The sequence below is a fragment of the Coregonus lavaretus genome, assembly GCF_964263955.1.
Source record: "Coregonus lavaretus genome assembly, contig: HAP1_SCAFFOLD_390, whole genome shotgun sequence".
In the NCBI taxonomy this organism is placed as follows: Eukaryota; Metazoa; Chordata; class Actinopteri; order Salmoniformes; family Salmonidae; genus Coregonus; species Coregonus lavaretus.
This window is the reverse complement of record NW_028163054.1, coordinates 185,554-250,198: the sequence shown is the minus strand read 5'-3', so window position 1 is coordinate 250,198 and position 64,645 is coordinate 185,554. Positions and strand designations below refer to the sequence as shown.

Below are 64,645 nucleotides of genomic sequence, written 5' to 3'. Positions count from 1 at the left end.
AATGCCAAGGTGGGTGAATACTTTCGCAAGCCACTGTATATCTCACTAGGTCAGGATATTTAAGCCTCCATATATCCAGTAGTTCCAATATATCCATGATATTCCTGCATGATAGTTTGTAGTGTGATAGTTTGTGGTGTGATTTCCTTTACGGTCCATTGAGTTTTTAAAAACCGTGTTATAAACTCCCACCATAATAATATTGTCTTGTATTGCTTGTAGGTTTGATAAATTATTATATAAATGTTCAAAGATGCGTGGATCATCATCATTAGTATAGATTAATGAGCCATGTTTATGGTCCAATAACATATTTAAAATAATCCATATACCTTGCGGATCTGTTTGGATAATTTGCACATTCAAACGTATTGTTAATTAATATCATCATTTTCTTTTAAATCCACAAGTTGGATCCCTCCACAGCCTCAAAGAGGATCTAGATACTTTTTCTAACCTCTGGATTACAACCAAATTATGATAAGTGTACTATATTACGTATTGGATCACTAAAAAATAAAACTTTTACATTACCGTGTAGTTTACCAATAAAATGGTCTGATGGGGAAGTGGACATACTCGGTATTCATATCCCAAATGAAGAAATGATCTCACTACAATACATTTTAATAGAACGTTAGCAAAAATAGATTAGATATTGCTACCATGGAAAGTAAATTACCCATCTATTTGTAGAGAAATCACCCTGATTTAACTCTTTAGTCATATCCCAGTTGACCTATTTGCTTATGACCTTGCCTGCACCCAGCGACCTGCAAAAACATATTCCATTTTATTTGGAACGGCAAGCCAGACAAAATTAAAAGGTCCTATTTATATAATGAATATGAATTTGGAGGGCAGAAATGATTAAATATTAAAGCATTAGACCTCTCACTAAAGGCTTCAGTCATTCAAAAATTATACTTAAATCTGAACTGGTTCTCTTGCAGAATGTAAGAATGTCTCACCCCATGTTCAAGAATGGCCATTTACCCTTTATTTGGATTACAACCTCTCACTACTTCGGTTATTTGAAAATGAAATGATCTCCAAAATATTGCTATTTTTAAACAAGCCATAGAAAGTTGATTGCAACTTTAGTATTGTTCAATTTGGTTGAGAGAATGCCAAGCGTGCAAAGCTGTCATCAAGGCAAAGCGTGGCTATTTGAAGAATCTCAAATCTCAAATATATTTTGATATGTTTAACACTTTCTTGCTTACTACATGATTCCATATGTGTTATTTCATAGTTTTGATGTCTTCACTATTATTCTACAATGTAGAAATAAAGAAAAACAAACAAAAAGAGAGCTATTATAAAATACATTGTGTCCATAAAATGTATATAGTATGTATAAGCTGGAAGTAGAAGCCTAAGTCCATTAGTTTACTCCAATTAGGGTTAGGGGAAAATAATAAAGGAAAATATATTTAAAATAATATATATTTCCCAAAAATATATGGGGGATAGGAAATGATGCAGACAATTACATTGATGCAAGCTACAATCTATCTGCAGTATTAAAGCTGATCTACCCCCTAAAAAAATAAACAAGTAAAAAATAAATTAGACTCACAGCTGCCAAAGTTGATTCTAACATGCATTGACTCGGGGGGTGAATCATTATGTAAATGTATATTTCTGTATTTAATTTTCAATAGATTTGCTAACATTTCTACAAACATGTTTTCACTTTGTCATTATGGGGTATTCTGTGTAGATGGGTGAGAAAAATATTTATTTAATCAATTTTGAATTCAGGCTGTAACAACAACATGTGGAATAAGTGGAGGGGTATGAATACTTTCTGAAGGCCCTGAATACTGTTGATACACTGTTAGATATACTGCTAGTACTGTTAGATATACTGCTAGTACTGTTAGATATACTGCTAGTACTGTTAGATATACTGCTAGTACTGTTAGATATACTGCTAGTACTGTTAGATATACTGCTAGTACTGTTAGATATACTGCTAGTACTGTTAGATATACTGCTAGTACTGTTAGATATACTGCTAGTACTGTTAGATATACTGCTAGTACTGTTAGATATACTGCTAGTACTGTTAGATATACTGCTAGTACTGTTAGATATACTGCTAGTACTGTTAGATATACTGCTAGTACCGTTAGATATACTGCTAGATACACCGTTAGATATACTGCTAGTACTGTTAGATATGCTGCTAGTACTGTTAGATATACTGCTAGTACTGTTAGATATACTGCTAGTACTGTTAGATATACTGCTAGTACTGTTAGATATACTGCTAGATACACCGTTAGATATACTGCTAGTACTGTTAGATATACTGCTAGTACTGTTAGATATACTGCTAGTACTGTTAGATATACTGCTAGTACTGTTAGATATACTGCTAGTACTGTTAGATATGCTGCTAGTACTGTTAGATATACTGTTAGTACTGTTAGATATACTGTTAGTACTGTTAGATATACTGTTAGATACAGTGCATTCGGAAAGTATTCAGACCTCTTGACCTTTTCCATATTTTGTTATGTTTCAGACTTATTATAAAATTGATTAAATCAAATGTTTTATTTCTAAAATTGATTTTATTTTAATCTACCTACACAATACACCAAAATGACAAAGCGAAAACAGGTATATATTTTTTTACATTATTGCAAATATATAACAAATTTAAAAACAGAAATACCTTATTTACATAAGTATTCAGACTCTTTGCTATGAGACTCAATTGAGCTCAGGTGCATCCTGTTTCCATTGATAACCCTTGAGATGTTTCTACAACTTGATTGGAGTCCATCTGTGGTAAATTAAATTGATTGGACATGATTTGGAAAGGCACACACCTGTCTATATAAGTTCCAACAGTTGACAGTGCATGTCAGAGCAAAAACCAAAGGAATTGTCCGTAGAGCTCCGAGACAGGATTGTGTCAAGGCACAGATCAGGGGAAGGGTAAAAAAAATATTTCTGCATAATTGAAGATCCCCAAGAACACAGTGGCCTCCATCATTCTTAAATGGAAGAAGTTTGGAACCACCAAGACTCTTCCTTGAGCTGGCCGCCCGGCCAAACTGAACAATCGGGGGAGAAGGGCCTTGGTCAGGGAGGTGACCAAGAACCCGATGGTCACTCTGACAGAGTTCCTCTGTGGAGATGGGAGAACCTTCCAGAAGGACAACCATCTCTGCAGCACTCCACCAATCAGGCCTTTATGGTAAAGTGGCCAGACGGAAGCCACTCCTCAGTAAAAGGCACATGACAGCCCCCTTGGAGTTTGCCAAAAGGCACCTAAAGACTCTCAGACCATAATAAACTAGATTCTCTGGTCTGATGAAACCAAGATTGAACTCTTTGGCCTGAATGCCAAGCGTCACGTCTGGAGGAAACCTGCCACCATCCCGAGGGTGAAGCATGGTGGGGGTGTTTTTCAGCGGCAGGGACTGGGAGACTAGTCAGGATCGAGGGAGAGATGAATGGAGCAAAGTACAGAGAGATCCTTGATGAAAACCTGCTCCAGAGCACTCAGGACCTCAGACTGGGGTGAAGGTTCACCTTCCAACAGGACAACAACCCTAAGCACACAGCCAAGACAACACAGGAGTGTCTATGGGACAAGTCTCTGAATGTCCTTGAGTGGCCCAGCCAGAGCCCGGACTTGAACCCAATCGAACATCTCTGGAAAGACCTGAAAAAACTGTGGAGTGATGCTCCCCATCCAACCTGACAGAGCTTGAGAGGATTTGCAGAGAAGAATGGGAGAAACTCCCCAAATACAGGTGTGCCAAGCTTGTAGCATCATACCCAAGAAGACTCGAGGCTGTAATCGCTGCCAAAGGTGCTTCAACAAAGTACTGAGTAAAGGGTCTGAATACTTATGTTAATGTGCAACATTTCTAAAAACCTGTTTTTGCTTTGTCATTATGGGGTATTGTGTGATTGATGAGAATTATATATATTTTTTAATCCGTTTTAGAGTAAGGCTGTAATGTATTCTGTACTATTCTACGGTATCTTAGTCACTTTAATAATGTTTACATATCTGCATTACTCATCTCATATGTATATACTGTATTCTATACTATTCTACTGTATCTTAGTCCATGCCGCTCTGACATCGCTCGTCCATATATGTATATATTCTTAATTCATTCCTTACTTAGATTTGGGTATATGTTGTGAAATTGTTAGATATTACTTGTTAGATATTACTGCACTGTTGGCGCTAGAAGCACAAGCATTTCGCTACACCCACAATAACATCTGCTAAACACGTGTATGTGACAAATAAAATTTGATTTGATGTAACAAAATGTGGAAAAAGTGAAGGGGTCTGAATACTTTCCCGAATGCACTGTGTGTGTGTGTATGTATGTATGTATGTGTGTGTGTATATATATATATATATATATATATGTGTGTGTGTGTGTGTGTACGGTACCTGGTAGATATTGGGGGCATCCTGGGATGTGCTTTTGTATGTTATTGCTGTAAGAACGAGTTAGCTAGCATGTTCTAATTGTAAGGGTCACATTAGCTCCCTGCTAATTCAGTTATTTCCATGCTAACAGACGAATCATGAATCTACATTCATCAACACACTGTTGTCCTGCACATCTAAATGCGCTAGAATAAACACCGATCAACTGGGATCGATGGCTGGACACTCCTTTCTTTTAAAAACACCAACGCAAGAGTTACAAAGTACGATCACATCTGTTACACAGAAGTGCACAGTCACGCCGTTACCTTGGCAGACCCGTCCGCGTCCCTGGAACCCGGGCAAACAGGAGCAGACATAGGAGGATCCCCCACTGTAGCTACATCGGGCACGCTCCGGGACGTCGCAGTCATGGCTTCCGGCCGCGCAGTGGTCCACAGGACGGTCCACTCCTGGAGAATCATCATCATCATCATCATCAGCAAGTCAGTCAGTCAGTCAATCAATCTATCAATAAATCAGTGAATCAATCAACTCCTGGAAAGGATAGGGGTGTCGTCATCAAGACAGGAAATACTTCAGATTAACCAATAGGACACAGGCTGACACAAAAGAGATGATCTGATTGGTCAAAAGACCAATTCCTGAAGAAAAAGTATAATCTGAATTGGGCTGCCTGTGTAATGTAATAATGTAATATGCCATTTAGCAGACGCTTTTATCCAAAGCGACTTACAGTCATGCGTGTATACATTTTTTGTGTATGGGTAAAAACAACAATATCTGTCTGTTGCTGAGAAATGAGCAGACATACTAGACTCTCATCTGTTCTGTTTGTATTTCCCTTATATGGCAGTGTTTAGTGTTTATCCCCAGAATAAAAAACTGCCAGAAGACACACAGAGAGAGAGAGAGAGAGAGAGGGGGAGGGGAGAGGGGAGGGGGGACAGAGGGGGAGAGGGGAGGGGGGACAGAGAGAAAGAGAGAGAGAGAAAGAGAGGGGGACAGAGAGAGAGAAAGAGGGGGCAGAGCAAGAGAGAGAGAGAAAGAAAGCGAGAGGGGGACAGAGAGAGAGAGAGAGAGAGAGAGAGAGAGGGGGCAGAGCAAGAGAGAGAGAGAGAGAGAGAGAAAGAGAGGGGGACAGAGAGAGAGAAAGAGGGGGCAGAGCGAGAGAGAGAAAAAAAGAGAGAGGGGGACAGAGAGAGAGAGAGAGAGAGGGGGGACAGAGAGAGAGAGAGAGAGAGAGAGGGGGGGCAGAGCAAGAGAGAGAGAGAGAGAGAAAGAGAGGGGGACAGAGAGAGAAAGAGGGGGCAGAGCAAGAGAGAGAGAGAGAGAAAGAAAGAAAGAGAGAGGGGGACAGAGAGAGAGAGAGAGAGAGAGAGAGAGAGAGAGAGAGAGAGAGAGAGGGGGGACAGAGAGAGAGAGAGAGGGCAGAGCGAGAGAGAGAGGGGGGGACAGAGAGAGAAAGAGAGGGGGACAGAGAGAGAGAAAGAAAGATAGAGGGTGACAGAGAGGGAGAGAGGGGGACAGAGAGAGAGAGGGAGAGAGAGAGAGAAGGGGACAGAGAGGGAGAGGGACAGAGAGAGAGAGAGAGAGCGTACCTATGCAGGTGTACCCGTCGCTAGCGAACTGGTATCCATCATTACACTCACAGCGGAAGGTTCCGGGCTGGTTGTTGCAGACTGAGTGTTCTCCACAGGTCTGGGGCGTCTCTCTACACTCATCAATATCTGACAGGAACACATGGAGACAAACAGAAACCTGAGTCAGTCTGTTCAGATCTGAGGGGTTCGTATCGACTTTGCTCACCACTCAAATATGATAGAAAAGTAACAGCAACACCGGAGCGCTGGACACTAAACACTAAATGTCGACGGTATGTCGATTTAAAAACTGCAGGTTACTTACAAGTTATTACCTGTAAACATGACAATGAACCTGTGGGGCTATCGATCAATGTATCGTCTGGGGGAATATTTTTCTAAGTGTGCCACCAAACCCAAAATCCCAGGATGCACAGCAAAATACTTCAGGAACATATTAGACCAGTCACCGTTGGACCAGTCACCGTTGGACCAGTCACCGTTGGACCAGTCACCGTTGGACCAGTCACCGTTGGACCAGTCACCGTTGGACCAGTCACCGTTGGACCAGTCACCGTTGGACCAGTCACCGTTGGACCAGTCACCGTTGGACCAGTCCAATATGTTGGAAGGTTTTTCGGTGTTCTGTAGAGTATCTGGATAGCAGTGGGACTGTAGTTCACTGGTTGGACTGTGACTGAATCAGACCGGTTTCCTTATGACTAAATGTGTTTAGAGATACAGTTTCCTGTGTCTGTCAAACATCCTTCCTTTTCTTTCAGTGGCTAAGAGCACTTCCTTTCCCCTCATTCCAAAACTGTTCCTACCCGTCCCAACCTCTCCCCAACCCCACCCCAAGCCTGTCCCAAGACAAAATAAGAACTCCTCTCTATGTGGACTAGTGACTAGGGACAAGGGTCCTCATCTTAACCTCTGTGTGCCCGAGAGCACTTCCTTTACTGTCGTCCTAAAACTGTTCCTCCCCTCTCCCAAACCTGTCCCAAGACTGTCCCAACTCCAAAGACAACACCATTTCCTAACCCAGCTCCAAGCCCAAAATAGAAACCCCCCTCTCTATGTGAAGGGGCTATTCCTTTCTTCCTCCCTGGGGAAGTGGACTGTAGATCATATTGTTTATGTACTCTGAAATGAGCCCTGAAACCCTGAGATATGAAGGGAGGGACTAGGGACTAGGGTGGAAATGGTCCTCTAATGAACCTCTGATTGACTGTTTGGTCTGGGAGTCAGAGAGTGAACGGACAGGATTTGTTTACAGGATGGGCTCTCAACCAGGACTTCACAGTCCAGAGTACAGAGTACAGCAGAGTACAGTACAGAGTACAGCAGAGTACAGAGTACAGAAGAGTACAGAGTACAGCAGAGTACAGTACAGAGTACAGCAGAGTACAGAGTACAGAAGAGTACAGAGTACAGCAGAGTACAGCACATAGTACAGAGTCAGTACAGTACAGAGTACAGCAGAGTACAGCACATAGTACAGAGTCAGTACAGTACAGAGTACAGCAGAGTACAGAGTACAGAAGAGTACAACAGAGTACAGAGTCAGTACAGTACAGAGTACAGCAGAGTACAGAGTACAGAAGAGTACAGAGTACAGCAGAGTACAGCACATAGTACTGCACAGTACAGAGTACATCACAGAATACATAGTATAGAGTACAGCACAGAGTACAGCAAGGTACAGAGTATAGAGAGTACAGAGTACAGAGTATAGAGAGTACAGAGTATAGAGAGTACAGTACAGAGTAGAGAGAGTACAGTACAGAGTACAGAGTATAGAGACTACAGAGTATAGAGAGTACAGTACAGAGTACAGAGTATAGAGAGTACAGAGTATAGAGAGTACAGTACAGAGTACAGAGTACAGCACAGTACAGAGTATAGAGAGTACAGTACAGAGTACAGAGTATAGAGAGTACAGAGTATAGAGAGTACAGAGTATAGAGAGTACAGTACAGAGTACAGAGTATAGAGAGTACAGAGTATAGAGAGTACAGAGTATAGAGAGTACAGTACAGAGTATAGAGAGTACAGTACAGTACAGCATACCTGTACGTGGTAATGAGGACACTGTAATAGGTCATGGAGCATTAGATAAATGTTTTTCCCTTCCCTGCCTGGAATGCAAAATACTGACTAGAGCTTCATTTAACCACCAAATGATGCTGTTAAATGATGTAATTGTTCAGATCTGGTACTGAACAGCTCTCTGGCTGTGTAGTATGAGTACTCCAGACAGGCGTACCATTACACGCAGTCCCCATAACATACCATAACAGGAGCGTCCGTCTCCTGTGAATCCCGCAGCACAGTGGCAGGTGAACTCTGTCCCCTGTTCGGGTCTACAGACAGCGTTGGTGTCACAGCCGTGTCTCCCAGTGAAACAGGGATTCTCTTCTTCCTGCTGGCCTCCTGGACAGAAACACAACCAGTTGAGTTTAATACAGCTTTTCCCAAACTCTCCCATCCCCGAGGGGTGCACACTGATGTGTGTAGTGCTAGGGCAAAATATGATTAGGACCGAGTTTTGGGAAGTGCTGGTTTAATATCACATTATCAATGTAATTAAGAACTGCATTATCACACATTTAGACAATGTTTCATATTGTATTGTAGGTTGTTGCTACAACTCCAAAACTGATACTACTAGAAACCATCGGCCAAACTAAACTATATGGCCTCCCGAGTGGCGCAGTGGTCTAAGGCGCTGCATCGCACTGCTAGCTGTGCCACTAGAGATCCTGGTTCGCATCCAGGCTCTGTCGTAGCCGGCCGTGACCGGGAGACCCATGGGGCGGCGCACAATTGGCCCAGCGTCGTCCAGGGTAGGGGAGGGAATGGCCGGCAGGGATGTAGCTCAGTTGGTAGAGCATGGCGTTTGCAACGCCAGGGTTGTGGGTTCGATTCCCACGGGGGGACAGTATAAAAAAATTAAATAATGTGTGCACTCAATAACTGTAAGTCGCACTGGATAAGAGCGTCTGCTAAATGAGGGCTCTCAGTTAGGAGGATCCGTCTAGAACAGGATGGAGGAAATGACTACGACTAGAAAACGTCTTCAAATAAGACAAAATAAGACTAACAGAAAGATGTGTCAATTAGGGCAGGAGGAATCGGTCTAAGCAGGAAGGAAGTGAAATCAGACCAATCAGAGAGACAGGAATAACCTCAGACAGGAAGTGACCTCACCTTTGATGTCGCCGATCTTGTTGCTCATGGCGTATCGGATCAGCTCGTTGTTGGAGTCGTACATCACAAACACCTGGTCCACGCTCAGCATCTGTAGGAGACATGATGTATTAACACACTTGGTTAGAACTTACACACACTCAGGGTCCGCTGTGGTAAAGCTCCTTTGGATGGATGCACTTTGTCCTTGCTAAGTGTCTTGGGCACAGTGGCAGTGGTTTGTAATTCAATCAGTCTTGTATGATTGATTGATTGATTGATTAGTGTGCACCTGTGTGGGCAGTATGGCCCTGGCAGCCTCGTCATGTGGACAGCTCTGGAAGGTGATGGACTGTCTCCACTGGTACGTCCTGGTCTCAGCAGAGCCATCATCCAGATTCACAGTGTAATCCCTTGTAGAGGAAGACGTGATCACTGAGGGGACAGGAGGCAGACATTAACACGCAACACTAGAACTATTGATCTCAGTCTTAACTTCAACCACATAGTCCAGCATAGAGGAAGATGTGATCACTACAGGAGGAGAGACACCAGGCTCAGAGGAAGATGTGATCACTACAGGAGGAGAGACACCAGGCTCAGAGGAAGATGTGATCACTACAGGAGGAGAGACACCAGGCTCAGAGGAAGATGTGATCACTACAGGAGGAGAGACACCAGGCTCAGAGGAAGATGTGATCACTACAGGAGGAGAGACACCAGGCTCAGAGGAAGATGTGATCACTACAGGAGGAGAGACACCAGGCTCAGAGGAAGATGTGATCACTACAGGAGGAGAGACACCAGGCTCAGAGGAAGATGTGATCACTACAGGAGGAGAGACACCAGGCTCAGAGGAAGATGTGATCACTACAGGAGGAGAGACACCAGACTCAGAGGAAGATGTGATCACTACAGGAGGAGAGACACCAGGCTCAGAGGAAGATGTGATCACTACAGGAGGAGAGACACCAGGCTCAGAGGAAGATGTGATCACTACAGGAGGAGAGACACCGGGCTCAGAGGAAGATGTGATCACTACAGGAGGAGAGACACCGGGCTCAGAGGAAGATGTGATCACTACAGGAGGAGAGACACCGGGCTCAGAGGAAGATGTGATCACTACAGGAGGAGAGACACCAGGCTCAGAGGAAGATGTGATCACTACAGGAGGAGAGACACCAGACGCGACCAGGTGACGGAGGTGCAGCCTATGAATAGATATCTACTTCTATGTTTAGAACCTGTTAGAATCCTTTAGAACCCTGTTTAGAATGCGTTTAGAATCCTATTGGATGCAGAGCCTAGTTTTATCAAACATGGTTGTATATTTAAGCAATGAGGCCCGAAGGGCGGTGGTATATGGCCAATATACCACGACTAAGGGCTGTTCTTCCGCACAACGCAACACGGAGTGCCTGGACACAGCCCTTAGCCGTGGTATATTTAACATACAGCACAAACCCCTGAGGTGCCTTATTGATATTATAAACTGGTACCAACTTAATTAAAACAGTGAAAATAAAAGTGTTGTCATACCCGTGGTATACGGTCTGATATACCACGCCTTTCAGCCAATCAACAATTGGTAGCAGTATTTCTATCTGTATTTCTAGCTGTAGCTGGGACTTCGCCAGGAGACTGGAGGATACGTCTATAATAAACAGAGTCCTTCTGGAGTCTAGCCTGTTTATGGAAAGCAACATGCTACATCGTGCTAGAACGGTATAGTCCCAGGGGGTTAAGGGTCAGAGGTTGGAATGACTTACGGTTGGAGCTGTACTGGTAGATCTCTGAGTAGGGCTCTATCTGGACAGTGGATCCTCGGAGGACTTCCGGGACACGTCCCTCCAGTGTGGTGCTGACCACCAGGTGATTATGCTCATCTATCCCACTGAACACCTGTTTGATGGTCAGCTTCTCCTGGGCTGGTAGGAAGGTCACCTCAGCCTGACACATAAACTCACCACCTGGAGAGGAGACATTTTCATTTAATTTAATTGATTTACTGCCAGCGTAGTACACTCAGTAACAGCAACAATTGCCACTGTTTTCCAGGGAGTCCTGGGTTCTGAAACAAATAGCGATAGGCAAAACGTGCTTGGCCCGGACTGGACTCAACGTTGGCCCTCTGTCCTCCGTCTCTTACACTCTCTGCTCTGAGGTAATGTGAGGAGAATGTGGTGGGAGATATCTAGAAGACAGCTGGCCTTTCCTGGGTGTGTCTGTGTGTGTTTGTGTGTCTGTGTGTGTGTGTTTGTGTGTGTCTGTGCGTGTGTGTGTGTTTGTGTGTCTGTGCATGAGTGTGTATGTGTGTGTCTGTGTGTGTGTGCGTGTGTGTGTCTGTGTGTGTGTCTGTGTGTGCGTGTGTGTGTGTGTGTGTGCGTGTGTGTGTCTGTGTGTGTGTGTGTGCGTGTGTGTGTCTGTGTGTGTGTGTGTGTGTGTGCGTGTGTGTGTGTGCGTGTGTCTGTGCATGTTTGTGTGTGTGTGTGTGTGTGTGTGTGTGTGTGTGTGTGTCTGGCCTGACTAAGTGGTGTTGCAGCTGCAGCAGAACCCAGCAGCTGTGAATCACGTCAAGTCATGAAACCCCAGACTTCCTATATACAGTGGGGAAAAAAAGTATTTAGTCAGCCACCAATTGTGCAAGTTCTCCCACTTAAAAAGATGAGAGAGGCTTGTAATTTTCATCATAGGTACACGTCAATTATGACAGACAAAATGAGATTTTTTTTTCCAGAAAATCACATTGTAGGATTTTTAATGAATTTATTTGCAAATGATGGTGGAAAATAAGTATTTGGTCAATAACAAAAGTTTCTCAATACTTTGTTATATACCCTTTGTTGGCAATGACACAGGTCAAACGTCTTCTGTAAGTCTTCACAAGGTTTTCACACACTGTTGCTGGTATTTTGGCCCATTCCTCCATGCAGATCTCCTCTAGAGCAGTGATGTTTTGGGGCTTTCGCTGGGCAACACGGACACGAACTCCCTCCAAAGATTTTCTATGGGGTTGAGATCTGGAGACTGGCTAGGCCACTCCAGGACCTTGAAATGCTTCTTATGAAGCCACTCCTTCGTTGCCCGGGCGGTGTGTTTGGGATCATTGTCATGCTGAAAGACCCAGCCACGTTTCATCTTCAATGCCCTTGCTGATGGAAGGAGGTTTTCACTCAAAATCTCACGATACATGGCCCCATTCATTCTTTCCTTTACACGGATCAGTCGTCCTGGTCCCTTTGCAGAAAAACAGCCCCAAAGCATGATGTTTCCACCCCAATGCTTCACACTAGGTATGGTGTTCTTTGGATGCAACTCAGCATTCTTTGTCCTCCAAACACGACAAGTTGGTTTGGTTTCATCTGACCATATGACATTCTCCCAATCCTCTTCTGGATCATCCAAATGCACTCTAGCAAACTTCAGACGGGCCTGGACATGTACTGGCTTAAGCAGGGGGACACATCTGGCACTGCAGGATTTGAGTCCCTGGCGGCGTAGTGTGTTACTGATGGTAGGCTTTGTTACTTTGGTCCCAGCTCTCTGCAGGTCATTCACTAGGTCCCCCTGTGTGGTTCTGGGATTTTTGCTCACCTTGTGATCATTTTGACCCCACGGGGTGAGATCTTGCGTGGAGCCCCAGATCGAGGGAGATTATCAGTGGTCTTGTATGTCTTCCATTTCCTAATAATTGCTCCCACAGTTGATTTCTTCAAACCAAGCTGCTTACCTATTGCAGATTCAGTCTTCCCAGCCTGGTGTAGGTCTACAATTTTGTTTCTGGTGTCCTTTGACAGCTCTTTGGTCTTGGCCATAGTGGAGTTTGGAGTGTGACTGTTTGAGGTTGTGGACAGGTGTCTTTTATACTGATGACAAGTTCAAACAGGTGCCATTATTACAGGTAACAAGTAGAGGACAGAGGAGCCTCTTAAAGAAGAAGTTACAGGTCTGTGAGAGCCAGAAATCTTGCTTGTTTGTAGGTGACCAAATACTTATTTTCCACCATAATTTGCAAATAAATTCATTAAAAATCCTACAATGTGATTTTCTGGATTTTTTCTCTCTCAATTTGTCTGTCATAGTTGACGTGTACCTATGATGAAAATTACAGGCCTCTCTCATCTTTTTAAGTGGGAGAACTTGCACAATTGGTGGCTGACTAAATACTTTTTTTCCCCACTGTATGAAATACAATGACTATGTAAATGAGTAAGAACAGTATGTCAAATCTATGTTAAAAGGTCAGGAAGTTCCTACTGTTATGTACAGTCTGACCTTCAACTTGTCAACAAGCCCTTGACTAGGTGAATCAGGTGAGTTATTTCAGGGCTAACAACAACATTGTGAAATGCCTGGGGATCCTCGAGGAGAGGTTTGAAAACCACTGGGTTCGCTTATTAATCAACCGCACACAATTCCATGGCAACTGGTCAAGGCAGACTAGGTTTCACCGATGATGCTGAATCCGTTCTTGTGTCCAGGCTGTTGCAGGGCGAAGGCCCATCCGATGACTCCTCCCAGGGCTGACAGGGGCTGTAGGGAGGGGCCTAGGCTGGCAGGGATGGTGCTGATAGCCACGTACGCTCGCCCGTCATTGGCTACCACGTAGGAGTGCAGGTCGTTGCTGTTGAACTCGACAGGAGACGGAGAGTTGCCCACGTACACCCTGCCGTTCACCTTGCCGTTCATCCTCTGGGGCTTACCTGATAAAACACAGAAGAAGAAGAAGAATGTATTACTTCTTTACTGTCTACTGTCACAGATTTATTAATCCACTTCCCTGATAGACAGAACAGCAACAAGTCTGGGAAAGAGTCGCTCTGCGGTTGTCTGATGACTGGCTAGTTATAATTGAATTGACAAGCTAGCAATGAGTTACCACTCACATATTAACCATTTAGCAGACGCTCTATCCAGAGTGAATTACATGATCACAATTATGATCATTGCCACACCCTTTTGATTTTCATATAGATAATTTGCTGAGTGATAATTTAGTTTTGGTTCAAAAAAGTAGAAAAAGAAGTAGCTACGGAGTTGAGGAAAATTTACCCTCTGAAACACACTGTATTCCGTTGCCGTAGTAGCCGAGCCGACAGTGACAACAGTAACCGCTGGCGTAATCTTTACAGTCGGCGAAGGTGGAACACTTCTTCCTGTTGTTGGCACAAGTCTCAGAGTTGTAGGAGAACACTGTAAGAGGAGAAGGTCATGGTAAGGTTAGCACATCAGAAGGACCTGGTCGGGTCATGGTAAGGTTAGCACATCAAACATCAGAAGGACCTGGTCGGGTCATGGTAAGGTTAGCACATCAAACATCAGAAGGACCTGGTCGGGTCATGGTAAGGTTAGCACATCAAACATCAGAAGGACCTGGTCGGGTCATGGTAAGGTTAGCACATCAGAAGGACCTGGTCGGGTCATGGTAAGGTTAGCACATCAAACATCAGAAGGACCTGGTCGGGTCATGGTAAGGTTAGCACATCAAACATCAGAAGGACCTGGTCGGGTCATGGTAAGGTTAGCACATCAAACATCAGAAGGAACTGGTCGGGTCATGGTAAGGTTAGCACATCAAACATCAGAAGGACCTGGTCGGGTCATGGTAAGGTTAGCACATCAAACATCAGAAGGACCTGGTCGGGTCATGGTAAGGTTAGCACATCAAACATCAGAAGGACCTGGTCGGGTCATGGTAAGGTTAGCACATCAAACATCAGAAGGACCTGGTCGGGTCATGGTAAGGTTAGCACATCAAACATCAGAAGGACCTGGTCGGGTCATGGTAAGGTTAGCACATCAAACATCAGAAGGAACTGGTCGGGTCATGGTAAGGTTAGCACATCAAACATCAGAAGGAACTGGTTGCAATGTTCTTGCATTTCAAACAAAGTTCTAGAATTAATAAATAATTATAATCTAGAATTAAAAAATGTAAAAAGTTCTAACATTTTAAAACAACGTTTTAGAATTTAAAACAGTTCTAAAATCCTAAACAAAGTTCTCGAATTTCAAAGAAAGTTCTAGAATTTAAAACAAAGTTCTAGAATTCAAAGTAAAGTTCTTGTTTCCCAAGCTACCACACAATGTGAACCCACCGTCCACGTTGATGTCTCCATCATCTACCACCACCACCTGAGGCTGGTACTGGACCGTGTGGACCGTGAACTGGTCCCCGTGGTGAGGTCCCTGGTGAGGCTCCTCCTCGCGGTACACCTCCTCCTCCGGTTTGTAGGGAGGATACTTCACCTGTTGCCCTCCTCCAGGATACCTCTCTGAGGCAGCCTCCTCCGGGACCCTTGACTCTAGGTCTGTGTCTGGGGGCAGGTCTGTCACCTCTCCTGGAGCCACGCTTGTGAAGTAAGGAGAAGTCCCAATCTCGTACACCCACACGCCTCGCTTACCTGAGTTGGTCTCCCTAGAGAGAGACAGAGCAGGAGGAGAGAGACCGTGAGGAGTGATCACCAGAGGAACTGACTGATCCTGCAGTATTATGTCTGTACTTCAGTGGTAAAACCAAATATGACCTCCCTCACAGACATTGGTGGAACAAAGTCTTGCTACGAAAGACCCTCTGTTCTAGCCTGGTCCCAGATCTGTTTGTGCTGTTCTAGCCCTGGTCCCAGATCTGTTTGTGCTGTTCTAGCCTGGTCCCAGATCTGTTTGTGCTGTTCTAGCCTGGTCCCAGATCTGTTTGTGCTGTTCTAGCCTGGTCCCAGATCTGTTTGTGCTGTTCTAGCCCTGGTCCCAGATCTGTTTGTGCTGTTCTAGCCCTGGTCCCAGATCTGTTTGTGCTGTCTTGCCAACACCTGACAAGGACCACATGAGTTGGCAAGACAGCACAAACAGATCTGGGACAGGGATACCTTGGTTCTTCAGTGACACGTGGTAAGTATCACAACTTACTCTGCAAGAGCCTTGTGTTAAGTTGTTGGCTCAATAACCCACCATGTCTATTTAACATTGTTATCAGGAAATATTCCAAAAGTATGCAAATCAGCTCTTGTGCAGCCACTCCATAAGGGCGGGGACAGTAGTGATCGTAATCATTATCGCCCCATTTCAAGGCTTCCTTGTCCAGCTAAGATTCTTGAATCCTTGGTACATGTACAGCTTTGCTCTTTTTTATCTGAGAGATGTATTTTGAATGTAAACCAATCAGGCTTTAGTCCTGGGCATAGCACTAGTACAGCAACCACTTTAGCTGTTAATGATCTTGTCAACGCTTTAGACACTAAAATGAAATGTGCTACTTTGTTTGTGAAGCTGTCAAAAGCTTTTGATACCGTTGATCATGTTATTTTATTGAATAAGTTGTCCTCAATAGGCCTGAGCTCTGACGCCTGTTCATGGTTTCATGATTATCTTAGTGACAGAACTCAGGCCATCGTTGTCACGGTTTCGGCCGAGGGTGCTCCTCCTCCTGGTTCGGGCAGGCTTCGGCGGTCGTCGTCCCCGGAGTACTAGCTGCCACCGATCTATGTTTCATGTTCATTTGGTTTTGTCTTGATGTTGTACACCGGTGTCTTGTTAGTCCTCGTTAGTGTCCTATTTAGTTCTCGTTGTGTGTGTTTGTCTTTGTGTGTGATTGCTCTTCTGTTTCGTGTTGGAGCTACGTACTTCCCTCCAGTGTTTTGGAGAGGTTTTTCGCACATGTTAGTGCGCCGTTTGTTTGACGCCTGTGTGCGCCATTATTTCGCCTTCGGGCTTATTGTGCTTATTTTCTACGTGAATATTGCACTAAAGTCTTTTGGACTGAGCTTCTGCGTCCTGCGCTTGATTCATGCACCACACCCACCTTCAGCACCCCTTGACAGAATCACACACCCAAATGGAATCAGCAGGATCTGCAGTTACGCCTGAGTCGCTCGAGGAGCATGTTCGCGGCCAAGATGACCAGATACGACAACTGGGGACCGCTCTACAGGACTTCATCAACACCCTGCACCGATGGGAGGCCAGCGGGGTACCCACACCTCCACCTACCCTGCCAACCCCATCGGCCGGTCCACCAGTCCCAGGTCCGGAACCCAGGGGGATTCGGCTCTCGCTCCCGAGGGCGTATGACGGAACAGCTGCCGGGTGTCAGGGGTTCCTCCTGCAGGTGGAGCTCTACCTGGCCACTGTACACCCAGTGCCCTCGGGACACGAGAGCGTTTCCGCCCTCATCTCCTGTCTCACGGGCAAGGCGTTGGAGTGGGCTAACGCCGAGTGGAGGAAGATGGACGCCAACACCATCTCCTACGCCGAGTTCTCCCGCCGCTTCAAGGCCGTGTTCGACCATCCACCTGAGGGCAAAGCGGCGGGGGAGCGTCTAGTCCACCTGAGACAGGGGAGGAGGAGCGCACAGGCGTTTGCTCTAGAGTTCCGGACTCTAGCGGCGGACACAGGGTGGAATGAACGGGCCCTCATCGACCATTTTCGATGTAGCCTACGGGAGGACGTTCAACGTGAGTTGGCCTGCAGGGATACCCATCTCACATTCGACCAGTTGGTCGATATGTCCATCCGTCTGGACACCCTGCTGGCCACCCGTGGACGTCCCGAGGGGGGTCCGTCCATTCCGCCCTCCGGCACCTCCGAGCCGAGCCCTATGGAGCTCGGGGGTGCCGGCGCTAGAGAAAGGAGGAGGAGGAGCCCGAGGGGGCCTGTCTCCTGCACCAAGTGCGGTCGTGGAGGGCACACTGCGGCCAGGTGCTGGGGAGGGTTCTCCGGGGGAGAAGACAACAGGCCACGCACTGGGGGGGCCTCCCAGGTGAGTAGACGTCCCACTTACCCAGAGCTTTCTGTTGCGCACTTTTGTATACCTGTGTGTTTTCCACAGGTTGCACCTCATTCCCAGCATAAGGCGCTAGTAGATTCAGGCGCAGCTGGGAATTTTGTTGATCGGAAGTTTTGTTTAGATTTAGGGATCCCTCTCCTACCTGTTGACAAACCTTTTCCCGTTCATGCCTTAGATAGCCGCCCGTTGGGGTCGGGGTTGATTAGGGAGATCACAGCACCACTTAGGATGTGTGCGCAGGGGGGTCATGAAGAGACTATACAGCTGTATCTGATCGACTCTCCTGCGTACCCAGTGGTGCTGGGAATTCCCTGGTTAAGCACCCATAACCCTGCTATTTCGTGGCAACAGAGGGCTCTCGATGGGTGGTCTGCTCAGTGCGAGGGGCGATGTCTGGGTGTTTCCGTGGGGGCGACTTCGGTGGAAAGTCCAAACCAAGTGAACGCACTGCACATTCCGCCTGAATATGGGGATTTAGCTCTCGTGTTTAGTAAAACTAGGGCGACGCAGTTGCCTCCTCATAGACAGGGGGATTGTGCGATTGATCTCCAGGCAGGAGCAGCGCTCCCACGGAGCCACGTGTATCCTTTGTCTCAAGAGGAGAGAAAAGCTATGGAGACTTACATAGCCGAATCTTTGAGACAGGGATACATTCGGCCCTCCACTTCTCCCGCCTCCTCGAGTTTCTTTTTTGTGAAGAAGAAAGATGGAGGGTTGCGCCCGTGCATTGATTACCGTGGTCTCAATCAGATTACTGTGAAATACAGTTATCCACTCCCTCTGATTGCGACCATGACAGAGTCATTGCATGGAGCGCGGTTTTTCACAAAATTGGATCTCAGGAGCGCGTATAACTTGGTGCGCATTAGGGAGGGCGACGAATGGAAGACAGCGTTTAGTACCACGTCAGGTCATTTCGAATATCTCGTCATGCCATATGGGTTGATGAATGCTCCATCAGTCTTCCAATCCTTCGTAGATGACATTTTCCGGGATATGCAGGGACAAGGGGTGGTCGTGTACATTGATGACATTCTGGTGTACTCGTCTACCCGAGCCGAGCATATAACCCTGGTGCGTCGTGTATTGAGGAGGCTGTTGGAGCACGACCTATATGTCAAGGCAGAGAAATGTCTGTTTTTCCAGGAGTCGGTCTCCTTTTTGGGTTATCGGTTGTCCGCGTCAGGGGTGAGAATGGAGGTGGATCGTGTGTCCGCTGTGCGTAATTGGCAAACTCCAACCACTGTAAAAGAGGTGCAGCAGTTCTTGGGCTTTGCGAATTACTACCGGAGGTTTATCCGGGGTTTTGGACAGGTGGCAGCTCCCATCACGTCCCTTCTGAAAGGGGGTCCGGTGCGCCTGCAGTGGTCAGCTGATGCGGACAGGGCCTTTAGGAGACTGAAGGACCTGTTTACGTCGGCTCCGGTGCTGGCGCATCCGGATCCCGCATTACCCTTTCAGGTTGAGGTAGACGCGTCTGAGGCTGGTATAGGGGCCGTTCTCTCTCAACGGTCCGGCACGCCACCTAAACTCCGCCCCTGTGCTTTTTACTCAAAAAAGCTCAGCCCGGCGGAGCGTAACTATGACGTTGGGGACAGGGAGCTGTTAGCTGTAGTTCAACCCTTAAGGTGTGGAGGCATTGGCTTGAGGGGGCTCAACACCCTTTCCTCATTTTGACTGACCATCGGAACCTGGAGTACATCCGGGCAGCGAGGAGACTGAACCCTCGCCAGGCTCGATGGAGTATGTTTCTCACCAGGTTCGTATTTAAAATCACGTACATCCCTGGGTCCCAGAATGGTAAGGCAGATGCGCTGTCCCGGCGGTATGACACGGAGGAGAGGTCCGTTGAGCCCACTCCCATACTACCGGAGTCTTGCCTTGTGGCACCGGTGGTGTGGGAGGTCGATGCCGAAATCGAGCGAGCGTTGCGTACCGACCCCAGCCCTCCACAGTGTCCTGAGGGTCGGAAGTACGTTCCGCTCGAGATTCGGGATCGACTCATTTACTGGGCTCACACGTCACCCTCCTCTGGACATCCGGGTATTGGCCGGACAGTGCATTGCCTTAGCACTAAATACTGGTGGCCCACTTTGGCTAGGGATGTGAGGGTTTATGTCTCCTCCTGTTCGGTGTGCGCCCAGTGTAAGGCGCCCCGACATCTGTCCAGGGGTAAGTTACAACCCCTGCCCGTTCCACAACGACCATGGTCCCACCTCTCTGTGGATTTTGTGACAGACCTTCCCCTCTCTCAGGGGAATACCACCATCCTGGTCGTTGTGGACCGGTTCTCTAAGGCCTGTCGTCTTCTCCCTATGTCGGGTCTTCCTACTGCCCTACAGACCGCTGAGGCCCTATTTACCCACGTCTTCCGGCATTACGGGGTACCCGAGGATATAGTGTCTGATCGAGGCCCCCAGTTTACCTCCCGTGTTTGGAGAGCGTTCATGGAGCGTTTGGGGGTCTCGGTTAGCCTTACCTCAGGGTACCACCCGGAGAGTAATGGGCAGGTAGAACGTGTCAACCAGGATGTGGGTAGGTTTCTGAGGTCGTATTGCCAGGGCCGGCCGGAGGAGTGGGCACGGTACATTCCCTGGGCTGAGATGGCCCAGAACTCTCTCCGCCACTCCTCTACCAACCTAACCCCCTTCCAATGTGTGTTAGGTTACCAGCCGGTTCTGGCACCTTGGCAGCAGAGCCAGATCGAGGCCCCTGCGGTGGATGATTGGATGAGGCGCTCGGAAGAGACGTGGAACGCTGCCCACATCCACCTGCAGCGGGCCGTCCTTCGTCACAAGGCGAGCGCCGATCTCCACCGCAGTGAGGGGCCGGTGTACGCACCCGGAGATCGAGTCTGGCTCTCTACCAGAAACCTACCCCTCCGCCTGCCCTGCCGGAAGCTGGGTCGGCGGTTTGTGGGGCCCTTTAAAGTCCTGAGAAGATTGAACGAGGTGTGTTATAGGTTACATCTACCTGTTGAGTATAAGAATATTAACCCCTCGTTCCATGTGTCTCTTCTCAGGCCGGTGGTAGCTGGTCCACTCCAGGACAATGAGATAGGGGAGACTCCTCCGCCCCCACTGGACATCGAGGGGGCTCCGGCGTACACCGTTCGGTCCATCTTGGACTCAAGACGCCGGATGGGGGGTCTCCAGTATCTCGTGGAGTGGGAGGGGTACGGCCCGGAGGAGCGGTGCTGGGTGCCGCGGAGGGACATCCTAGACCCATCTCTCCTGTCGGAGTTCCACCGGGACCATCCCGCGCGCCCTGCTCCGCGTCCTCCTGGTCGTCCCCGAGGCCGGGGTCGGCGCACGGCTGAGGCCGCGCGTCAAGGGGGGGGTACTGTCACGGTTTCGGCCGAGGCTGCTCCTCCTCCTGGTTCGGGCAGGCTTCGGCGGTCGTCGTCCCCGGAGTACTAGCTGCCACCGATCTATGTTTCATGTTCATTTGGTTTTGTCTTGATGTTGTACACCTGTGTCTTGTTAGTCCTCGTTAGTGTCCTATTTAGTTCTCGTTGTGTGTGTTTGTCTTTGTGTGTGATTACTCTTCTGTTTTGTGTTGGAGCTACGTACTTCCCTCCAGTGTTTGGAGAGGTTTTTCGCACATGTTAGTGCGCCGTTTGTTTGACGCCTGTGTGCGCCATTATTTCGCCTTCGGGCTTATTGTGCTTATTTTCTACGTGAATATTGCACTAAAGTCTTTTGGACTGAGCTTCTGCGTCCTGCGCTTGATTCATGCACCACACCCACCTTCAGCACCCCTTGACAATCGTGATTGATGGGGTTAAGTCTTAATTTCTTGAAGTGCATACAGGTGTACCACAGAGGTCGATTTTGGGACCTGTTCTCTTCACTATTTATATAAACACCATCTGTTAAAAATGGTAAACTACTTATATATGCAAATTATACTATTTTATACAGTATGCTATTGCCCTGACTGTTGATCTGGCTGTGTCAAAACTACAGTCAGATTGTATAGCTATGCAGGAAAACTACAGTCAGATTGTATAGCTATGCAGGAAAACTACAGTCAGATTGTATAGCTAGCTATGCAGGAAAACTACAGTCAGATTGGATAGCTATGCAGGAATCCCTGATTTAAAACTTGTGCTTAATACAGGCTAAACGAAATACATGTTGTTTTTAAACTCTCGTAAGAATGTTTCAGATGAACTACACGTTCACTCATTAGAGATGGTTCTCCAATCGAACGTGTTCCTGTATATAAATACTGAGGCATTTGGGTTGATATGGATTTGACATTTAAAAAACATATAGATGAGCTTTCTCTAAGCAGAAGGAAGCAGATGATTCAGTCCACCTTTTGATCTGTTCCTGATTATGGTGATATTATTTATCAAAGTGCAGCTGCTACTACTCTTAACCCTTTGGATGCCGTCTACCATAGTGGCTCTGTCCAGGCTCTGTCGTAGCCGGCCGCGACCGGGAGACCCATGGGGCGGCGCACAATTGGCCCAGCGTCGTCCAGGGTAGGGGAGGGAATGGCCGGCAGGGGATGTAGCTCAGTTGGTAGAGCATGGCGTTTGCAACGCCAGGGTTGTTGGTTCGATAAAGATAATGTATGTGCTAGCTGTGAGTCGCTCTGGATAAGAGCGTCTGCTAAATGACTAAAAATGTAAATGTAATAGTGCCCTTCGTTTTGTTACAGGCGACAGTTTGATACTCATCACTGCATCCTGTGTCAAAAGGTTGGCTGGACTTCGCTAAAGACCCGTAGATCTCTACATTACTCCCTTTCTGTTTACAAGGCCCTACTTCATAAATCTGTCTTATCGAACTTTGCTGTTGAAGTATAGACTCCTGAGCTGTCTAACCCGCTACCAGGATTGGTTAACTCCTGAGCTGTCTAACCCGCTACCAGGATTGGTGAACTCCTGAGGTTCTCCACCGAGGAGGGAAATCTGCTTATAGTTTTAATGATCCGTATTGCTGGAACAAAATGTAAAATATATTTCATCTTGATGTTCTGGTGCTGTTCGGGCAATTTGAAGTATTGATTGGGGACTTATTTGTGGAGGAATATAACTGTTTTTCTGGGCGATATGTGATGTTTTATTTGTGCTTACCATGACTGTGTTTTTGTATTTTAATGTGTGTATATATATATATATATATATATATATATATACTGTATATACTGAGTATATAAAACAGTAAGGATCCCTCCATAATATTCGTTGGGGCATGCTGGCCTATGTTGACTCCAATGCTTCCCACAGTTGTGTCGAGTTGGTTGGATGTCCTTTGTGTGGTGGACCATTCTTGATACACACGGGAAACTGTTGAGCGTGAAAAACCCAGCAGCGTTGCAGTTCTTGACACATACCTGTGCGCCTGGCACCTACTACCATACCTCGTTCAAAGGCACTTTTGTCTTTTGTCTTGCCCATTCACCCTCTGAATGGCACACATACCTCTTTAAGGAATACCTGGAATAGTATAACAGTAATCCTTCTACCCCCCCGGTGGTTGTCCCACTGGCTATCCTAAGTTGAATGCACCAATTTGTAAGTCGCTCTGGATAAGAGCGTCTGCTAAATTACTTAAATGTAAATGTCAAATACACAATCCATGTCTCAAGGCTTAAAAATCCTTCTTTAACCTGTCTCCTCCCCTTCATCTACACTGATTGAAGTGGATTTAACAAGTGACATCATTAAGGGATCATAGCTTTCCCTTGGATTCACCTGGTCAGTCTATGTCATATACTCAGTGTATATATTTTTTGTATAATGTGTATATTTATATTGTATTATACAGGACGCATTTGGATAAGAGACCTATGGTCTCAATATGTCTTCCTTGTTAAAATAAAGGTTAAATACATATTTAGAAAATAAAAAGTCCAGTACTTACTCTGCCAGCGCCCTGACAGAGGTCTCCCTCTCGGTGGTGATGCGGTAGTACGGTCCCTGTCTGGTGAACACTAGGTACTTGACCAGCCCTTTACTGAAGCCAGCCTGCATGGCCTGACTACTGCCCCCTACAGCTGTGGAGGCAAACTGCAGCCCCTCCCTGGGGTAGAGGAGGATGGCATAGGAGGCAGTCTCAGCTGACGCTATCACCAGCTGGAAGCTGTTCCTCTGTTGAAAAGAGAGGTTACGAGAGAGACTTACAACAGGGTTACATTGTTAGGATTCAAACGCAAGAATGTCACTCACTGTTTCCGCTTGCTCTTTGGGGTCAAGGTCGGGCTACTCTAAAGCACTTTGTAACCTCTCTTTCCACATTAATACATTTACTTGATTGATTGATTGATTGACTGGTAAATTCTGATCTCACCTGTTTCTCCAGTCCGTCTCCTCTGCTGTGGCCATGGTGTTGGCTGGAGACAACATCTACCCAGGTGACGACCACAGTGTGTTCCGGCTCCACCTAGTAAAAACAAGTAACAGCTACTTTAATTTCATTCATTGCTTATGACCTACAGTATGTATTTTGTTTATAGTGTTTTAGTGGAATATTTTTACAATGTAAATTGTACTCGCAATTCAGCTTATTGCCAGTTGTACAATGTCTTGGTTAAAGTAAAACAAATGTCTCTCTCTCTCTCTCTCCATTATCTTTCTCTGCCCATTTTCTCTCTCTCTGTCCATTAACTCTCTCTCTCTCTCTCTCTTTCTCTCTGTCCATTCTTTCTCTCTCTCACCTCATCGTCCTCTGGAAAAGCCCTGTTGATCTGGTCCGCAGCCTGCCGCAGGGTGGCTGGGCTGGCGTCCTGCCGGTAGTACACCTTACCCACGCCGTCACCAGTATCCAGGTCGCCGTGCAGGACCGCGATCATGCCGAAGCCGGCGGGCATCTTACCGAGGTATGTGGACTCAGCGCTAGGCTCTGCCATGGCAACGAACCCATTGGTGTTGATCTGAAATGTAAAACAAACACAAACTGTCAATCAGCAAAAACACGGGTTGACTGGATATTATGTGAGGCTTCATGTGTTGTTGGAGGTGCGTCTTTGTCAGTTTAGCTTGGGATAAAAATGCTGCCCTCGACAATCTGCCGCACTTGGTGCCCACCTAAACCTGTATGATGGGCGGGCCGGCCCTGGTCAGCAGCATGAGGATAACAGCCCTTTAGGACCCACCCAGGGTCTGAAACAGCAGAGTGTCTGAGGAGAGGTCAACAACAGCCCTTTAGGACACACTTTGATCTGTATTCCATTATCTTAACAGTCAGCTGCTCTGACCTAGTAAACTACTAATGAACTAACAGTCAGCTGCTACTAGTGAAAGTAGAAGTCACCCAGTAAAATACTACTTGAGTAAAAGTCTAAAGGTATTTGGTTTTAAATATACTTCAGTATCAAAAGTAAAAGTATAAATCATTTCAAATTCCTTATATTAAGCAAACCAGACGGCACCATTTTCAGTATTTTATTTATTTATTTACGGATAGCCACTCATTCACAGACGAAGCATTTTTGTTTAGTGAGTCCACCAGATCAGATGACCAGGGATGTTGTCTTGATAAGTGTGCGAATTGGACAATATTCCTGTCCTGTTAAGTATTCAAAATGTAACAAGTGCTTTTGGGTGTCAGGGAACATTTATGGAGCAAAAAGTATATTTTCTTTAGGAATGTAGTGAAGTAAAAGCAAAAGTTGTCAAAACTATAAATAGTAAAGTATTACTTAAGTAGTACTTTAAAGTATTTGTACTTAAAGTACTTTAAAACACTAAGTGTGTTTGTCAGCCCAGGAGACATCCCGAAAATCGGTTTTCCCGAACAGTTTGGGCTAGAAACTAACATGGAAAGCTGAGACATTATGAAAAGCTGAGACTCACGAACACGATGATGTTCTAAGTTTCTAAGTTTTGCTCTAAGATCCCCAGAAGCTACATGCGACTCGTCTAAAGTTGGGACCGCTGATCTGCCAACTTCCTGTCTGTAGCGTCCAAACGGTTTGGGCTACACGCTAATATGACCCCACCATTGAAAGGTGAGACTCTCACAAACACATATATGTTGTTTTGCTGTACGACACCTCTAGTCCCATGTAGCTCAGTTGGTAGAGCATGGCGTTTGCAACGCCAGGGTTGTGGGTTCGATTCCCACGTCTGCTAAATGACTTAAATGTAAATGACCCCCACAAGACCCACAAGACTCATCTGAAGGGAACCTCATACTGGGCTGAAAAATGAACGGAAGTGAGTAGGGCATTTCCACGTCAAATGTATATGGTCATTACACAGTATATATATATTTTTACTAATGTATACATTCCTGAGTGTTCAGATATAGGACAGACACTTCAAAACATACTTCCTTTTGATTTATTTTTGGACTGTCTGTTTGTATCTTTTTTTTATTTCTATGGGCTATAAGCAGTAAGGACAAATGCAATTTCATCAAATAATGTAAAAAATATATTTTTTACACCTTCAGGGGTCATAAAAATCTGAATCAAATAGCTAAACGATCCATAGTATGACCATTTTAAAACAATGATATATGTTTAATATGTGTTAGCTAGAGAAGTAGAAACCCCTCAAGGTTTATGCTCTCAGGGGTTAAAGCCTCTGATATTCACCTGAATGACCCAGTTATCATTCACATGTCTCTAATGATATCAATCTATTGAGATGCTTTTGTTTCATGTTTTCATGGTCCTAATTCCTCGTGTGTGTGTGTGTGTGTGTGTGTGTGTGTGTGTGTGTGTGTGTGTGTGTGTGTGTTGTGTGTGTAGTGTGTGTTGTGTGTGTGTGTGTGTGTGTGTGTGTGTGTGCGGCTGGTCGGCTGGTCCTCTAGCAGGCTGGTTAATTGACTGAGCTCAAAGGCAGCATGCAGAATAACATTTGGCTCAGAGTTCCTCTATTGTGCTGCAAAAACAAAACAGCTCTTTATTCTCCCAGGGTTCTGCTGTTCATAACAGAGTCGCTGCATCCATGATGGCCTGCTCTAGTTGTGTTGTATTATGTGGACCCTGGTTCTGATGTGGACAGGCTATCAGAGCCCACACCAGGGGGTGGGTAGTGCTGGGGTTATTATTGGGTCATTATTTCCTAATTTTACATTTTCGTTTTAGTCATTTAGCAGACGCTCTTATCCAGAGCGACTTACAGGAGCAATTAGGGTTAAGTGCCTTGCTCAAGGGCACATCGACAGATTATTCACCCAGTCGGCTCGGGGATTAGAACCAGCGACCTTTCGGTTACTGGCACAACGCTCTTAACCCCTAAGCTACCTGCCGCTTTGGGCCCACCCACCTTGCAGGCGAAATATTTTTAGTGGCCCCCCCTCTTGACAGCGGAGAGAAAATATTGACGTTTTAAAATACATTTCATGCAATTCTACACATTTTGCCGTGGGGCGTAGAGAAAATCTCCAACTCAGCCGTTTTTATCTCAATATCAAATCATTTCTGGGTAACAATTAAGTACCTTACTGTGATTGTTTAACATTAAAATGGTCGACAAGAGACGGAGTTCACAGAAACACGAGATCAGGTGGACAACAAAGAAAGCCCTCTATCAGGTAGAAACTATATTTCTTTGTGAATCTGACATGTGGTTCATGAGGAGAAGATGATTCCAGATGGTTTTGAACATTAGCATTACATTTGCAAAGAATGAGTTGTTAATAGTTTCCTTGTTGTTTAGATATCAGTGTGGTTAATCTTAGGGACATCCATGACGTCCACGGGGCTGTAGTGGAACAGGTTGAGAGCTTCAGGTTCCTTGGTGTCCACATCACCAACAAACTATCATGGTCCAAACACACCAAGACAGTCGTGAAGAGGGCAAGGCAAAGCCTATTCCCTCTCAGGAGACTGAAAATATCTGGTATGGGTCCTCAGATCCTCAAAAAGTTCTACAGCTGCACCATCGAGAGCTTCCTGACTGGTTGCGTCACCACCTGGTATGGCAACTGCTTGGCCTCCGACCGCAAGGCACTACAGAGGGTAGTGCATATGGCCCAGTACATCACTGGGTCCGAGCTCCCTGCCATCCAGGACCTCTATACCAGGCGGTGTCAGAGGAAGGCCCTCAAAATTGTCAAAGACTTCAGCCACCCTAGTCATAGACTGTTCTCTGCTACCACACGGCAAGCGGTACCGGAGCTCCAAGTCTAGGTCCAAAAGGCTTCTCAACAGCTTCTACCCCCAAGCTATAAGACTGCTGAACAATTAATTATGGCTACCTGGACTATTTACATTGCCCCCCCTTTTTTTACACTGCTGCTACTCTCTGTTTATTATCTATGTATAGTCACTTTACCCCTACCTACATGTACAGTGTCTTCGGAAAGTATTCAGACCCCTTGACTTTTTCCACATTTTTATGTTACAGCCTTATTCTAAAATGCATTAAAAAAATTATAAATCTCCTTAATGAAAAAGCGAAAACAGGTTTTTATAATTTTTGGAGTGACGCTCCTAAAAATCTTGGGGGCCCCCCTAGCTGCCGAGGCCCCCTAGCAGCCGGGCCCCCCTAGCGGCCACCTAGCAGCTGGGCCCCCCTAGCAGCCCCCTAGCAGCCGGGCCCCCCTAGCAGCCCCCTAGCAGCCGGGCCCCCCTAGCAGCCCCCTAACAGCCCCCTAGCAGCCGGGCCCCCCTAGCAGCCCCCTAGCAGCCCCCCTAGCAGCCCCCTAGCAGCCCCCTAGCAGCCCCCTAGCAGCCGGGCCCCCCTAGCAGCCCCCTAGCAGCCCCCTAGCAGCCGGGCCTCCCTAGCAGCCCCCTAGCAGCCCCCTAGCAGCCGGGCCCCCCTAGCAGCCCCCTAGCAGCCGGGCCCCCCTAGCAGCCCCCTAGCAGCCGGGCCCCCCTAGCAGCCGGGCCCCCTAGCAGCCGGGCCCCCCTAGCAGCCCCCTAGCAGCCGGGCTCCCCTAGCAGCCCCCTAGCAGCCCCCTAGCAGCCGGGCCCCCCTAGCAGCCCCCTAGCAGCTGGGCCCCCCTAGAAGCCCCCTAGCAGCCGAGGCCCCCTAGCAGCCGCTTATGTTGCTTATGCCTATGGCCGGCCCTACACACACTGGGAACAGGGTGTTAAAGTTAGAGCAGTGTTTTGACCCAGAATGACTTCAGATACACTAGCTGGATACGCTCTGTATTTCCACTGAGGGGGTGTATCGTGTGTGTGTGTGTGTGTGTGTGTGTGTGTGCGTGCACGTGGACGAGGGTTGCAGTCAGATATTTCACAAAAAGATTTTTGGCTCTAGGTCAATACCAGCCCTGAGGAACCCGGAGGAATGTTTTGGGGTCACACACACACACACACATTCCACAATCCAACTGATACAAAGTATTGCAGCAACCTTGTAAATAGCAAAAATGATCTAAACCCTCGACAGGAAGGTTTTCCAATGCCTCGCAAAGAAGGGCACCTATTGGTAGATGGGTAAAAATGTAAAAATCAGACATTGAATATCCCTTTGAGCATAGTGAAGTTATTAATTACTCTTTGGATAGTGCATCAATACACCCAGTCACTACAACGATTCAGGCGTCCTTCCTAACTCAGTTGGCGGAGAGGAAGGAAACCACTCAGGGATTTCACCATGAGGCCAATGGTGACTTTAAAACAGTTACAGAGTTTATTGGCTGTGATAAGAGAACTGAGGATGGATAATTTTTTCTCCAAAACATGCATCCTGTTTGCAGCAAGGCACTAAAGTAATACTGCAAAAAATGTGGCAAAGCAATTCACTTTTTGTCCTGAATACAAAGTGTTATGTTTGGGGCAAATCCAATACAACACATTACTGAGTACCAATCCCATTTTTTCAAGCATAGTGGTGGCTGCATTATGTTATGGGTATGCTTGTCATCAGCAAGGACTGGGGAGTTTTTCAGGATAAAAAATGAACTAAATGGAGCTAAGCACAGGCAAAATACTAGAGGAAAACCTGGTTCAGTCTGCTTTTCACCAGACACTGGGAGATTAATTACCTTTCAGAAGGACAATAACCTAAAACACAAGGCCAAATCTACACTGGAGTTGCTTACCAAGAAGACAGTGAATGTTCCTGAGAGACCGAGTTACAGTTTTGACTTAAATCTACTTGAAAATCTATGGCAAGACCTAAAAATGGATCTCTAGCAATGATCAACAACCAATTTGACGGAGCTTGAAGAATTTTGAAAAAGATAATGGGCAAATGTTGCACAATCCAGGTGTGGAAAGCTCTTAGAGACTGACCCAGAAAGACTGACAGCTGCCAAATGGGCTTCTACAAATTATTGACTCCGGGTTGAATTGACTCCGGGTTGTGAATACTTGTGTAACTGGATGAGAGAAATTCCTACTGCTTGAGATATTAGACATTTACGTACATTTACATTTACGTCATTTAGCAGAAGCTCTTATTTTATTTATTTTTTTGGGGGGGGGGGGGGGGGTAGAAGGATTACTTTATCCTTAAAGAGGTGGGGTTTCAAATGTCTCCGGAAAGGTGGTGAGTGACTCCGCTGTCCTGGCGTCGTGAGACACTAGACATCCATCGACATCCATCTACAGCCACTAGACATCCATCTACAGCCACTAGACATCCATCTACAGCCACTAGACATCCATCTACATCCATCTACATCCATCTACATCCATCTACAGCCACTAGACATCCATCTACAGCCACTAGACATCCATCTACAGCCACTAGACATCCATCTACAGCCACTAGACATCCATCTACAGCCACTAGACATCCATCTACAGCCACTAGACATCCATCTACAGCCACTAGACATCCATCTACAGCCACTAGACATCCATCTACAGCCACTAGACATCCATCTACAGCCACTAGACATCCATCTACATCCATCTACAGCCACTAGACATCCATCTACAGCCACTAGACATCCATCTACAGCCACTAGACATCCATCTACAGCCACTAGACAGCCATCTACAGCCACTAGACAGCCATCTACAGCCACTAGACATCCATCTACAGCCACTAGACATCCATCTACAGCCACTAGACATCCATCTACAGCCACTAGACATCCATCTACAGCCACTAGACAGCCACTAGACATCCATCTACAGCCACTAGACATCCATCTACAGCCACTAGACATCCATCTACAGCCACTAGACATCCATCTACAGCCACTAGACATCCATCTACAGCCACTAGACATCCATCTACAGCCACTAGACATCCATCTACAGCCACTAGACATCCATCTACAGCCACTAGACATCCATCTACAGCCACTAGACATCCATCTACATCCATCTACAGCCACTAGACATCCATCTACAGCCACTAGACATCCATCTACAGCCACTAGACAGCCATCTACAGCCACTAGACAGCCATCTACAGCCACTAGACATCCATCTACAGCCACTAGACATCCATCTACAGCCACTAGACATCCATCTACAGCCACTAGACATCCATCTACAGCCACTAGACATCCATCTACAGCCACTAGACATCCATCTACATCCATCTACAGTCACTAGACATCCATCTACAGCCACTAGACATCCATCTACAGCCACTAGATATCCATCTACAGCCACTAGACATCCATCTACAGCCACTAGACATCCATCTACAGCCACTAGACATCCATCTACAGCCACTAGACATCCATCTACATCCATCTACAGTCACTAGACATCCATCTACAGCCACTAGACATCCATCTACAGCCACTAGACATCCATCTACAGCCACTAGACATCCATCTACAGCCACTAGACATCCATCTACAGCCACTAGACATCCATCTACAGCCACTAGACAGCCACTAGACATCCATCTACAGCCACTAGATATCCATCTACATCCACTAGACATCCATCTACAGCCCCTAGACAGCCACTAGACATCCATCTACAGCCACTAGACATCCATCTACATCCACTAGACATCCATCTACATCCACTAGACATCCATCTACAGCCACTAGACATCCATCTACAGCCACTAGACATCCATCTACAGCCACTAGACATCCATCTACAGCCACTAGACATCCATCTACAGCCACTAGACATCCATCTACAGCCACTAGACATCCATCTACAGCCACTAGACATCCATCTACATCCATCTACAGCCACTAGACATCCATCTACAGCCACTAGACATCCATCTACAGCCACAAGACATCCATCTACATCCATCTACAGCCACTAGACATCCATCTACAGCCACTAGACATCCATCTACAGCCACTAGACATCCATCTACATCCATCTACATCCATCTACAGCCACTAGACATCCATCTACAGCCACTAGACATCCATCTACAGCCACTAGACATCCATCTACAGCCACTAGACATCCATCTACAGCCACTAGACATCCATCTACATCCATCTATAGCCACTAGACATCCATCTACAGCCACTAGACATCCATCTACAGCCCCTAGACATCCATCTACAGCCACTAGACATCCATCTACAGCCACTAGACATCCATCTACAGCCACTAGACATCCATCTACAGCCACTAGACATCCATCTACAGCCACTAGACATCCATCTACAGCCACTAGACGTCCATCTACAGCCCCTAGACAGCCACTAGACATCCATCTACAGCCACTAGACATCCATCTACAGCCACTAGACATCCATCTACATCCATCTACAGCCACTAGACATCCATCTACAGCCACTAGACATCCATCTACAGCCACTAGACATTCATTTACAGCCACTAGACATCCATCTACATCCATCTACAGCCACTAGACATCCATCTACAGCCACTAGACATTCATTTACAGCCACTAGACATCCATCTACAGCCACTAGACATCCATCTACATCCATCTACAGCCACTAGACATCCATCTACAGCCACTAGACATCCATCTACAGCCACTAGACATCCATCTACAGCCACTAGACATCCATCTACAGCCACTAGACATCCATCTACAGCCACTAGACATCCATCTACAGCCACTAGACATCCATCTACAGCCACTAGACATCCATCTACAGCCACTAGACATCCATCTACATCCATCTACAGCCACTAGACATCCATCTACAGCCACTAGACATCCATCTACAGCCACTAGACATCCATCTACAGCCACTAGACATCCATCTACATCCACTAGACATCAATCTACAACCACTAGACATCCATCTACAGCCACTAGACATCCATCTACAGCCACTAGACATCAGCCACTAGACATCCATCTACAGCCACTAGACATCCATCTACAGCCACTAGACATCCATCTACAGCCACTAGACATCCATCTACATCCACTAGACATCCATCTACAGCCACTAGACATCCATCTACAGCCACTAGACATCCATCTACAGCCACTAGACATCCATCTACATCCATCTACAGCCACTAGACATCCATCTACAGCCACTAGACATCCATCTACAGCCACTAGACATCCATCTACATCCATCTACAGCCACTAGACATCCATCTACAGCCACTAGACATCCATCTACAGCCACCAGACATCCATCTACAGCCACCAGACATCCAACTACAGCCACTAGACATCCATCTACATCCATCTACAGCCACTAGACATCCATCTACAGCCACTAGACATCCATCTACAGCCACTAGACATCCATCTACATCCATCTACAGCCACTAGACATCCATCTACAGCCACTAGACATCCATCTACATCCATCTACATCCATCTACAGCCACTAGACATCCATCTACAACCACTAGACATCCATCTACAACCACTAGACATCCATCTACAGCCACTAGACATCCATCTACAACCACTAGACATCCATCTACAGCCACTAGACATCCATCTACAGCCACTAGACATCCATCTACAGCCACTAGACATCCATCTACAGCCACTAGACATCCATCTACAGCCACTAGACATCCATCTACAGCCACTAGACATCCATCTACAGCCACTAGACATCCATCTACATCCATCTACAGCCACTAGACATCCATCTACAGCCATCTACAGCCACTAGACATCCATCTACAGCCACTAGACATCCATCTACAGCCACTAGACATCCATCTACAGCCACTAGACATCCATCTACAGCCACTAGACATCCATCTACAGCCACTAGACATCCATCTACAGCCACTAGACATCCATCTATAGCCACCAGACATCCATCTACATCCATCTACAGCCACTAGACATCCATCTACATCCATCTACAGCCACTAGACATCCATCTACAGCCACTAGACATCCATCTACAGCCACTAGACATCCATCTACAGCCACTAGACATCCATCTACAGCCACTAGACATCCATCTACATCCATCTACAGCCACTAGACATCCATCTACAGCCACTAGACATCCATCTACATCCATCTACATCCATCTACAGCCACTAGACATCCATCTACAACCACTAGACATCCATCTACAGCCATCTACAGCCACTAGACATCCATCTACAGCCACTAGACATCCATCTACAGCCACTAGACATCCATCTACAGCCACTAGACATCCATCTACAGCCACTAGACATCCATCTACAGCCACTAGACATCCATCTACAGCCACTAGACATCCATCTACAGCCACTAGACATCCATCTACATCCATCTACAGCCACTAGACATCCATCTACAGCCACTAGACATCCATCTAGAGCCACTAGACATCCATCTACAGCCACTAGACATCCATCTACAGCCACTAGACATCCATCTACAGCCACTAGACATCCATCTACAGCCACTAGACATCCATCTACAGCCACTAGACATCCATCTACAGCCACTAGACATCCATCTACAGCCACTAGACATCCATCTACAGCCACTAGACATCCATCTACAGCCACTAGACATCCATCTACATCCATCTACATCCATCTACAGCCACTAGACATCCATCTACAGCCACTAGACATCCATCTACAGCCACTAGACATCCATCTACAGCCACTAGACATCCATCTACAGCCACTAGACATCCATCTACAGCCACTAGACATCCATCTACATCCACTAGACATCCATATACAGCCACTAGACATCCATCTACATCCATCTACAGCCACTAGACATCCATCTACAGCCACCAGACATCCATCTACAGCCACCAGACATCCATCTACATCCATCTACAGCCACTAGACATCAGCCACTAGACATCCATCTACAGCCACTATACATCCATCTACAGCCACTAGACATCCATCTACAGCCACTAGACATCAATCTACAGCCACTAGACATCCATCTACAGCCACTAGACATCCATCTACAGCAACTAGACATCCATCTACAGCCACTAGACATCCATCTACAGCCACTAGACATCCATCTACAGCCACTAGACATCCATCTACAGCCACTAGACATCCATATACAGCCACTAGACATCCATCTACAGCCACTAGACATCCATCTACAGCCACTAGACATCCATCTACAGCCACTAGACATCCATCTACAGCCACTAGACATCCATCTATAGCCACCAGACATCCATCTACATCCATCTACAGCCACTAGACATCCATCTACATCCATCTACAGCCATTAGACATCCATCTACAGCCACTAGACATCCATCTACATCCATCTACAGCCACTAGACATCCATCTACAGCCACTAGACATCCATCTACAGCCACTAGACATCCATCTATAGCCACCAGACATCCATCTACATCCATCTACAGCCACTAGACATCCATCTACATCCATCTACAGCCATTAGACATCCATCTACAGCCACTAGACATCCATCTACATCCATCTACAGCCACTAGACATCCATCTACAGCCACTAGACATCCATCTACAGCCACTAGACATCCATCTACATCCATCTACAGCCACTAGACATCCATCTACAGCCACTAGACATCCATCTACATCCATCTACATCCATCTACAGCCACTAGACATCCATCTACAACCACTAGACATCCATCTACAGCCATCTACAGCCACTAGACATCCATCTACAGCCACTAGACATCCATCTACAGCCACTAGACATCCATCTACAGCCACTAGACATCCATCTACAGCCACTAGACATCCATCTACAGCCACTAGACATCCATCTACAGCCACTAGACATCCATCTACATCCATCTACAGCCACTAGACATCCATCTACAGCCACTAGACATCCATCTACAGCCACTAGACATCCATCTACAGCCACTAGACATCCATCTACATCCATCTACAGCCACTAGACATCCATCTACATCCATCTACAGCCACTAGACATCCATCTACAGCCACTAGCCATCCATCTACAGCCACTAGACATCCATCTACAGCCACTAGACATCCATCTACAGCCACTAGACATCCATCTACAGCCACTAGACATCCATCTACAGCCACTAGACATCCATCTACAGCCACTAGACATCCATCTACAGCCACTAGACATCCATCTACAGCCACTAGACATCCATATACAGCCACTAGACATCCATCTACATCCATCTACAGCCACTAGACATCCATCTACAGCCACCAGACATCCATCTACATCCATCTACAGCCACTAGACATCAGCCACTAGACATCCATCTACAGCCACTATACATCCATCTACAGCCACTAGACATCCATCTACATCCATCTACAGCCACTAGACATCCATCTACATCCATCTACAGCCACTAGACATCCATCTACATCCATCTACAGCCACTAGACATCCATCTACATCCATCTACAGCCACTAGACATCCATCTACAGCCACTAGACATCCATCTACAGCCACTAGACATCCATCTACAGCCACTAGACATCCACCTACAGCCACTAGACATCAATCTACAGCCACTAGACATCCATCTACAGCCACTAGACATCCATCTACAGCCACTAGACAGCCATCTACAGCCCCTAGACATCCATCTACAGCCACTAGACATCCATCTACAGACACTAGACATCCATCTACAGCCACTAGACATCCATCTACAGTCACTAGACATCCATCTACAGCCACTAGACATCCATCTACAGCCACTAGACATCCATCTACAGCCACTAGACATCCATCTACAGCCACTAGACATCCATCTACATCCATCTACATCCATCTACATCCATCTACAGCCACTAGACATCCATCTACAGCCACTAGACATCCATCTACAGCCACCAGACATCCATCTACAGCCACTAGACATCCATCTACAGCCACTAGACATCCATCTACAGCCACTAGACATCCATCTACAGCCACTAGACATCCATCTACATCCATCTACATCCATCTACAGCCACTAGACATCCATCTACAGCCACCAGACATCCATCTACAGCCACTAGACATCCATCTACATCCATCTACATCCATCTACAGCCACTAGACATCCATCTACAGCCACTAGACATCCATCTACAGCCACCAGACATCCATCTACAGCCACTAGACATCCATCTACAGCCACTAGACATCCATCTACAGCCACTAGACATCCATCTACAGCCACTAGACATCCATCTACATCCATCTACAGCCACTAGACATCCATCTACAGCCACTAGACATCCATCTACAGTCACTAGACATCCATCTACAGCCACTAGACATCCATCTACATCCATCTACAGCCACTAGACATCCATCTACATCCACTAGACATCCATCTACATCCACTAGACATCCATCTACAGCCACTAGACATCCATCTACAGCCACTAGACATCCATCTACAGCCACTAGACATCCATCTACATCCATCTACAGCCACTAGACATCCATCTACAGCCACTAGACATCCATCTACAGCCACTAGACATCCATCTACAGCCACTAGACATCCATCTACAGCCACTAGACATCCATCTACAGCCACTAGACATCCATCTACAGCCACTAGACATCCATCTACAGCCACTAGACATCCATCTACAGCCACTAGACATCCATCTACAGCCACCAGACATCAATCTACAGCCACTAGACATCCATCTACAGCCACTAGACATCCATCTACAGCCACTAGACACAGTTCCTTCAGAAAGTATTCATACCCCTTGACTGACTCCACATTTTCTTGTGTTCCAGCCTGAATTCAAAATGGATAACATTTCTTTCTTTCTCACCCATCAACACACAATAGCCCATAATGACAAAGTGATATTTCTGAATTTCATTTTCAAAAAACATGTTTTCATTTCGTCATTATGGGGTGTTTTGTGTAGATGGGTGAAAAAATAATCAGTGTAATCCATGTAGAATTCAGGCTGTAACAACAACATAATGTGGAATAAGTGGAGGGGTATGAATACTTTCTGAAGGCACTGTACTATTGAATATTGTAATTAAGATGATTTGCAAAGTTCTATCTATTTAAATACTTCATGAATATGCATGTAGAACATGGTATTTCATTTATACAAGTAAAAAAAGGAATACTATCTGTCAAATCGACAACATGTTGAAACCACGTTAATGGTGCCATGGAAATCATTCATCCAATGGGTGCATACTCATGACACTAAGAAATGCGTAAATTGTATAACCGAATTCTCTCCACGCAGGTTTCCAGTAAACTTTTTTTCCCGTAGTCTGCTCAGTCATACACATTATAGTCAGATAAAAGGTAAACTTACATAGATGTTATCGAACTTTCCATCATAGAATAAAATGGGTTTATCCAGAACCATTTGTTGCGACACGTCATTCCCCTGTTCCAGAACTTGGTCTCCAGTTGTTTCGCCGAACGGGAAGAACTCTTCCCGGGTCAGACCGTGCACAGACAGCGCCAGAAGAAGGGCAGCGTAGACCAGACATCCTTGACCCTGCTGTCCCATGGTTAGTGCTGCTTCACGGACCGCGGAGTGGAGCAGTCAGAGGGGAGAGCAGATGCAGAGAGACTGTTGCACTGAACTGGCCCCACAGCAGATTAAGCACAGAGAGAGAGAGTTGTATCCAGGACCGGCTCTAGCCTTTTGGGGGCCCTAAGCAAGATTTTAGTGGCCCCCCTCTTGACGGTTGATAGAAAAAAAAAGTTACTTACCTGCAATTCTACCTATTTTGCCATGGGGTGGAGCAATTTTACACATTTTGTAATTAATTACACCATGTCAATATGATATCTGAGTGAGAATAACGAATTAAGTGGCTGTCAGGGACTGACATTATATTAACCTTTATTTAACCTGTCAGGGTATCTTTATTAACTAGGCAAGTCAGTTAAGAACAAATTCGTATTTACAATGACGGCCTACCAAAAGGCAAAAGGCCTCCTGCGGGGACGGGGGCTGGGATTAAAATATATATATATAGGACAAAACACACTTCACGACAAGAGAGACGCCACAACACTACATAAAGAGAGACGCCACAACACTACATAAAGAGAGACACCACAACACTACATAAAGAGAGACACCACAACACTACATAAAGAGAGACACCACAACACTACATAAAGAGAGACGCCACAACACTACATAAAGAGAGACACCACAACACTACATAAAGAGACGCCACAACACTACATAAAGAGAGACGCCACAACACTACATAAAGAGAGACACCACAACACTACATAAAGAGAGACGCCACAACACTACATAAAGAGAGACGCCACAACACTACATAAAGAGAGACACCACACCACTACATAAAGAGAGACGCCACAACACTACATAAAGAGAGACGCCACAACACTACATAAAGAGAGACGCCACAACACTACATAAAGAGAGACGCCACAACACTACATAAAGAGAGACGCCACAACACTACATAAAGAGAGACGCCACAACACTACATAAAGAGAGACGCCACAACACTACATAAAGAGAGACAACACTACATAAAGAGAGACGCCACAACACTACATAAAGAGAGACGCCACAACACTACATAAAGAGAGACGCCACAACACTACATAAAGAGAGACGCCACAACACTACATAAAGAGAGACGCCACAACACTACATAAAGAGAGACGCCACAACACTACATAAAGAGAGACGCCACAACACTACATAAAGAGAGACGCCACAACACTACATAAAGAGAGACACCACAACACTACATAAAGAGAGACGCCACAACACTACATAAAGAGAGACGCCACAACACTACATAAAGAGAGACACCACAACACTACATAAAGAGAGACGCCACAACACTACATAAAGAGAGACGCCACAACACTACATAAAGAGAGACGCCACAACACTACATAAAGAGAGACGCCACAACACTACATAAAGAGAGACGCCACAACACTACATAAAGAGAGACGCCACAACACTACATAAAGAGAGACGCCACAACACTACATAAAGAGAGACGCCACAACACTACATAAAGAGAGACGCCACAACACTACATAAAGAGAGACGCCACAACACTACATAAAGAGAGACGCCACAACACTACATAAAGAGAGACGCCACAACACTACATAAAGAGAGACACCACAACACTACATAAAGAGACACCACAACACTACATAAAGAGAGACACCACAACACTACATAGAGAGAGACACCACACCACTACATAAAGAGAGTGAGACACCACACCACTACATAAAGAGAGTGAGACACCACACCACTACATAAAGAGAGTGAGACACCACACCACTACATAAAGAGAGTGAGACACCACACCACTACATAAAGAGAGTGAGACACCACACCACTACATAAAGAGAGTGAGACACCACACCACTACATAAAGAGAGTGAGACACCACACCACTACATAAAGAGAGTGAGACACCACACCACTACATAAAGAGAGTGAGACACCACACCACTACATAAAGAGAGTGAGACACCACACCACTACATAAAGAGAGTGAGACACCACACCACTACATAAAGAGAGTGAGACACCACACCACTACATAAAGAGAGTGAGACACCACACCACTACATAAAGAGAGTGAGACACCACACCACTACATAAAGAGAGTGAGACACCACACCACTACATAAAGAGAGTGAGACACCACACCACTACATAAAGAGAGTGAGACACCACACCACTACATAAAGAGAGTGAGACACCACACCACTACATAAAGAGAGTGAGACACCACACCACTACATAAAGAGAGTGAGACACCACACCACTACATAAAGAGAGTGAGACACCACACCACTACATAAAGAGAGTGAGACACCACACCACTACATAAAGAGAGTGAGACACCACACCACTACATAAAGAGAGTGAGACACCACACCACTACATAAAGAGAGTGAGACACCACACCACTACATAAAGAGAGTGAGACACCACACCACTACATAAAGAGAGTGAGACACCACACCACTACATAAAGAGAGTGAGACACCACACCACTACATAAAGAGAGTGAGACACCACACCACTACATAAAGAGAGTGAGACACCACACCACTACATAAAGAGAGTGAGACACCACACCACTACATAAAGAGAGTGAGACACCACACCACTACATAAAGAGAGACACCACACCACTACATAAAGAGAGACCTAAGACAACAACACAGCATGGCAGCAACTCAACATGACAACAACATGGTAACAGCACAACATGGTAGCAGCACAAAACATGGTACAGACATTATTGGGCACAGACAACAGCACAAAGGCAAGAAGGTAGAGACAACAATATATCATGCAAAACAGCCACAACTCTCAGTAAGAGTGTCCATGATTGAGTCTTTGAATGTAGAGATGGAGATAAAACTGTCCAGTTAGTGTTTTTTGCAGCTCGTTCCAGTCGCTAGCTGCAGCGAACTGAAAAGAGGACCGACCCAGGGATGTGTGTGCTTTGGGGACCTTTAACAGAATGTGACTGGCAGAACGGGTGTTGTATGTGGAGGATGAGGGCTGCAGTAGGTATCTCAGATAGGGGGGAGTGAGGCCTAAGAGGGTTTTATAAATAAGCATCAACCAGTGGGTCTTGCGACAGATTTACAGAGATGACCAGGTTACAGAGGAGTTTACAGCGCAGTGATGTGTCCTATAAGGAGCATTGGTGGCAAATCTGATGGCCGAATGGTAAAGAACATCTAGCCGCCTGAGAGCACCCTTACCTGCTGATCTATAAATTACATCTCCGTAATCTAGCATGGGTGGGATGGTCATCTGAATCAGGGTTAGTTTGGCAGCTGGGGGTGAAAGAGGAGCGATTACGATAGAGGAAACCAAGTCTAGATTGAACCTTAGCCTGCAGCTTTGATATGTGCTGAGAGAAGGACAGTGTACCGTCTAGCCGTACTCCCAAGGACTTGTATGAGGTGACTACCTCAAGCTCTAAACCCTCAGAGGTAGTAATCACACCGGTGGGGAGAGGGGCATTCTTCTTACCAAACCACATGACCTTTGTTTTGGAGGTGTTCAGAACAAGGTTAAGGGCAGAGAAAGCTTGTTGGACACTAAAAGCTTTGTTGTAGAGCGTTTAACACAAAATCCGGGGAGGGGCAAGCTGAGTATAAGACTGTATCATCTGCATATAAATGGATGAGAGAGCTTCCTACTGCCTGAGCTATGTTGTTGATGTAAATTGAGAAGAGCGTGGGGCCTAGGATGGAGCCTTGGGGTACTCCCTTGGTGACAGGCAGTGGCTGAGACGGCAGACGTTCTGACTTTATACACTGCACTCTTTGAGAGAGGTAGTTAGCAAACCAGTCCAAAGACTGGTTTGCTCAGAGACACCAATACTCCTTAGCCGGCCCACAAGGATGGAATGGTCTAACGTATCAAAAGCTTTGGCCAAGTCAATAAAAATAACAGCACAACATTGCTTAGAATCAAGGGCAATGGTGACATCATTTAGCACCTTTAAGGTTACAGTGACACATCCATAACCTGAGCAGAAACCAGATTGCATGCTGGGGAGAATACTATAGACATCAAGAAAGCCAGTCAGTTGTGGTCCTCTGTAGCTCAGCTGGTAGAGCACGGCGCTTGTAACGCCAAGGTAGTGGGTTCGATCCCCGGGACCACCCATACACAAAAAAAATTATGCACGCATGACTGTAAGTCGCTTTGGATAAAAGCGTCTGCTAAATGGCATTATTATTTATTTTTTATTATTTATTATTTACGTGTTTTTCCAACACTTTTGATAAAAAGGGCAACATAGAAATTGGCCTATAACAGTTAGGATGAGCTTGACAACATTTCGAAATTATAACTAATAACTATTCTTATTCTCAATAGTAAGTTGAGACCCCGACTGAGTTCCAAAAAAAAACAACACCAAAAAACTGTTTTTCTTAGGTCCCCTTATCGGCCGGGGGACCTCTAATGGCTCTTAAGCATAGAACCAACCCTGGTTCAGTCCAGAGTTGACAGGGTAGGACAGTGTAGGACTGGATATTCCACTTGTACTAAGTACACACCCTACCCAGTCATTGAAGTAATCCAAAAAGAATGATTACGACCACAAATAACAATAACTGTAGCGATCCTGTGTTTATGAACGTGGATATCGACTTGGCCACTTCAGCATGCTTTTGCGACACAGTTGATGCCGCTCAGGGCTATGGGCCAGAAGGTTGAGGGTTCGCTGACCACAGACGAGCTGCCTGTATAATTACACTGCGTTTCACAGCCGGCTGCAGACAATGATCAGCTAGGGAGAAATCAGATTTTTAACATTTTGATGCCATATTTATAATTATATAAAATATGAAAGCATAATTGCATACTGATTACCGACTTCAATATATTGGTTTGAGTTTTCAACACCACAATCAAATAGAATATGTCAATCTCGACAAACAGAAAATACATCCCTCTCAACCTTGTACCCGGTATCGGAGGCTTGGCTTGACAATTTTCCGAATGTGGATTCCGTGATTCTGTCCTCGTTCTCCGCACAGGGTCCTGTGACTGGTTGTGTTTATGCCGTACATTAAAAGGCCATACGTTATGCAGAGTGCGTGTTAAGCTTTCCTGAATAACTGGGAGTGTATGTGGACACATTATCACAGGATGATTTGGGAGAATGTTGATCTGCAACAGACATTCAGTATCAGAAGTGGAAATACAGCCAGACTAGCCTGCTACTGAGCCTTTCTAGATCTTATAAACGTTTACCCACAACTGATCCAAATGGAATGAAACATTCAAATCACAGGGCTTTTGCGCCGTTATTCAATTGAAATTTTCACATCAGTTTGCAGCCTAAGAGTAGAATGTTGTACTAAAAAACAATAATGCAGTTATTCACTGCAGTGTGGTGTTGTGGGCTAAAAAATAACTCTGGTGAATATAGGCCAGTGTGTGGCCTAAAGCAGCTGGCTCCAGTGTCTTCCTGAGGACACCAAACACTGGAGAGGTGTCTGTTATTGGGGACCTACCTGGACTACAGCAGAGGGCTATCTGACATTGGACCATTTACTGGCATTATACAAACTCTGAGGACAATATGACAGTAAGGCTGCGTCCCAAATTGCTTCCAATTCCCTATGTAGAGCACTACCACAGAGCTCTGGTCAACAGTAGAGCACTACCACAGAGCTCTGGTCAACAGTAGAGCACTACCACAGAGCTCTGGTCAACAGTAGAGCACTACCACAGAGCTCTGGTCAACAGTAGAGCACTACCACAGAGCTCTGGTCAACAGTAGAGCACTACCACAGAGCTCTGGTCAACAATAGAGCACTACCACAGAGCTCTGGTCAACAATAGAGCACTACCACAGAGCTCTGGTCAACAGTAGAGCACTACCACAGGCTGGTCAACAGTAGAGCACTACCACAGAGCTCTGGTCAACAGTAGACCACTACCACAGGGCTCTGGTCAACAGTAGATTACTACCACAGAGCTCTGGTCAACAGTAGATTACTACCACAGAGCTCTGGTCAACAGTAGAGCACTACCACAGAGCTCTGGTCAACAGTAGAGCACTACCACAGAGCTCTGGTCAACAGTAGAGCACTACCACAGAGCTCTGGTCAACAGTAGAGCACTACCACAGAGCTCTGGTCAACAGTAGAGCACTACCACAGAGCTCTGGTCAACAGTAGAGCACTACCACAGAGCTCTGGTCAACAGTAGAGCACTACCACAGAGCTCTGGTCAACAGTAGAGCACTACCACAGAGCTCTGGTCAACAGTAGAGCACTACCACAGAGCTCTGGTCAAAAGTAGAGCACTACCACAGAGCTCTGGTCAACAGTAGAGCACTACCACAGAGCTCTGGTCAACAGTAGAGCACTACCACAGAGCTCTGGTCTACAGTAGAGCACTACCACAGGGCTCTGGTCAACAGTAGATTACTACCACAGAGCTCTGGTCAACAGTAGAGCACTACCACAGAGCTCTGGTCAACAGTAGAGCACTACCACAGAGCTCTGGTCAACAGTAGAGCACTACCACAGAGCTCTGGTCAACAGTAGAGCACTACCACAGAGCTCTGGTCAACAGTAGAGCACTACCACAGAGCTCTGGTCAACAGTAGAGCACTACCACAGAGCTCTGGTCAACAGTAGAGCACTACCACAGAGCTCTGGTCAACAGTAGAGCACTATATCGGCAAGATGGTGCCATTTGGGACACAGCCCAAGTCAGTGTATCGAATGCTGATCATTTGAGGCTTGCCGCTCACTGTAGCATGCCAGCGGGCCATACGCTAATCACCTCGGTCGGTATCAACCTCTACCCTGCTGGGATAATGAGCATCTGATTGGTTGAACTTGAGCATCATTGACCATTGTTGTGGCCTGATGGGTCGGTTTAGCTTGTGGCAGACAAGAAGTAGAACAGGCACTTCTCTGTTTACTGACCCAAACGATGCTTTGGACTAGTGGAGAGATCCCATAATAGCCAACAAGGGTTATAATGAGTCTCATAGTACCTTCTCATACTCTTACACTGTCCAGAATAGACCAGTGCATCGAGTAGGTATTATAGTTAGCTTTCTAAAGAGGTCATTGACATCTCATTTATCTCTCAGGGAGACAATCCAAATATGTTTCAGCTCCAATAATAATATTAGACCAGTTGGTAGAGCGTGGCGCTTGCAACGCCAGGGTTGTGGGTTCGATTCCCACGGGGGGCCAGTATGAAAAATGTATGCACTCACTAAAACTGTAAGTCGCTCTGGATAAGAGCGTCTGCTAAATGACAAAGATGTAAAAATGCAGTCCGTTTCTATCTATAAGCCATCAAACTGCTGAACACTTGAACTGGACTGACCACCTGCTCTGACTCTCACAATTCACAACTGCTGCTACCAGACCCCCCCCCCCCCCCAAAACACGTGTACATATTGGACTAAAAATTGACTATTAATTGTGCCTCCTCTATTATACTTATGGGTGAAGGTAGCTTAGTGGTTAAGAGTGTTGTGCCAGTAACCGAAAGGTCGTTGGTTCTAATCCCCGAGCAGACTAGGTGAAAAATCTGTCTGTGCCCTTGAGCAAGGCACTTAACCCTAATTGCTCCTGTAAATTGCCCCGGATAACAGCGTCTGATAAATGACACACAAAAAAAATATATATATATATATTTATAAATAAAAGAACCAGCAGCAGACCACCCTGCATCCCACTGCTGGCTTGGCTCTGAAGCTAAGCAGGGTTGGTGCTGGTCGGTCCCTGGATGGGAGACCAGATGGTTCTGGAGGGCCTGTAGGAGGCACTCTTTCCTCTAGTCTAAATAATATCCCAATGCTCCAGGGCAGTGATTGGGGACATTGCCCTGTGTAGGGTGTTGTCTTTCAGATGGGATGTTAACTGGGAGTCCTGACTCTCTGTGGTCACTAAAGATCCCATGACATTTATCGTAAGAGTAGGGGTGTTAACCCCGGTGTCCTGGCTAAATTCCCAATCTGGCCTCGTAAGAGTAGGGGTGTTAACCCCGGTGTCCTGGCTAAATTCCCAATCTGGCCTCGTAAGAGTAGGGGTGTTAACCCCGGTGTCCTGGCTAAATTCCCAATCTGGCCTCGTAAGAGTAGGGGTGTTAACCCCGGTGTCCTGGCTAAATTCCCAATCTGGCCTCGTAAGAGTAGGGGTGTTAACCCCGGTGTCCTGGCTAAATTCCCAATCTGGCCTCATACCATCATGGCCAGCTAATAATCCCCAGCTACCTGTCGGCTCATTCATCCCTGTAAATATTCCCCAGGTTGTTAAATAACATGTTCATTCTATTCTACTGCCACTTACTTGATGTTCCTATTCTTAGTTTGTACTGTTTCTCATTGTCGAGATGGAACCTGCAAGTAAGCATTTAGTTGGAAGACGTATAGCATGAGTATCCCGTACATACGACTAATAAAACTTCAAACCGAAACTAATTGAAACTATTGTTCTCTCAGTTATACAAATATGTTTCAGCTCCAATAACAAGTCTGAAATAACCACTGCATTGCATTCCATTGAAACAGTGTCTGATGTGCTTCCTGTCTGGCTTTGGGTTGTCCACTGTTGCCATCTGCTGGTCAGCCACAGAACTTGTAGAGCATATACATAATAGTAAACCAATATTTGCCGACAGCTGTAGACCTTACCTTACCGTGAAATGCTTACTGACAAGCCCTTAACCAACAATGCAGAGTAAGAAAATGTTAAATAAACTAAAGTAACAAAATGCTTGTTCTGACTATGCTGTTTCTTGAAACCAGGGCCTCGTATCCACAAAGTGTCAGAGTAGAAAATTGGTGGTAAGTGCTGAGAATAGAGGCATTTTACTCTGATGGGTCAAAATTTAGGTCATGGCTTTGTGATGGCCACTCCAATACCTTGACTTTGTTGTCCTTAAGCCATTTTGCCACAACTTTGGAAGTATGCTTGGGATCATTGTCCATTTGGAAGACCCATTTGCGACCAAGCTTTAACTTCCTGACTGATGTCTTGAGATGTTGCTTCAATATATCCACATAAATTTCCTTCCTCATGATGCCAACTATTTTGTGAAGTGCACCAGTCCCTCCTGCAGCAAAGCACCCCCACAGCATGATGCTGCCACCCCCGTGCTTCACGGTTGGGATGGTGTTCTTCGGCTTGCAAGCGTCCCCCTTTTTCCTCCAAACATAACAATGGTCATTATGGCCAAACAGTTCTATTTTTGTTTCATCAGACCAGAGGACATTTCTCCAAAAAGTACGATTTTTGTCCCCATGTGCAGTTGCAAACCGTAGTTTGGCTTTTTTACGGCGGTTTTGGAGCTTCTTCCTTGCTGAGCGGCCTTTCAGGTTATGTCGATATAGGACTCGTTTTACTGTGGATATTGATACTTTTGTACCTGTTTCCTCCAGCATCTTCACAAGGTCCTTTGCTGTTGTTCTGGGATTGATTTGCACTTTTTGCACCAAAGTACGTTCATCTCTAGGAGACAGAACGTGTCTCCTTCCTGAGCGGTATGATGGCTGCGTGGTCCCATGGTGTTTATACTTGCGTACTATTGTTTGTACAGATAAACGTGGTACCTTCAGGCGTTTGGAAATTGCTCCCAAGGATGAACCAGACTTGTGGAGGTCTACCATTTTTTTATCTGAGGTCTTGGCTGATTTCTTTTGATTTTCCCATGATGTCAAGCAAAGAGGCACTGAGTTTGAAGATAGGCCTTGAAATACATCCACAGGTACACCTCCAATTGACTCAAATTATGTCAATTAGCCTATCAGAAGCTTCTAAAGCCATTACATCATTTTCTGGAATTTTCCAAGCTGTTTAAAGGCATAGTCAATGTAGTGTATGTAAACTTCTGACCCAATGGAATTGTGATACAGTGAATTATAAGTGAATGAATCTGTCTGCAAACAATTGTTGGAAAATTACTTGTGTCATGCACAAAGTAGATGTCCTAACCGACTTGCCAAAACTATAGTTTGTTAACAAGAAATTTGTGGAATGGTTGAAACACTTAAGTTGGAGTCATTAAAACTCGTTTATGTAAACTTCCGACTTCAACTGTACATCAAATGTCCCATTTATTTTTCAGGACACTCAAGTATTCTGTTTTTTGAGTTGATGTATATAAATATCATATCCCGTTTACAATAACCTGAATAAGCTCCTATCCTGGTTTAGAGAAACCCGAATAAGATGCCTGGGACATGCTTCCCTTAGATGGGATACTGTGGCATGCAAACCCTTTTACTGTTGTTTTCTGCCAGGCTCAGTTTTTTGTTATCACCTTTTTAAGTTCAGTTGGAATAGTAAGTCTGTAGGCCTCAGTCTATTATAAGGATTTCAACCACATAAAATATGAAATACTATCAGAAACATGTTGGATAATTTTTTTCAAAGCTTTTAATTGACTTAAAACCGGTCAACAAGCTGACGTTTTGCACTGGAAATCTCCCCGGTCCCTAAACGTCTTCACTCCAAGAGAGAAGCAGATATTAAAGACAAAACTTTACAGATGATACATTTATTCTATCGATTTTATGACATCATTCTGGTGAGCAAGGGTCTATTTAGTCTTCTGGGGCAACATATAATGACAGAAGAGAAAACAAGAGATGACAAGTTGATAAATAGCCCAAAATGTTGGAAATTATAAGAAGAAAAATATGAAATATTTTAAACTCTTTTTTTTCGCACACCATGTCAAAAAATCGTTACTCCGTCCCTGGGCAAATTAGGAATATGCTGTTTATTCAGGGCTACAGGGATATTCGTGAGCGGGATATCAAAGGTGCATGTAATCAATTTATTCTGAATAAGACCTTAACTGGGATATGAGATATTATTTATGATACGGTGTGGATGTAAACGTGGTCAGTGGTTCCTGCGCCCATAGACAGGCAATTGTTTTGGAGTTGAAATAATGTTATGATATTTCTATATGATCAACCCCGAAATAATCCAGACCTACATTAATTCTTGCACTTCTGACAATGATTTTACGTGAGGCCTAATTCACATAATATCCCTAAAAACGTATAACCACTAGGCTAACAAATAATCAAAAATTTATTTAGATTATTTAGTTAACCTACATCACGTTATTTCAAGTTACCCCTTTGGAGCGCAATATCACGTTGTTAAAAAATATGCCTAAATTGGACATGCCTATAAATTGGGCAATTGAGAGCATCCAGGGGTGTTCAGTGATTAACAGACCTTGAGAGCATCCAGGGGTGGTCAGTGATTAACGGACATTGAGAGCATCCAGGGGTGTTCAGTGATTAACAGACATTGAGAGCATCCAGGGGTGTTCAGTGATTAACAGACATTGAGAGCATCCAGGGGTGTTCAGTGATTAACAGACATTGAGAGCATCCAGGGGTGTTCAGTGATTAACAGACATTGAGAGCATCCAGGGGTGTTCAGTGATTAACAGACATTGAGAGCATCCAGGGGTGTTCAGTGATTAACAGACATTGAGAGCATCCAGGGGTGCTCAGTGATTAACAGACATTGAGAGCATCCAGGGGTGGTCAGTGATTAACAGACATTGAGAGCATCCAGGGGTGTTCAGTGATTAACAGACATTGAGAGCATCCAGGGGTGGTCAGTGATTAACAGACATTGAGAGCATCCAGGGGTGTTCAGTGATTAACAGACATTGACAGCATCCAGGGGTGTTCAGTGATTAACAGACATTGAGAGCATCCAGGGGTGTTCAGTGATTAACAGACATTGAGAGCATCCAGGGGTGGTCAGTGATTAACAGACATTGAGAGCATCCAGGGGTGGTCAGTGATTAACAGACATTGAGAGCATCCAGGGGTGTTCAGTGATTAACAGACATTGACAGCATCCAGGGGTGTTCAGTGATTAACAGACATTGAGAGCATCCAGGGGTGTTCAGTGATTAACAGACCTTGAGAGCATCCAGGGGTGTTCAGTGATTAACAGACATTGAGAGCATCCAGGGGTGTTCAGTGATTAACAGACATTGAGAGCATCCAGGGGTGTTCAGTGATTAACAGACATTGAGAGCATCCAGGGGTGTTCAGTGATTAACAGACCTTGAGAGCATCCAGGGGTGTTCAGTGATTAACAGACATTGAGAGCATCCAGGGGTGGTCAGTGATTAACAGACATTGAGAGCATCCAGGGGTGTTCAGTGATTAACAGACATTGAGAGCATCCAGGGGTGTTCAGTGATTAACAGACCTTGAGAGCATCCAGGGGTGTTCAGTGATTAACAGACCTTGAGAGCATCCAGGGGTGTTCAGTGATTTAACAGACCTTTCAAACGTTTAATCCAACATGAATGACTTGATAACTGACTATTGTGCAAAAATTGATTTAGAGTTGTTGAACAGGAGTGACAAGTGTGTTGGTATATCGGTAGGCCTAATATTAGAAAAATTCTGCTTTTAACAAATAAAATAAACTAAAATGTTATTTGTCACATGCTTCATAAACAACAGGTGTATATTAACAGTGAAATGCTTACTTACGGGTCCTTTCCCAACAACGCAGAGAGAAAGACAATAGTGAAATAATAGAAAAGTAAAACACGTAATAATAAATGAGTAATAATACACAATGAGTAACGATAAATTGGCTACAGTGGGGAGAACAAGTATTTTGAAAATAGTAAAAATAAAGAAAAACCCTTGAATGAGTAGGTGTGTCCAAACCTTTGACTGGTAGTGTGTATATATATATATATATATATATATATATATATATATACAGTGGGGAGAACAAGTATTTGATACACTGCCGATTTTGCAGGTTTTCCTACTTACAAAGCATGTAGAGGTCTGTAATTTTTAACATAGGTACACTTCAACTGTGAGAGACGGAATCTAAAACAAAAATCCAGAAAATCACATTGTATGATTTTTAAGTAATTAATTTGCATTTTATTGCATGACATAAGTATTTGATACATCAGAAAAGCAGAACATAATATTTGGTACAGAAACCTTTGTTTGCAATTACAGAGATCATACGTTTCCTGTAGGTCTTGACCAGGTTTGCACACACTGCAGCAGGGATTTTGGCCCACTCCTCCATACAGACCTTCTCCAGATCCTTCAGGTTTCGGGGCTGTCGCTGGGCAATACGGACTTTCAGCTCCCTCCAAAGATTTTCTATTGGGTTCAGGTCTGGTGACTGGCTAGGCCACTCCAGGACCTTGAGATGCTTCTTACGGAGCCACTCCTTAGTTGCCCTGGCTGTGTGTTTCGGGTCGTTGTCATGCTGGAAGACCCAGCCACGATCCATCTTCAATGCTCTTACTGAGGGAAGGAGGTTGTTGGCCAAGATCTTGCGATACATGGCCCCATCCATCCTCCCCTCAATACGGTGCAGTCGTCCTGTCCCCTTTGCAGAAAAGCATCCCCAAAGAATGATGTTTCCATCTCCATGCTTCACGGTTGGGATGGTGTTCTTGGGGTTGTACTCATCCTTCTTCTTCCTCCAAACACGGCGAGTGGAGTTTAGACCAAAAAGCTCTATTTTTGTCTCATCAGACCACATGACCTTCTCCCATTCCTCCTCTGGATCATCCAGATGGTCATTGGCAAACTTCAGATGGGCCTGGACATGCGCTGGCTTGAGCAGGGGGACCTTGCGTGCGCTGCAGGATTTTAATCCATGACGGCGTAGTGTGTTACTAATGGTTTTCTTTGAGACTGTGGTCCCAGCTCTCTTCAGGTCATTGACCAGGTCCTGCCGTGTAGCTCTGGGCTGATCCCTCACCTTCCTCATGATCATTGATGCCCCACGAGGTGAGATCTTGCATGGAGCCCCAGACCGAGGGTGATTGACCGTCATCTTAAACTTCTTCCATTTTCTAATAATTGCGCCAACAGTTGTTGCCTTCTCACCAGCTGCTTGCCTATTGTCCTGTAGCCCATCCCAGCCTTGTGCAGGTCTACAATTGTATCCATGATGTCCTTACACAGCTCTCTGGTCTTGGCCATTGTTGAGAGGTTGGAGTCTGTTTGATTGAGTGTGTGGACAGGTGACTTTTATACAGGTAACGAGTTCAAACAGGTGCAGTTAATACAGGTAATGAGTGGAGAACAGGAGGGCTTCTTAAAGAAAAACGAACAGGTCTGTGAGAGCCGGAATTCTTACTGGTTGGTAGGTGATCAAATACTTATGTCATGCAATAAAATGCAAATTAATTATTTAAAAATCATACAATATGATTTTCTGGATTTTTGTTTTAGATTCCGTCTCTCACAGTTGAAGTGTACCTATGATAACAATTACAGACCTCTACATGCTTTGTAAGTAGGAAAACCTGCAAAATCGGCAGTGTCTTAAATACTTGTTCTCCCCACTGTATATACGCGGGGTTATCAGTATCGAGTCAATGTGCAGGGGTACCAGGTAATTGAGGTATATATGTACAGTACCAGTCAAAAGTTTGGACACACCTACTCATTCAAGTGTTTTTCTTTATTTTTACTATTTTCTACATTGTACAATAATAGTGAAGACATTAAAACTATTAAATAACACATATGGAATCATGTAGTAACCAAAAAAAGTGTTAAACAAATCAAAATATTTGGTATATTTTAGATTCTTCAAAGTAGCCAACCTTTGCCTTGATGACAGCTTTGCACACTCTTGGCATTCTCTCAACAAGCTTCACCTGGAATGCTTTTCCAACAGTCTTGAAGGAGTTCCCACATATGCTGAGCACTTGTTGGCTGCTTTTCCGTCACTCTGTGGTCCAACTCATCCCAAACCAACTCAATTGGGTTGAGGTCGGGGGATTGTGGAGGCCAGGTCATCTGATGCAGCACTCCATCACTCTCCTTCTTGGTCAAATAGCCCTTACACAGCCTGGAGGTGTGTTGGGTCATTGTCCTGTTGAAAAACAAATCATAGTCCCACTAAGCCCAAACCAGATGGGATGGCGTATCGCTGCAGAATGCTGTGGTAGCCATGCTGGTTAAGTGTGCCTTGAATTCTAAATAAATCACAGACAGTGTCACAGACAGTGTCACCAGCAAAGCACCCCCACACCATAACACCTCCTCCTCCATGCTTCACGGTGGGAACCACACATGCAGAGATCATCCGTTCACCTGCTCTGTGTCTCACAAAAACATTGCGGTTGGAACCAAAAATCTCCAATTTGGACTCATCAGACCAAAGGACAGATTTCCACCGGTCTAATGTCCATTGCTCGGGTTTCTTGACCCAAGCAAGTCTCTTCTTCTTATTGGTGTCCTTTAGTAGTGGTTTCTTTGCAGCAATTCAACCATGAAGGCCTGATTCACACAGTCCCCTCTGAACAGTTGATGTTGAGATGTGTCTTTTTTTCTTTTTTTTTCTTAGGGGATAGATCAGCTTTAATATTGCAGATAGATTGTAACTTCCATCAATGTAATTGTCTGCATCACTTCCAATCCCCCATGTTTTTTTTGTGTGTATATACATATATACACATATACACACATATACACACACACATACATACACATACATATCCTTTAATATATATATATATATATATATATATATATTCCCCTTTATTACTTTCCAACCCCACCACCCTTTCCCTACTTGGAGTAAACTAGTGAACAACAATGCTTAGGCCTCTACTTCCAGCTTATACTTACTATCTACATTTTATGGACACAGTCAATTTTACAATAATTATATTTTGTTTGTTCTTTCTCCTGAACTTCTTCTACTCGCAACTTCTCCGATCATTTTCATGATGTCCATCCGGTTTGCTTCTATATGCCATATCTTTCTAACTGTGCTCCTTCACAAAAGCTCCCAACATACAACCTATATACTTATTATGGACACAGTATGCTTACATTATTAGTTATCTTGTTGTTATTAATTGTTGTTAGTTGTTATTAGTCCCATCCTTCAGCTCCATTCAACACCTCCCATCTATCTTTTAACACCATCCATATAGGATTTCTATTTGCCATATATATATTTCAACTGTACTGTGATGTTTCACAAAAGTTCTGAACCTTTCTATTCTCATTGTTTCTACATTTTTGCTAATAGTATTATTATGTTATTGATCGATTGACTATGACTTTTCAGATCACCCAGTAATGCTATCTGCAGGGTCAGCTCCAGGTAAATATTGCAATCTTTTAGCCATTCCTGGACCTGTGTCCAAAAACAAGCTACAAATGGACAGTACCAAAACAAATGATCTAATGATTCTGTCTCTTCGCAGCAAAATCAGCAGAGCTGGGAAGATTGTATCCCCCATATAAATAACATTCTATTGGTAGCAAGAATTTTATATAATAATTTAAATTGAAAGATTCTAAGTTTTGAATTCGGTGTCATTTTGCGTATCAGTTCATAAACACTATTCCATGGGATCGGTACGTCAAAAATCTCTTCCCAACTATTTTGCAATCTATATGGGACAGCTGTCAATCCATTGGTCCTTAAATGAAACTGGTATACTTTTTGATTTATCACAGTTTTCCTTAACCAATTATGTTCTTTAATGCAAGGCCGACAGACAAGTTCCTTACTTTCTCCCCCTTCCACTTTCCTCTTCCATTTTTCCGGTAAGGCTGCAATTATTTGGTTGTAATTTTGGGTAGAGCAGACATTTCCATATGTTTTTGTTAGCTGCATGTGCGACATTTACATTTACATTTACATTTTAGTCATTTAGCAGACGCTCTTAACCAGAGCGACTTACAGGAGCAATTAGGGTTAAGTGCCTTGCTCAAGGGCACATTAACGTCATTTAGCAGACGCTCTCTTATCCAGAGCGACTCACAAATTGGTGCGTTCACCCTATAGCCAGTGGGATAACCACTTTACAATTTGGGGGGGGGGGGGGGGGGGGGTTAGAAGGAATACTTTATCCTATCCCAGGTATTCCTTAAAGAGGTGGGGTTTCAAATGTCTCCGGAAGGTGGTGAGTGACTCCGCTGTCCTGGCGTCGTGAGGGAGCTTGTTCCACCATTGGGGTGCCAGAGCAGCGAACAGTTTTGACTGGGCTGAGCGGGAGCTGTGCTTCCGCAGAGGAAGGGGAGCCAGCAGGCCAGAGGTGGATGAACGCAATGTCCTCGTTTGGGTGTAGGGACTGATCAGAGCCTGAAGGTACAGAGGTGCCGTTCCCCTCACTGCTCCATAGGCAAGCACCATGGTCTTGTAGCGGATGCGAGCTTCAACTGGAAGCCAGTGGAGTGTGCGGAGGAGGGGGGTGACGTGAGAGCACTTGGGAAGGTTGAACACCAGACGGGCTGCGGCATTCTGGATGAGTTGTAGGGGTTTAATGGCACAGGCAGGGAGCCCAGCCAACAGCGAGTTGCAGTAGTCCAGACGGGAGATGACAAGTGCCTGGACCAGGACCTGCGCCGCTTCCTGTGTAAGGCAGGGTCGCACTCTCCGAATGTTGTAGAGCATGAACCTGCAGGAGCGGGTCACCGCCTTGATGTTGGCGGAGAACGACAGGGTGTTGTCCAGGGTCACGCCTAGGCTCTTCGCACTCTGGGAGGAGGACACAGCGGAGTTGTCAACCGTGATGGCGAGATCATGGAACGGGCAGTCCTTCCCCGGGAGGAAGAGCAGCTCCGTCTTGCCAGGGTTCAGCTTGAGGTGGTGATCCGTCATCCATACTGATATGTCTGCCAGACATGCAGAGATGCGATTCGCCACCTGGTTATCAGAAGGGGGAAAGGAGAAGATTAGTTGTGTATCGTCAGCGTAGCAATGATAGGAGAGACCATGTGAGGATATGACAGAGCCAAGTGACTTGGTGTATAGGGAGAAAAGGAGAGGGCCCAGAACCGATCCCTGGGGGACACCAGTGGTGAGAGCACGTGGTGCGGAGACAGCTTCCCGCCACGCCACTTGGTAGGAGCGACCGGTCAGGTAGGACGCAATCCAGGAGTGAGCCGCGCCGGAGATGCCCATCTCGGAGACGGTGGAGAGGAGGATCTGATGGTTCACAGTATCAAAGGCAGCAGACAGGTCTAGAAGGACAAGAGCAGAGGAGAGAGAGTTAGCTTTAGCAGTGCGGAGAGTCTCCGTGACACAGAGAAGAGCAGTCTCAGTTGAATGACCAGTCCTGAAACCTGATTGGTTTGGATCAAGAAGGTCATTCTGAGAGAGATAGCAAGAGAGTTGGCTAAAGACGGCACGCTCAATAGTTTTGGAAAGAAAAGAAAGAAGGGATACTGGTCTGTAGTTGTTGACATCAGTGGGGTCGAGTGTTGGTTTTTTGAGGAGGGGAGCAACTCTCGCTCTCTTGAAGACGGAAGGGACATGGCCAGCGGTCAAGGATGAGTTGATCAGCGAGGTGAGGTAGGGGAGAAGGTCACCGGAGATGGTCTGGAGAAGGGAGGAGGGGATGGGGTCAAGCGGGCAGGTTGTTGGGCGGCCTGCAGTCACAAGTCGCAGGATTTTATCTGGAGAGAGAGGGGAGAAAGAAGTCAAAGCATAGGGTAGGGCAGTGTGAGCAGGACCAGCAGTGTTATTAGACTTAACAAACGAGGATCGGATGTCGTCAACCTTCTTTTCAAAGTGGTTGACGAAGTCATCCACAGAGAGAGAGGAGGGGGGGGGGGGGGGGAGGAGGATTCAGGAGGGAGGAAAATGTGGCAAAGAGCTTCCTAGGGTTAGAGGCAGATGCTTGGAATTTAGAGTGGTAGAAGGTGGCCTTAGCAGCAGAAACAGATGAAGAAAATGTAGAGAGGAGGGAGTGAAAAGATGCCAGGTCGGTAGGGAGTTTAGTTTTCTTCCATTTCCTCTCCGCTGCCCGGAGCTCTGTTCTGTGAGCTCGCAGTGAGTCATCAAGCCACGGAGCTGGGGGGGAGGACCGAGCCGGCCGGGAGGATAGGGGACACAGAGAGTCAAAGGATGCAGAAAGGGAGGAGAGGAGGGTTGAGGAGGCAGAATCAGGAGATTGGAGGGAGAAGGATTGAGCAGAGGGAAGAGATGATAGGATGGAAGAGGAGAGAGTAGTGGGAGAGAGAGAGCGAAGGTTGCGGCGGCGCATTACCATCTGTGTAGGGGCAGAGTGAGTAGTGTGGGAGGAGAGCGAGAGAGAAAAGGAAACAAAGTAGTGGTCGGAGACTTGGAGGGGAGTTGCAGTGAGATTAGTAGAGGAGCAGCATCTAGTGAAGATGAGGTCAAGCGTATTGCCTGCCTTGTGAGTAGGGGGGGACGGTGAGAGGGTGAGGTCAAAAGAGGAGAGGAGTGGAAAGAAGGAGGCAGAGAGAAATGAGTCAAACGTGGACATAGGGAGGTTGAAATCCCCCAAAACTGTGAGGGGTGAGCCATCCTCAGGAAAGGAACTTATCAAGGCGTCAAGCTCGTTGATGAACTCTCCAAGGGAACCTGGAGGGCGATAGATGACAAGGATATTAAGCTTAAATGGGTTAGTGACTGTGACAGCATGGAATTCAAATGAGGAGATAGACAGATGGGTTAGGGGAAAAATTGAGAATGTCCACTTGGGAGAGATGAGGATTCCTGTACCACCACCCCTCTGACCAGATGCTCTCGGGGTATGCGAGAACACATGGTCAGACGAGGAGAGAGCAGTAGGAGTAGCCGTGTTTTCAGTGGTGATCCATGTTTCCGTCAGCGCCAGGAAGTCGAGGGACTGGAGGTTGGCATAGGCTGGGATGAAGTCAGCTTTGTTGGCAGCAGAACGGCAGTTCCAGAGGCTGCCTGCGACCTGGAACTCCAGGTGAGGGGTGCGAGCAGGGACCACCAGGTTGGAGAGGCAGCAGCCGCGCGGTGTTGTGCGTTGTTTGTGTAGCCTGTGCAGAGAGGAGAGAACAGGGATAGGCAGAGGCATAGTTGACAGGCTGTAGCAAATGGCTACAAAAATGCAGAGGAGATCGGAATGAAATGAGCTAAGCATCTGGGAGAGGAGAGAGGGGGGCCTCCCTCAACAAAAACTTCTACCTCAGAAACTAAAATTGTTTCACTGAACAGTTGTTCAATGTTTAAAGGAATAAACTCAAACCCACTTTATTCAGCTAGCCAACTATGACACCATAGCTGACTAGCATGCTAGCATCCAATAACACACAGTTTAACACACAGTTAAGCACCAATACTCACAACAAACCACCAATAGTGTGTTAACTAGCTAACCAGCATGCCAGCATCCAGTAACACACAGCCAAGCACAAACACTTGGTCACAGCAAACCACCAATAGTGTGATAACACACTAAACAGATCATTCGTGTCTGTGTCAAGTTCCTTTCATGACGCAGCAATGATTCAACATTGGCTAGCTAGGACAAGTATATTGTAATTAGCTACTACCGTACCGTTCGCTGGTCGTGCTGGGTAGCTAGCAATGGCCACTGTGTTGGCTTTGTTTGAAGAACGGCTAGCTAGCTAGCTTCGTGCTACACCCGGCACACAATGGCTACTGTGTTGACTCTGACTCTGTTCGAAAAAACGGCTAATTAGCTCGCTTCGTGCTACAGCCGGCACGGCGGAAGACACTGCCAAGACACAGTAGCTACCCACGATACCTAGCTATGACGCCGTAGCTAACTAGCAAGCTAGCATCCATTAACACACAATTAGCACCAATACTTGGTTACAACAAACTGCCAAGAGTGTGTTAGCACACTAAACAGATGATTCATGTCCGTGTCTAGTTCCTTACATAACGCAGAACGCAGCAAAAATTAAACGTTGGCTAGAAGCACATTTAACAGTGGGAACAGCTAATCGTTACCAGTAGCTACCCGCTAGCTAGCCTCGTGCTTCGATACTAACCTACAATAACCTACGGAAACCTACAATAACAACAATACTAACCTATAATAAATACAATACCTAACTACAACTAACTACCAACCTACGATCTAATGCATGGTTAAGCTATACTCAACACCAAATGAGAAGTTTGCTTGCCTCCAGCTAGAGAGCTAGCTAGCCTCGAGCTTCAATACTAGCCTACAATAACCTACGGAAACCTACAATAACAACAATACTAACCTATAATAAATACAATACCTAACTACAACTAACTACCAACCTACGATCTAATGCATGGTTAAGCTATACTCAACACCAAATGAGAAGTTTGCTTACCTCCAGCTAGAGAGCTAGAGAGCTAGAGAAAAACACGTCCTCTCCCGACTGCTGCTCCCGACATAACGCCACCAGTCCTACCGATGATATCATTTATGAAGATTATACATTTTTTAAACATTTTGTCAAAAAAAAAAGTATTTTTTTGTCAATTAATATATTTGAGTTTAACCACAATATTTGTTGCATTATTTGTTCTGTCGTTTCTGGAGGATTAAATTGAAATTGCAACCAAATCCAACTTATCACATGGAATGTGCATGGGCTCCATATTGGGAAAAAAAAGCATATGGTTCTTGAACATTTAAAGAGAATGTCAGCAGATGTGGTTTTCTTGCTAGAGTTACGTTTAAAAAAGGAGGAATGTAACGTCTAAAGAGGAGCTGGGTTGGAGAGGCCTGATAAATAAGAATACACCGTTTCCCTTATATCCCAGCACACGGACCAAGAAGACGGCCGTTTTCTCATGTTGAAGTGTACCTTATATAGTGAAAAATGCACATTGATTTCATTGTATATCCCACCAGGTGCAAATCTGGTGTTTTTAAATAGATTTCAAGCTCTATTAGATCAAATCCATTTTAGCCAGAGATCTAAATCATACATTCAATAAGATTGACAGACGTAGTAATAAAATAGGCAAATTCAAGGAACCTCCAAAGAGGCTGAAAAATGTAATCTCTACAAATAATTTAGAGGACACCTGGAGATTACGATTCCCAACTACAAAAGGCTACTCCTTTATTTCTCAAAGTAAAAAAAGCTATTCAAGAATTCCAAAAATACCCTCAACAATTTACTGTGTTCAGAAATCCATGATGTAGTGATATCAGATCATTCACCTGTTACTTTTATTTCGTGTTTTTTTATATTGTATTTTTTTGTGATTTTTTGTTGTTGTATTCTTTCTTAAAACTGCATTGTTGGTTAAGGGCTTGTAAATAAGTATTTCACTGTAAGGTCTACACCTGTTGTATTTGGCGCATGTGACAAATAAAATTTGATTTGATTTTTGATTTGATCATGCTTAATTACACCAACAGAAAATACACTTGCCGACAGAATATGGAGAATAAACAGAGTGCATCTTAAAGACCCGAAATGTAGTAAATACGTAAATGAAAAAATAAAAACCTTTACCATTACAAATATAGACATAGAAGACAGAGAAAAGCTGACCCCCAATATAATTTGGGATGCTATTAAAACGTACATTAGGGGAATGACAATCTCATAGTCGGCAAAAAGTTAAATCTTAGTTAGAAATACAAATTAAAGAACAATAAATCACTATCTTAGAAAAAGCCCATAAAAAATCTTTACAAGGTAAAGAAGAAAATAAAAATGTTGAATTTAAGCAGAAATATGATATTTTACTTTTGAAGAGAGCCAACAACTACAGGTTAAACTCAAATAAAGCATGCTACTAAATGGCAAATAAAGCCCTCTCAGCCCTCACAAAACACGCCAATCCAGTTATAATTTTAAAAAGATACAAATGCGTTAATTAGAAACAACAACGAGATTAATAACATTTTAAAAAGCTTCTATTCAAAATGTAAATTAATCAGACTGATCCTGCAGCCTTCTTAGACTCAACAACCCTGAAGTAATTATCAGCAGAAAAAAAGGATCATTAAAATAAGAGAACAAAAATAAATATTAGACACTGTTAAAACATTCGCTCTGAGAAAAGGACCAGGAAATGGACGGCTTTGCCATAGAATTATATTTAACAGTTTGGAACAAGGTAGCGCCCCTATTTAGTCAAATGATCACTCAGTTCCATGTATCAAACAGTTATGTCAGGTATATTTAAACCAGGGAAATCTTGAGACTCCCCTGCTAATAACAGACCCATACATTTAATAAATTGTGCCAATAAAATAATACAGCTGATAAGCAATAGAATGGCAATAGTCTTACCAGACGTGATACATATTAATCAAACGGGGTTTATTAAAAATAGACACTTACAAACAAATACAAGAACATGTTTCAGTTTAATACAATACGCAAAAAAAAACAAGAAATAGATTTATCAATAATGGCTGTTGACACCAAAAGAGGCTTTCAACCGTCGTGAATGGCTTTTTCTGTTCAAAACCTTGGAAGCTTTGAACTTTTCCAGCTGAAATAATACATTTAATACAAAAAATTGTATAAATGTCCTAAAGCAAAAATATACACAAATAATACATTATCTGATTAAATTGCTTTAGAAAGGGGCACAAGACAGGGATGTCCTCTTGCCCCCCTCCTGTTTGCAATTGTACCGCTTGGAACAAATCCTTGGATAGCTTTTCAGAATTCACTGATAAATTGGTCCACATGGAAAACTAAAGACATAGAAACCATAAATGACTTATAAATATATTAATTTCCATGACAGAATTAAAAAGCAATTTTGGACTGATCAATGTAGATCTTTTCTTTAAAAAGTTTAATATCATACCATTTCAATTTGAACTCTTTTGGACATCAGAGCAATCTTGAGGGAATCTTATTTGAGTCAGAAAATGATATTCATATGATGGGTAAGATATACCAAACCTTTCAGAGAGCAGAGAGCCGATCCAACTGACAATCTCTTAGAAGAAAATATAAACTATTGGAACCAAGACTTAAAAATAACTGATATTGACACATGATGGAGGGAATGTTGAAACATAACTAACGAAATTACAGTTAACAAAAATGTACGCTTAATCCAGTATAAACTAATGTATATAATTTATTATACAAGAGACAAAATTCACAAATTCTACAGCAAAACAGCAGTGTCAGAGAAACAAAATGGTGCAGTTTGAGGCCATGTGGTGGAGAGTGATGCTGGCGCTGGAGAGTGATGCTGGCGCTGGAGAGTGATGCTGGCGCTGGAGATGGGGGTGTGAGCAGGTGGGTATTCAGCAGAATTTATTTTCCAGAAATAGTTTTACAAGCTCCGTTTATTCTCAAATTTAAAAAAATGAAGGGAAGAAAATACAAAAAAAAAAGACTGAATCATCTGTAGATAGACAGCTACGAAAAATATGGAAGAAAACTCTCTGGGTAAATAGTCTACAGCTTATCATTAGGTATTTTACACACACCACCACCCAGGATCTTACCGGACTCAGCCGTTCTGTTCTGCCGATGCATTGAAAAACCAGCTAGATGTACAGTGGGGGAAAAAAGTATTTAGTCAGCCACCAATTGTGCAAGTTCTCCCACTTAAAAAGATGAGAGAGGCCTGTAATTTTCATCATAGGTACACGTCAACTATGACAGACAAAATGAGAAAAAGAATTCCAGAAAATCACATTGTAGGATTTTTAATGAATTTATTTGCGAATTATGGTGGAAAATAAGTATTTGGTCAATAACAAAAGTTTCTCAATACTTTGTTATATACCCTTTGTTGGCAATGACACAGGTCAAACGTTTTCTGTAAGTCTTCACAAGGTTTTCACACACTGTTGCTGGTATTTTGGCCCATTCCTCCATGCAGATCTCCTCTAGAGCAGTGATGTTTTGGGGCTGTCACTGGGCAACACAGACCTCCAAAGATTTTCTATGGGGTTGAGATCTGGAGACTGGCTAGGCCACTCCAGGACCTTGAAATGCTTCTTACGAAGCCACTCCTTCGTTGCCCGGGCGGTGTGTTTGGGATCATTGTCATGCTGAAAGACCCAGCCACGTTTCATCTTCAATGCCCTCGCTGATGGAAGGAGGTTTTCACTCAAAATCTCATGATACATGGCCCCATTCATTCTTTCCTTTACACAGATCAGTCGTCCTGGTCCCTTTGCAGAAAAACAGCCCCAAAGCATGATGTTTCCACCCCCATGCTTCACAGTAGGTATGGTGTTATTTGGATGCAACTCAGCATTCTTTGTCCTCCAAACACGACGAGTTGAGTTTTTACCAAAAAGTTCTATTTTGGTTTCATCTGACCATATGACATTCTCCCAATCTCTGGATCATCCAAATGCACTCTAGCAAACTTCAGACGGGCCTGGACATGTACTGGCTTAAGCAGGGGGACACGTCTGGCACTGCAGGATTTGAGTCCCTGGCGGTGTAGTGTGTTACTGATGGTAGGCTTTGTTACTTTGGTCCCAGCTCTCTGCAGGTCATTCACTAGGTCCCATACTTATTTTCCACCGTAATTTGCTAATAAATTCATAAAAAATCCTGGTGGAAAATAAGTATTTGGTCACCTACAAACAAGCAAGATTTCTGGCTCTCACAGACCTGTAACTTCTTCTTTAAGAGGCTCCTCTGTCCTCCACTCTTTACCTGTATTAATGGCACCTGTTTGAACTTGTTATCAGTATAAAAGACACCTGTCCACAACCACAAACAGTCACACTCCAAACTCCACTATGGCCAAGACCAAAGAGCTGTCAAAGGACACCAGAAACAAAATTGTAGACCTGCACCAGGCTGGGAAGACTGAATCTGCAATAGGTAAGCAGCTTGGTTTGAAGAAATCAACTGTGGGAGCAATTATTAGGAAATGGAAGACATACAAGACCACTGATAATCTCCCTCGATCTGGGACTCCACGCAAGATCTCACCCCGTGGGGTCAAAATGATCACAAGAACGGTGAGCAAAAATCCCAGAACCACACGGGGGGACCTAGTGAATGACCTGCAGAGAGCTGGGACCAAAGTAACAAAGCCTACCATCAGTAACACACTACGCCGCCAGGGACTCAAATCCTGCAGTGCCACACTTGTCCCCCTGCTTAAGCCAGTACATGTCCAGGCCCGTCTGAAGTTTGTTAGAGTGCATTTGGATGATCCAGAAGAGGATTGGGAGAATGTCATAT

General features: G+C 45.0%; 1 protein-coding gene across 1 annotated transcript; it reads right to left on the bottom strand.

Moving 5' to 3' along the window:
• Positions 1-4,642: 4,642 nt before the first annotated feature.
• LOC311118535 (nidogen-1-like) lies at positions 4,643-38,779 on the bottom strand (the record flags this gene model as incomplete). The annotated part of the gene is made up of 13 exons (XM_084193328.1): positions 38,533-38,779; positions 24,668-24,883; positions 24,301-24,393; positions 23,875-24,101; positions 15,312-15,631; positions 14,266-14,406; positions 13,665-13,916; positions 10,983-11,183; positions 9,506-9,648; positions 9,235-9,325; positions 8,317-8,457; positions 6,043-6,171; positions 4,643-4,893 (listed from the first exon to the last, which is right to left on the bottom strand). The coding sequence occupies exons 1-13, from the start codon at positions 38,731-38,733 to the stop codon at positions 4,643-4,645; spliced, it is 2,406 nt and encodes an 801-aa protein (XP_084049454.1). The 5' UTR covers positions 38,734-38,779.
• Between the last annotated feature and the right edge of the window lie 25,866 nt (positions 38,780-64,645).